We start from the raw sequence: 64,718 nt of genomic DNA on the forward strand, positions 1-64,718 counted from the left end.
CATTGTAGGTATAGTTATGGTTTTAATATGTACATACATGGAGATATTTAAAAATACAAAAATAGATTTAAGTTCATTTATACAAACTCTAAATTGTTAACAATAATACAAAAGAGATTACTCAAGAAAAAATGAAATTGTATCCTTATGAAAACTGAACGGACCTGAACTATTACGATTCACTGTTTTCCCACAAAATAATATACATTTACAGAGTTTGTTTTTTTGTAATCTGTCGATTTTTTTATTCATATCTAAATTCTTGAATAGCATTGTATCGGTCCTTATTAAGGACTTAAAACTGCAGTCCCGTCAAGCTCAGTCGAAGTCCGGTTCAGTCCTGAATATCAGTCTTGAAAGGTCCTTAATGGAGTCACTCAAATATAATTCCTTTTTGAATCAGTTCTATTACTGACAGTCTGTAAGATCGATGGTCTTAAGAACCGGTCCCAAGGATTGATAGGACCGATCCTAAGACTGGACTTGACCGAATAAATAAGGACTGACTTCTTAATGTTCTGAACGTTGATTCGTTCAAGTTTTTATTAAGGTGGGAACAATTATTTACTATATCGGACATATATTATTAGCCTCGTTCTAGACAATTTTCCCGCAAATATTTTTGCTGCTGTTAATATTCCTGAATGACATGCCTTTTCATGTTATAGGTTCGGATTTTACCTTTAGTCTTAACTGTTGAAACATTCCATTCTTTCTATCGATGGAGTTTTTGACATTTCTTCAAGCATCAATTAAGATCATGTCTATGAATAAGGTGCCACTGGTCGATGAGTCCATTCAAATAGACTCATGATCCTGAATATGTGAGTCCTTTGTCCTTATAAACAATATTCCTTCATTATTTCTTACTATTTTCCATTTTTCTTCTTCCACAGATCTATAACTCAACTGATACAAGAATAAAGACCAAATGTAATATAAATTATAAAAAGGCGGCGAATATGTAATGCGGCAAAATCACCAAGACACGGAATTATGAAAGAGGGAAAATATTCACGATATTAGCCCCATTCATTACTTATGTCTTATTTTCTTTTTGTGCCATTTTTATTGCAAACTTTTGGAGAAAAAGTTGGTAATTCAACAATTTTCTACACTTTTAATACAATATGTCCCCCTCCATTCTGAATGCTCGCCTCAATACGACGAGAAACAGAAGCACAGCTGGCTTTGATGAAGCCCGAGGACAAGTTGTTCCACTCCTACGTGATCACGAAGTTCAGGGAGTCGACATTTGGGTGAGAAGTCTTTTTTTTCTTGCCCTCCATGATTCTCCAAACATCGAAGCCCAATAGAATTAAGGTAGGATGAGGACGAAGGCCAAAAGGCAGCTATGTTCTCCATGCAGAAATGATGCACCTTCTTGGACATGTGTGCTGGGGCGCCGTCTAGGGTAAACATATAGTTCTTCAACCATGGTAAGACATGGTTACTGAAGATCTTGTAATTGACATCCGTATTGACTTTACCTTTGGTCTTGAAGAAGTAAGGAGGCATCTTGCTGCCGTTTGACGCCAAAGACCATCACCAGACCTGGATGAAAGTTCCAAACTTGAGGTCTTGATTCAGCCAAGAAGCAATCATTTATCCTGTTCAGAATAGCATCCACATGTGAAATTGAGCGCGGAGGAGACCACACACCCTTTGCCGTTTTGCATACTGCTCGAACATTTTTCATCGCACAAAAACAAAACTAACATCAAATTTTAGCTTTTTGTCAGCTCTTTCAAACTCTTTCACAGAAGATTCCAGAATCTGTTAATTACTCAGAAACTAATAAGTATCACTCCAAAAAAATCAAAAAGTTTATAGGTATGAAATAAATTAATAGTTTCAATAGAATTTAGTGCAAAAACATTATAAACAAAAGATATTATACCACATGGAAGTAAAAAAGAGTTAAGATTACCGTTTCATCCAATGGGAAGTTATTATAGACTAACCAACAAATAATTAAGATACTTTTGTTATTATTATTTTTGAAAGAAAGGTGGCGGAGATATAATTTTCAGATAAAGAATTGACCTAATTAAAATGATATGTAGTAGATACAAGCTCGGTTGTCAAATTATGACAATTTGAAATTACAAATACTTAATGATTATTAATAATAATAATTTATGTATTCATCTTGAATGAAAAAAGTAGTGTCAATTATCCACGCCAGAGTGGATAACATAACAATATGCATTTATTTAATGAGTCTCCATTTTGTACAAAGGTTTTTTTTTGTACCTACAAGTATTACTCACTTCGTTATCGTATCGTTACATATATAAATATGCTGTATTTAGTATTTGGGTATAGGTATGCCTGCCCCTCATATTGAATAACGGATTTTGCAAGGCATTAAAGCATTGTTTGGTTACTTATTTATATATGAAAAACATTTATAAAAGTATTATATGTACAAAGGTGATAACGTTAAATACATACATATTTAGTAAATAGCATTATTTTTAAACTATATATAATTACATCCGCTAATTTAACAAATACTTCATCATTATGGACATTATATTTATCACATAGACAATGACGCCTTTTGTTTGAATCTGTATACTATATTTCAGTTTTTGAGTATCTGATTGAAAAGTCTGAATCCTCATACTTAAAATCCAAATACCAAAGCTGTAGTACTCAATTGTGAACTTGTGCCGGAGCTCGAAATGGATCAAAATGGAGTCGAACATGAATCGGTACATCGTTACCTTTATTGTATCCTTGAATCTTTCGTTTAAAAAAAAGCAGAAAAAGGTCTAAAATCAGTTGTTCTACTTCCAAAATATAGCATTATTCTTTAATCATTGTGGAAAATTGTTCACAACTTATCAATGCATAATTCGAATTCAACCAATCAACGTTAAGAACCCTGATTTGGGAGGGAATGTAGAAAAATGGACTGGTGACAACAACCGAATACAATATGAATGTTTACATACGTGATATAACGCATTATAGAGTTCAACTATCCATATCGTTTAGTGGTTGAGTCTAATATGGCTTTGACTCCGAATCAAATCCAAGTCCATAAAAGATGACTCAAGTCCTCCATTTTATATTATTAGATATGTACTAATCTGTTCTGTATCTCTAAGCCGTTCCTCCAAAATTACTAGTAATTACACATTTCATTCCAACTATGGGACTAATTTAATCCTTTAATAGTAGATAACTGTTCGCAGCATAACAAAGGCTGACTAATTTTAAAGGAAAGAACATTCAAAACGTTAATAACTATAGGTATAAAATGGACAACTCACAACAGATGTTGAGATTGTTTTGGAATTTCCATTGTGATGAGTCATGAAAGACCCCTTTTGCTAATTAAAAAAATATAATTATTTAAAGATAGCTATTTCTTTGGCCTATTACAAGAGTTTGACTATGATATCTTTTTAAAGTACGCTATGAGTAATTTCCATGCGTTCTAAAATGGTATATCATATATACTTGTCAAATACTTTTTTAAAGTATAAAAATGCATTGCTTTGATGTTATCAAGGACTTAAAGGAATTTTTTAAACAGGTTTTTCTCTTTGAAATGGAGGATTTTGTGTTATTATGGACGATGCGATGTTGCAATCTGTCTTGAATGACAAAATACATTGATATAATAAATTGATTAAAATATAAATTACACTTAATTCATATTTTAATGTGGTCGTATCATTTTTTTAACATAGATTTATTTAACAAGGGAATTAATAATATAAAAAGATACTTTTAAAAGGGTATATATAATTAATATAACTGGATCCATGGTACTAAGACCATTCAGGGCAATTAAATGCAATCAATCTATACATTGACGTTCAAGGTTACTCTCATTCAAGGGGACCCTTCCTCATTTGTAGCAACATTTTTCGCAACAAATAGTATATACCTATGTTGGTACGTAACTAATATCAGGTATTTGTATAATGATGCAATTTTGGGTAGGTAATAAAAAAAAAAGTGTTGAGACCCGTTATAAGAATATTTCCTCTTGTAAATATGTTAGCTTGCGTCATTTGTTATACGTAGGGTAAATGACCGCTGTTCATACTTTTCGTTCCTTCTTGAACGCTTGAGTGCCTGAACACTGTTCATTTCTTTGACCCTTTTATAAAGTTGGCCGAAAACATGTTTCATCCTTAGACCAAAGCTAAAAGCAGTTATGGGCAAGATAACTTATCAATTTTAACTAGTTATGTTGAAATGAACTATTTTTTTTTAACTAGTTGAATTAAAATTAATTTTGATTTCTATAAAAGTTGATTTTTAGTTGTTTTTTTTAACTTAAGTTTCAATTAAATAACTTTAGAGTAATTTAAGTTAAATTAATTCACCCAACCTTGGCTAAGTTGACATTAATTTTGATATTAAAAAATAATTATTTATGTCATTCAAGACAGTTTTTTAGTATTTCACTTAGAATAACAAAATATATTTAAATTTAACTAATTAACTTAATCAAGTTAAATTAAACGTTAATTTCGATAAATAAAAAAATAAATAGTTAATTTAAAAGTTAATTAACTTAACTTATTAACTTATCTAAGTTAGGTTGCATTAACTTGCCCAACTCTGGCTAAAAGCAAGTTACTAGAAAGCTACCCCGAGATCCATTTTTCTCCAAATTTATTTGGGTATGCGGAATCATTATTGTCCGACAGGAGGCACTGAGGATATTCTGAATTACTTTATAGACTATAGCTAACTATTTAACTTCCATGAATTCGCAAAGTGAATTCCGTAAAAGGAAGAAGCAAATCCATAGGTCAAACGATTAAGTGACGTCTTATTTGATACTTCAAAATGGACATCTTGACAGAAAAAAGGGTTTTCGTAGCCAACTAAATTTGGACAAAAGTTAATAAGATGTTGTTTTGTTGAAAAATTAAATAAACGGAAATAATTTAAGGAATGAATGCCTCAGCATATTTTTTTCAGAAATGAACGGGAACAGTGGGAAGGGTTCGAGCCTGATTATACATACGTAGAGCAATACTCTATTTGATCGTGATTCGAGAAGTATGCGTGTTTTTATAGTTTGATTTTTGATTTAATTACTTTCTGGATATCTAAATTCAAATACATATATGATATTTTTACTAAGGGGAGATGATTTAGTTGACACAAGGCTCACTTTTGGGTATATTTCTCAGATTGTAGAAATTATATTGAGTTGTGATTTTGTTTTGAAACAAAATGCAACTTTTTGCACCAATGTCATACGATAGAAATATAATAATAGAAAATTTTTCGACATATTTGAAACAAAATACAATATAACCAAAAATATAATATAATATTTGATTCCTGATCCTCTTTTAATTTATAACTATTTTAACGTTCAGATGTTATTCTTTACTCAGAACAAATAACAAAAATAAAATATTTTTGATTCTTACCTCCAACAACGTAGTTGAGTGGATGCTGTGTTTTGTATGCCTGCTGGTCACCAAGATTACAGCAAAAGTTACAAATCCATTTTGATCTTACTTGATACCAAGATTATATATAGTCACAATAAGACACTATTAATTTTTTGAGAGGTCGAGAATACACAAAACGTTAATTAAAAACGTATAATCGACCATAATTTTGAAACATATTAAGGTACAGAGCACAAATTGCTATCCATATGTAGGTTTCATAATGATGTTTCATATAGACAAAAATTTAATGGATAAATTTTGACCATAGGCGGAGATTTGCTCTCTACCGAGTGTCCCATTCAAGTTAATATATATCCCAACTTGCCCCTCAGATACTTTTTGGCTTTAAACACTAATATATACCTGAATACTTAACCAATCAACAATATTTATATTTTAAATTAACGACAAATAATTATATTTTCATAAAATATAAAAAGTTGAAAAATCTTAGTTAATACTTTTATTATTTGGGATCAAAATTAGTGAACATGGAAAAAATAATCCCGAGCTTGTAAATTCAGAAAATGCGTCAAAGCCTAGAATTGGGTGTATTCACCAATACTAATATACAATGCTAATAGGTGGTTATGCCAAAAAAGTGCTGAAACAGAACTCATAGAAGCTTCCTAGAAATTAATATCTGTCAACCAATCTGTGAGTCAATTATCCTCAGTCTGGAACAGTCCAATATGATCACCTTTTTTTCACTTATGTGGGGTTTGAACTGGGGAATAGTATTCAGAATCATACCCTTGGCTTCGTAGTTAATAAGATATCATATATACAAATTCTAGTTTTGTAAAAGTCAAGCATTTCTCTTCTACATGAATACTTTTTGTGCAAACATGTATTAAAAGAGTGAGACTGGATTTTAGCTATAGGGGATGCGATTAAATAGAGATCATATGATAGCCCCCCCAATCTATTTGAAGGGAGGGAGCTTATTTCTAGTATAGCCACCCTATACATTAGGCAGGCAGAGCCGGTTGACTGTGAGTGGAACCTACGGCAAATATGTAGGAGCGGGCTCTTTCTTCTTCTTTTTTTAAAGTTGAATTAAATTTCGAAACCTTGTATTTTAAAAATAAATTGAGGCCGTCATTCTAGAAATTTTTTTCCCCCTAAATAGCCTTTTAAAAAAAACATTTTCTTTAAATTATGACCTTTAAAGACATTCATTAATTTTTTTGTAATGATTTTTTAAGTGATTTATACTTTTGCTGGTGGGAGGCCCCTATTTTTTAACTGTTCCCAATGCCCCCTAAAACGGAGCACTGATTAAAATATCATTTCATCCATCGGTGATTATTGTTCCTCAGGGGCGTCCGCAGGGCTGAGGTGGAGTGATGTAGCCACCTCCCAAAATTAAGGAATTTTTGCTTTTTAATAGAGAATTTAATATTTTAAATTTAATTTTTGTCAGTAGCAATGGATTTTTGAAAAAAAATAAATGAAGTGAAATTTTTTGGAAGAAATGAAGTATTTGAAATTTTTTAATTTTTTTCAAAGAAAATTGAATTTAACATGCCCCCTAAAATATGGTCCTGCGGATGCCCCTGCTCCTTACATGTAATCTCCCTAATCATAAATCATTTTACCAGCCTCTAAGAAACCCAATAAAAATTGCATTCATTCGATTATTTATTTCTTCATCTAGCGATAAATCATATTTAATAATATATATAGTAAGTAACAAGTATAGAATTATACTTGCAAAATCATATACACAAAGGTTGGGGCTTAATAGCTTTGACTAAACGACTTCAAATAAACTACATATATTATCAGAAATAAGATTTTATGTTCATTCCAAGCGGTGACCTCATTAATTAATCATCATTTTATTCATCGATATTAATGTCCATAAATTATTTGGCATTAATGTGTGTGATAGCCTTGTCACAATACCAATATTTTTGTACCTGTTCTGGTAATAATAGTAATGAGTATAGAAGTGTGGACAGGATTATATTTAAATATTAAAAAATCAAATTCAATTTGAAAAAGAAATTTTTTTGAAAAAATCATCAAATACTACAAATTATTTCTTTTTTGTTCAAAAACAATAGCTATTTTCAAAAATTAAATATTTTGGAAATTTTTTTAAAAAATCCTCATTCCACAGCTGTTCACAAAAAATTTAATTTCTTTTTCGAAAAAAATTCAAATAATAAATTTTTCGGTAAAAAAATTCAAAAATCCAATAGCTTTTCCCAAAAAAATTCAAAAATCTACAGGTACTCATGGAAAATAAAATTTTTAAGAAAAAAATTTTAAATAATAATTTTTGAAAAAGAATTCTAATACTAAATTTTTGAAAAAAAATTCAACTACTAAATTTTTGAAAAAAATTTGAAAAATCTAGTTATTCAGAGAAAATTAATTTTTGAGAAAAAAATTTCAAAAATCTACAGTTATTCAGAGAAAATTAACTTTTAAAAAAAAAATTTCAAACGTGAATTTTGGGGAAATAATTAGACTTTTTGCAAAAAAAAATTTAATTAAATTTATTGAGAAAAATTTAAAAAATCCATAACTATTCACATAAAATTAAATTATTAAATTTTCTAGTAAAAACCTAAGCTACTGTTCCTCCATTCCACCCCATGCAGACGCCCCTACAGTATTTAAAGACTTTTTGAATAAAAATATATAACAAAAATGTCCTTAAGAGCAATGGACAGTAATGCATGAAATATGTCCTGCCGGTATGTAAAACTAAAAGAAACAGATAATTCTTAGAATTTGAAGAACTTTTGGAGTAAAACTGTCATGACGTTTCGTTAGATCAATTTATTAGCAAAACAAACAAACTTACTCTCCAGTACCCAGCAATTTGGTCTGATTATAATAATAATGACCCTACGTACGTAACTAATAATTCTGTACAACTTTTATTTATCGTCTAAAGTCTGTATCTCTCTTTGTTTTTGAAATAAATCCGTTTTTATTTATTTTTTTTCTATGCAGGAGGAATATCAGAGACACACATAAATTAATTTAATGCAATGTAGGATTTAAATATAATTATAATATTTTTCTTTTAATAATGCTATTTTAAATATACGGTCTGCTCTTTACAGCCATAATTTATTTTCTCCCCTCCAAAATCATATAATATGCAGCTGATGTCAAATAGTATTAAGTATTACCACAAAGGCATCTTTTACTCTTGGTATTACCATAAGTCTCACTCCCGTTTGCATTCTCCTCATGCATGAAATAAGGACTAACAATTTGGCAAGTACATAGGTAACGACAAGAATAAGAAAATAAAATGTGTGAAAAAATAATCAAATGAAAAAAAGCAATGTTTTTTCCTAGGTATTGCATATTACATTTAGTCATGCAATGCAACTCTAATGGGTTAGTTCTTTTTGAAATTATAAAGAAATATTGGACAATTGTCTATCAGACAACTGTCCTCTGGAAATGTTCTTAGAACCCGGCGTGATATGTGTAAATACTTAGAGTGTAGATATATGTATATTCAAAGTGTGTTAACATCTGTTCATACTCCTAAGGAGATAATTGCCCAATTCCTCTCATTTATATTAAATTACTACATGTGCATCATAAAACGGTTCAATTGTATTGCACTTTTGATGTTCGGTTCGGAAACTCGAGAAAATGTAATACTGAATACATATTGATAAGTAGAATTGGTTACTCGGTAGAGCACAAACCTCCACCTAAAATAATTTTCACGAAAAATTAACATTAATTTCTGTTGTATTTAAAGAAAAATTAATTTTTTGTATTTGAAAAATTTGAAAAAAATTAAGTTTTTTGTCGAAAAAAAAAAAATCTATTGTTAATAAAAACTTAAAATATTTTTATTTGAATAAAAAAACTTGGAAGAGCACAAACCTTAAAAATTTTCGAAAAATAAACATTAACTGTTGTATGTAGTTCACAAATTTGAAATATTTTTATTTGAAAAAAAATTTAAAAATCCACAGTAGTTCACAAAAAATTAATTTGAAAAAAAAATTCAGAAATTATATTTGAAATATTATATTTTGTGGAAAAAAATTTCAAAAATCTATTCCATTCCTATTAATAAAAACTTAAATTTTACAAAAAAAAGTTCAAATATAAAATTTTTTGGGAAAAAAATTCAAACAATCAAAGCTATTCACAAAAAATGAAAATTTACCTAATTTCAAAATTAAGTTAAGTTTCAAATATTAAATTTTACGAAAGAAATTTCAAATATTCAATTTTCTGGTAAAAAAGAAAAATTTCTTTTATTCCTTTTTTTCGGTGGGGGGGTACAACCCCTCCAATCCCCCTGAGGACACCCCTTTGGTATGTTATTGGTCAAAAGTTTGCAGTGTTGAATTACTTTATCATATGAACTGAATTTATCTAATTTAGTCAAAAATTATCTCTATTGCCCATTTTGCGTTTTTACCTTTTGTGTGGCCTTGACCTTTGACATCTCAAATTTGAATGGCTTATTACTGTTAACATATATAATCTTCCTACACGTTTTACCCAAATCAATTAGTAGCTTTTGCTTCAATCCTGCTTACAAACATACAAACGGAGGCAACACTTTCCACGGACTTTTCAAACAACCCTCGTATATCCCTCAACAATTGTTGTATATGTAAAGCAAAATGAAATCGAAAGGTATCAATAATAATCCTTGATCAAATTTCTTCTTTTTCTAAAGGATATCCGGTACAAAAACAATTATATATATATTTTTTTTTTTTGTTCTGATGAGTGAAATTCAATTCCTTAGGATTATAGTAATCTACAATATTCAATAATAATAATGAAATTTCATAAAAAATGATGTATATTCATCGTAGTATTCACATAGATATATAATATACATAAATTTTTTAACAAAGGAACTGTATATATAGTGTGTACAAGTTGCATCTTGTATAAGCATATTGTACAAGTTACCGTTTGTATGTCTCATAGTGTCTTATTTAATTAAAAGTACATATATATTAATTACTAACTTATAATTAATGGTATCATTTCTTTTTTAATGAATCAACTATTGTTCAAAGATTCGGGAAAAGTTAGGTATTGCATGTTCAAGTCCTTATAATAAATATTTTAAAAAGAAAATTTATATTCAGTAAAAAAATCGAAATGAGTTTCGAGACCAAGTTGATTTGTAAATTTTTAAATATAGACTCGAGTGAAATAAATATGAATAATTATCTAATGTGTCGTTGAAGATATAACAGGATCAATTAGTAATTTTCATCCGAAAAGTCCAGGATTGAACCTGAAAATATTGACCATCCAAATTCTAAAGGAATAAGTTTCAATCAGAAGTATTCTTTTATAAATGTTTCACATCATTTGTATAAAATATAACTTATTATGAAATAACGACTGATATAACTGTGGATATGAGTCCATTTTGAGTCCTCAGATTTCGTTTGAGCTTATTTTCAGTTCATAATTATAATATAGGGATAATTAGTTATGAAAATCGGGTGCGCTTTTTAGCTTCCCCTTTTTTTTGTAGTTGGATAACTGAAGAGTGAATTTTCTTTTCCTTAGCACCAATCATTATTATTTAATTCCTGAAGAGTGAACTTCTCTACTATTTACATACAAGATATCATTAATATATTATACGAAACTGGATATACCATTTGTGTGTCCTCATAAAAGAGGGAAAGTAACCCTGAGGATTTGTAGCGGAGTTATAATTGGAAGTCCATATAGAATTGAGGATCGACATTGAAGTAATTTTTGCCTATATCATTTATTTTCCCTCAAATCACAACTGCCCAAGAGTTAAAACTATTGAGTGCAAGTTGATGTGAGATCGAATCGCAAGTTTTTAAAACTTGGACTCGCCCCCAGCTCTGCCAAATAATATTAAATTATCCTGATTACAAATACTCCAAATTATTTTTTTCATTTTTTGGCTGCAATTATTAAAATCTACTGATACATGACAAGGGGTATACAATACCTTCACATAGTAACATAAATAAATTGAATACATTATCACGTTACAATCAAACACAATACATCCATTGTTCCATACTGCCTACAATATTTACATAATTGTAGTATGTTGAATGGTTTCAGAACATTTTTTATATGTACATATCTAGTATTCATTTTCATTTGTAATTTGCCCTTTTTAAAAATATATTAGGACCATTGAATATATCCATAGTATAAAAGGTATATTTAATATATATCAGCAATGGGCAACTGGCGGCTCGGGGTCGCATACAGCCCTCCTCCTCACTCAGTGTAGCCTGCAAATAGATCAATAATAATTTATAATAATAAAAAACAAAGAACACTTGGAATTAACTGTTCAAACAATAGCGGGCCCATTCCATCTTTCGGATTAGAGACGAAAAAAGTCAAGAGCCATGGCACCTAACAGAGACAAAAAGAGAAAACTTGACTCATAAAATCGCACTTTTCAGTCCAAACCAGAGTTATCTCATTAGGTTAAGTTAATGTTGCCATTATTCAATGTAAGCTATTTGCACTTAGTTTTTTTTAAAGCAAACTGTTTTAAATGAAGGAGTTAAAATTCATTTTTCCACTTTGTTTTTAAGCGAATGTTTTGTGCTTTATACTTATTAAGGACATGTAAAAATGCATTTATATGCAGAAAATAATTGTATGTTGGTGCAATAAATATACACATAATATGTATATATTTATTGGGAATCATTTGCAGTGTCTGTCATACCCAGTTACTTGAAATGTGTGGTCATGTGGGCCTCCAATGATAGATCTGAGAAAAATTTGGCCCTCTTTATCATGGAAGCTGCCCATCTCTGATCTATATCATCTTTTTAAGCATACTCTATTATGCAGCTTGGATCTTTTTCATTCCAAACATTATAAGTACCATGTCCTTACCTTTACTCTGTAAAGAAATAGAATGAAAAGGCACACCAAAATCAGTTGGTAACAGTTTGCTTCCAAGCTATGAAATAATTATTCAATAATTTTTTGGGAATTTCTCACAACTTAAAAAGAACTCGTTCTAGTCAAACAATCAACTACAAGAAAACGGGCTGAGAAGAAAAAAAGCAGATAATACTGACAGCTGACAATAAAATACACAGTGGATTTTTGTGTTAGCAGAGTAGCATCGTGACGGATCTGCAGCACCATAATGTTTTTGCGAGTGTGGCCAAATTATGTAATTGTGGCTAATTTTGATTTTTATAATATACGATTAGACTTTGATTCGTTCTCCTAATGTACTGTCTATGTTTTGGCCTATAATATAACTCCTTAGAAATCATATATTTAGATTGTTAATTGATTCGTGTGCATTTTATTTTTGAGTTGGGTAAAAAAGGAGATTAATTTTACATTGAATTGTCTATTTATTATAGACTTGTTCTTATAACTCCTCAACAAATCATCAGTTTAGCTCTCAGTCATTCCTCAGCAGAAACAATGTTGATTACTTTATGCCTAGATGTTCTCTCTTCAAGAATTAAAGAATAATGATAACAGCCTTGAAAAATAAAACAACACTCTTCAAATCGCCAACTAGAAAAAATATCACATGCATTAGGGTCATTTTTTATTCAACTCTACTTATAGATAAATAAATATATCGCTACTGCAGACAAGGAAGAAAGGTTGTAGAGTACCTCTGCCCCTCCCCCAGACCACAAAATCTAGAGACCAATCTCTAAGTATCTTCCCCCAGACATAAACTTTGTTGAAAAAAAATATCAAATATTAATTGATTTAGAAAAAAAGCTCAAGAACCCATAGCTAGTCACAGAAAGTTAATTTTTTTGTAAAAAAAAAACAAAATAAATTGAGACACAGAGCTAAAATAATCTCTTGAACAAGGATATAGTACTTACTCAGCGTGCTGACATCATCACTACAACAAAGAAATATTAATATAATCTCATAGACAAAATTGTTGTTATTATGAGAAAGTTTGGAATGAAATTCATATTCTTGAAAACTAATCATAGATTTCTTTACACTTTGTAGTACACAATATTTATGCATATATGACAAATATTTAAGAATGAATTTAACAGATATTAAATTCAACATCTTCAACATCACCCATTTTTATAAATAGACAAAAAAATTATTTCATTTCAAAGAAAAATGAAAATAGGTGGAGGTTAGCGCTCTACAGAGTGCCCATTCTAGTTTTTAATTGTCTTTTTTTTTTTTTTTTTTGTAAATCCAATTTTACCTTAAACTAGTTAATATAAGCACAAATAGAGATAAAGTGTAACTTTTGAAAAGTTGATTCTTTATCTCAAATAGTTATTTAGTAAAAAATACTCTATTTTGATTTGTATTTACTATAAGTAATAATTATATTTTTTCTAAAAATCCTAAAATTCAAAAGCCTGTGCTACCTCTGAACATTGATCAATAAGATTATTAAAAAACAATTTAATGTATATCGAAAGAGTCAATTATTCGATGGATTTAATAGTTTAATAGTCAAACCCTACTATTATAAATATATATAAAATCATTATCGAATCATACTTGTCAAAAACTTATTTAATCGAATATTGCCCAAAACAAAGTTTGCTACAAACATATAACCAATACAATGAATGAAAAGGAGACTGAAAACCTTTGCAAAAATTTTTTGCTATGGCTAATTTACTATAAGCTGTTTTGACATACACTACATATCTACATAGTCTGCTATTGTTTAAATATATTTAAAGATTTCAACATAGGTTTTACCCAAATTGGATTTGAACACAGCTCCTAAAATGTTGCAAATGTCCACATAAATAGGGACAATTGCCAGGGGCGTCCGCAGAAGGAAGACTGAAGGGGTTTGTCTATTTACTAGAAAGTTTAATATTTAAAATTAAATTTTTAAAATTGTTTTCGAAAAACAAATTTTTTTTTGTCTGCAGTTGCATTTTTGAAATTTGTTTCTAAAAAAATTTAATTTTTGAATTTTTTTTTCAAAAAAATTCTTAAATCCAATCACTTTTTTTTTGTTTTGGGTGGGGGCCCCCACCCAAAAACAAAAAAATAGAATCCTGTGGATGCCCCTGGTTGCAACAGTTAAAATATCGAACTAGATTATAAATGTAGATTGATGATATTTTTTGAGGAATAAATAATTTTAGACTTTGCAATTAATAACTTTCAATGCACGTGCAATGTAAAATAATTTATATTATTTATAGATCGCTGATCCGTATTATAGACAGTGATAGTAATTGGGAGTTTTTGGGAAATTAAAAAAAAAAAAGAAAAAAAAATGGTAACCCTGAGCATTTGATGATTTTTGTAAGGGGAGAAGCATCGCTGTCATGACGTTTCATTAGATCAGCAACAATTATCTGTGACGAGGAAAGTGAAGGAAAAAAACAAGGTCATTCACAAAAATTACTTCGATGTCGTTTATCAATTCTACTCTGAGTCAAACAAGGACTCATAATTATAAATCTGCAACAAAACCTCTCTGTTTTTTATGAGCACACACAATATTTGATCAATCAGGTTTGGAATATAACTGAATGTAGTAAAAAATAAAGTTCACTCCTCAGTTTGTTAAGTAATTATGAAAATTATTTATAGGTTTGAAATATTAACTTTAATTCAAGCCCAAATAACTCTATTCAAAGCTTAATCGTTACAACAAAATCTTTTTTTTACTCAGCGTTACGATAACTCAAACTTCTCTTCAATGAGTAACTTTTGAACTTGGATAAATTATAGCAGCTGATAGCTAAATAATCAATAATTCTATGATATAAGTTAGAGAAAAAATAATAAGGACTCTGACTACACTATAAAAAACAGTGTTTATCTCAAAGAAAAGTTAGCAAAAATTATCTTCCCCCAAATATAATCCTGAGGACACCCCTGCCATTCTTCATCTCCTCCAACCTGAATAATAATATAAAATGCTCAAAACAAAGTATGTAGTAGGCCTAATGTCATGTTTGTACAACGTACTATGTATGTACATCATCTCAATAAGATATGACTTGAACGTATATGAAACAAGAATGTATGTAATTGTAGATATTTGACGACCTATAAGACGTAATTAGCATGTCTTTATAAATCATATGTTACATATATTAGGCTTTGTATTAGTTACTTATTGTCCGATAAGCTAGACGTCTTTGACCATAGTACATAATCAGAATATCATCGTCTTAAAATACATCACCCTAAAAAAACTTTACTGTCTTCGTGTATACGCACTTGATTTATTATGATGTGGGATGAAACATGACAGACTAAGTTCAAATATTAATATCTTTCCTCATTTAAAAAAAAATTAAAGTAATAAATATTACCAAATACAAATTAATCCGTTCGGAAATTTAATGACTCTGATTCAAACGCAAAATAAAAACCTAAATCCCGTGTCTTTCTCAATGAACAAGCATATTATGTGATGAGTAGAGTTGGGATTTGTGTAAGAGCCTAAGGAGAAGGGGGAATCAAGCATATGGTATTACTGAATTAAGATCCTTGTTACTATCAGCTGCCTGATATATGACTTGGGCGGGGCGCTATAAGGAAGAGAGAACCTTATATATTTCGACACTGTATTGTAGACTTGTGATAACTCAATTTGATGATTTTTTTTAATGATTGAATTAGTATTTAATATATGATATCCATAATAAGTGAAAAAATGACGTTAAAATTCGCTATAATAAAAAACTTATAACCAAAAATATTTCGTAGACATGTAATATCTCCATAAATTTGCAATGACAACAAACCGGTTGTATCAATTAATATTTAACAAACATATATAGTAGCAATAGATGTTTCACATAAGTGTCCCAAAATTTGTTAATGATATTGACTATAGTTTAAAAGTTATTAAAAAGTAAATTAAAAGTCCAAATTCTTATTTTCTCTCGACTGTGAAGTGGCAAAAACGAATTATCGCAAGTCTACAAAACAGCGAGGATTTGACGTAGTATGAATGCAAAGAAAATATTTATTTATATCTATTTATTTTATAATGTATTTTTAAAACAATTTACACCAAAGATAGGGGTTAATTAGAAAAAGAAATAGCACACGTATCAAGTGATTTTCCTTTCTAATCGCTTTGAATAGTTTTGTCTTTACACAGATCCCTTCTTTGGAGATGAGTTAAGATAAAAAGATTCTTGAACAAAGATCAAGTTAAACCTCAATATGTTGGGAATCCTAAAATCTATGTTTATGAAAGGGTACTCATCAGATGTAACTGAGAAAGAAGATTGTCTAAAAAAATCGGAGTACAAAATCCAGATGTAACTGGGAAGACTGTACAAAATCCTTGAGATGTCCTCCGAATACGAACGCCGTGCAGCCATTATTGTGTGCATCCATACCAGCTGCACAACCCATTAAGTTTACGAAACATCCCAAATCAACTGTTTATGGTGTTGCCAAGGATTTCAAGGAGTCTAATGGGTCGGGAACGCCTGAAAGGAAGACTCATGATCGTTCTAAGGGCAAAAAATCGCACTCCAGACTTCCTGAAGGCTCTTTGAGCAAAGGCAATGTAGTTTCTTAGCTCGCCAGATCCAATAAATGTGCACATGACACTTTTGACTCCTTGCCAGCTTCACTGTGCCAATTTGGAGGCTATCGTTGAAGCTGAAGGTGGTTGGTTTGAGTCATTGACTTCACTATGGATTTTCCGTATTTAAAATCCCCACCTTATACAGTACAATATTTCATGGACATTTTCAGCCAATTATAGGCTTTGTATTCAAATTTCTGGAACAATTTGAGATGGTCTATGAGCTAAACTTTAGTTTAAAAGCTTCATTTGAAACAGGTGATATGGAATGGCCTCGATATTTAATATAATATATCAACATCTAATTTTTTTATTTGGGCAATCACTTAAGGCTACTTTAAGTGTAATTTGAAGGTCCTCCAAAGGATTAATTAAAATAATTTGTTAATAGAAATTGACAATAATTTATAGTTGAAAAACACAATTGTCGTCCAGACTCAATTTGGAGAAAAATCTGTTGTACTTGCTTTTGTGTTGACGAGATATGTATTAAATATGTGTATAACAAATAATTATTAATTCTGCCCCTATTTGTGAGAAGGGCAAAAAGTCATGTATGTTATTGACAGGAAATTTGAAGCAGTCGTTTTTGCTATGAATTATGTCTAAATATACAGCATTACACATGTTAAACAAAAATAATTGTCTTTAATTTTATCCTAGGATATTATCCTAATGATAGCTACTTATTTATGGAGAAAATTGACATAGTTAGTAATTAAAGCCTTGGTTATTTTGGTTTGATTTGACAAAATTACAATCTATGTTGTAAGATAGAAACAGGCCCTTAATCCATGTTGGAATTAGTGATAGGACGATTTAAAAAAAAAAATCCGATGCCAATTCTGATACAATTCTTGTAAAAATTTTCAATACCGATTCTGATTCTTTAATATTTTAAAAATACAATTTTGCTATCAGGGGCATCCACAGGACTATTTTATAAGGAAGGCTTGGTTTTTGGATTATTATTAAAAAAAAGAAAAAAATCCAAAAATTATCTTATTTTTAATGTGAAAAATTACATTTTTTGGAAAAAAAATTTCAAAAATTAATTTCAAATGTACAAATTAATTTTTTTTTTCTCAAAAATCGACAACTATTCACAAAAAGGTAACTTTTCTGGAAAAATTTTCCAAAATCCACGGCTATTCACAAAAAATTACATTTTTTGGAGAAAAATTTCCAATTACCAAAGCTGTTTACAAAAAAATTCCAAAATCCTTAACTGTTATCAAATTTTTATTTTTTGTAAAAAAATTTCAATACCAAAATTTTCTAATGTAAAATTTTTTGGAAAAAAAAATTTCAAACGTAGATAGTTATCCAGAGAAAATTAAATTTATAGGAAATTTTTTATGGAAAATTAAATTTGTAGGAGTTTTTTAGAAATTTTTTTTATAAAAATAAAATTAAATTTCAAATATTAAACTTTTTGAAAAAAAAAAATCAAATATTTAATTTTATACTAAAAAATAAAGTTCCTAAGTTGCTGTTTTTTTTTTTTTTTTGGGGGGGGTTACATTACTTTGAATTGTAATACAATATTAAATTAGACTTGGAATCGCAAATGAAACATAAGTTCGCCTATGCCAATTCCAGAAAAAATAATCGATTCTCGGATTCCCATTAATTGTCCATCACTAGTTGGAATCCAACCTTAAAAAGGGATAAGTATGGACAGATGCAACTTTAATCACACAACCTCCAAATGATCCACATCTAAGTAGATCTTATTTATTAGTTCAAGTCGTAATAGAACGTTATCATGTGACGTCAGATTTTTTATTTTGCCCATCTTAGAGGAGGTCTAAACAACCAAATATTATCAAAGTGGGATCAACAAATAAAAAGGCTTTGATCTTTGCAGTCTATTAAAAATTCCCATTTACAAGTCATACTTTTATAAATATAAAGCTTTTTCAGCATGGTTGATGTCGGCCATTTTGGGGGCCTAACCAACCAAGTTTTATAACAATGAAAAGTTTTTTTGTTATTATTAATATTAAGGATTGGATGTCAAGATGGGATCAACAAATACCCGACTGTCTATCAAAAATATATCCCTCCATTTCCTCGTTTTATTATATATCTTACTCTAATATGTTATTACATCGTTTTACAATCTTATTTCCATATTATATAAAAAAATTCAGATCAACAATTGAAAGACTAAGATATTTTTTTATCATTAACCTACTTTCCCCCCTTCTAATCGATAAAAAAAAATGATTCAAGTTTAAACATTTCATAGGGATTTTAAGTATAACTTATAATGCTATTTAATGGAGTTTAATCAAGATGGATTGAAGATGTAGTCATTTTATGTACTAAAAATATCGACAATGAGGTGCTCCCAATATGGCGTCATCATTAAATATGATGCAATTTATGATGTCGGTAAAAAAAAAAAAATCTATTTATAGTATTATTTACGGGGCTTTTAAAAATAACCTGGGGAAGAGGAGTCACATGGCCGGAGTTTTTGCTCGCGTCAAGGTTGAAGAATGATGCTACTAACTGCTCTATTTACTATAGAAATATATATTTACAAATTACAAGGCTAAAAGGGAGGATCAAGGCTGTTGATACTAATAAGTAATATTAATAACATTATTTCAGTCAAGGGATGATTATTAAGAATGGTCTTAAATTTAAAAGAAATAAATAGATATGTTGATAAGAGAAAAATATTAATGTTCTTGTTAATTATCAGCAAAGAAGGAGAACTATAGTTTCCAATGATTCATGTCGTCTTTCAAAATTATCATATTTTTCAAGGCATTATCTTGGGATTCAAGAGAGTGACAAAGTATATATTTGGGAGGTTGTTATCGGTGACTTTAGTTGACGTCAGCTTACTGCAGTACTTGTGCTATGATACCTTGCAATTTCTTTTCTCTTTTGCTCGATTTTCAAAAAATGAGATTGAGTCTTTTACTGTCTTTATTTATACCGAATAAAGTTCAGTAATAGAACTGATTAAAAAAAGAAGAAATTAGGGTGAGTGATGTACTCAAGGACAGACTTAATAATATTTGTGACATATATGCAGGACAGAACTGAGCGTCCCATTTTCGATCCAGCACTAAAAGTATATCATAAATCGGGGCAACACGCAATTTGACGTGATTTTACGAGACACCAGTGCTCTCACGCAATCTATAGTTATCCATGGTTTTTACGCTCACCGTAATTTATCCAATATTTACATCCAGAGTGATGAACCTCCAATTGCAAAGAAAATTACAGTATATTGACGCTTCCAAGAGGAGAGGCGTAAGTGGAATGAACAGAAAAAGAGAGCTAAAATAAGCGAAAAAGACAGAGAAAATAAAGGAAAAAAAAAATTATCCTCATTTGACATATATAGCTGCTAGAGAAAGAGGAAATAAAGAGAGAAACAGGGGATTGAAGAAGGAACAAGAAATATTATTTAGATATAAAATTAGGAGTCAAAGTAGCAATAATAATATAAATGAATGTAGGAAGGGATTTTTCATTGTACGAGTAGGGGTTCTGACTTATATATTATATAGAAGAATCTCCCACAAAATCCACCCCTTTTAATGGATTTTCATACCTATCCCCCTGAAAATAAAATTAAAAAATCTGTATGGGAGGCCTTTTTATTCTCGGAATTAATTAGACTTGGAGGTCAACTCCATTTTAGTTTCCTTCTTCTCCAGTTTACTGCTATCTAATGCAATTAGATACATTTTATTATTATATGGATATTAGTGTTGGAGTTCGGTCTGAAAATCCTAGACCGCTAATTATTTTGAGTGTACTAAACTATTTTGCTCCTAACAAAAAAGTCGGTCTCATTTTCAATTTTAGTGTAGACCGATTCTGTAGACGGCTTGAGTCTTTCTAAATTGTGAACATTGGAATACTAACATCATATTATGAAGTTAAATGTGTTACATCAATCCAAAGAAAATATTTAAAGAACTAGAAAAGCATGAATGGACAGCCTTCTTTATTAGTGATTTTACAGCAGAAATCCAGTTCAACAACTGAGTATAAAATATTAATAAATATACATTATAAAATATCTACATAATATTAGATATATAATATCTTGTTCTTTTCTATTGCTCACTCCCTTCATTCCGCAGATGCTTTATGCCTTTAGTTCTTTTCAAAATATTTTCTTTGCAAACATCATATTTGTACATCTTATTAATCAGGCTTTTAGCACGGCGTTACTTGGCGAACACATAAATATAGTTGAGTTTTGTAGTCAGCTGTTGATATTTCTGCCTCTTTTCTAATTATCAGTATTCTGAACGTTGATTGGTTGCTTTGTAATTAGGTACTGTTAGGGTGTTAACACACTCTGTACAGTAATTGAATTCCATAGTAGGGAAGAACCAATACTGATTTTAAGGAAAAATGGCGTGATACAATGGATTCCAGGATTTAAAAAAGAATAAATTTTGATCTACAGTCGCGGTCTGGACCGAAATGTGTCTAGGAAAAATTATTAAAGACAAAAATTGGTATTAAACCGCGTCTAAGCACTATATAAGAGTAAAGCGGGGGGAACAGGGTCTTGAACCGCGTCTCAACACTAAGTTGAAAATAACAAAGTGAGCTATCTCCTCGTAAGGTGAGACCGTACTGTAGGTGTGAAAAAGGAGGAGAGAGAGCTGAAGAAAAGAAGAAGTGACTAAAAAAGAGGAGGGAGCACAAAAAAGGAGAAACTGTGGCAGAAGTGGGCAAGTTTGGCTGTGTGAGTGCGTGTTGTCTTTCTCCGCGGATCTTGAACGTCGGAGTCCTTGAGCCTTGGCTAGTTGTATTTCGCCATTGACTGGGGCAGTTGTGTCTTTATGTTACTCCTGTGCAGGGATTATTGAGATATCTGAATCGAAATCGTGGTGGTTGACTCTACTGAGAAGATCCTTATTCCCGTGCCTTCTCCTCCTCACTCCTTTTACGCTCTCTCTCTCTCTCTCCCTCTCTTTACGTCCCACCTTAATTCTTCCTTGGCTCGCTCCTTGACTCTCTTTCTCTCTCTCTCCCAACTCCTCTCTTTCATCCTCCTCTTTCTCACTTGCTCCTGATTTCCTTGAGGTGAGTTAGACGTTAGTAGTTGTGAAGTAATGACTGACTAGTCCCCTGACCTGTTGGACATCGCCCTTTGTCCTCTTCCTCTTACAAGTAGAATTACATTGAATATCTTCGTCAAAGTTATTTCTTTTAGCTCAAGTCTATTTTTGTGCCGTTGTTATTTCAGGTTGCACCTCTGAACCCTTTGGAAGAGCCACACTTCCGACATAAAAGTCGACGACACATGGAAAGTGCGGGTTCTTCAAGAAGTCCTATCCTTTGGCCTATAAAGGAAAGCAGAGTCGTTGTCTCCCGACTCCTCGCAGATTTGGATGAGCCTGGTTAACGTCTTTTACACTTTTTAGACATCATTTTTATATACCTACCTACTACCTTCACAACACGACACCAGAACAGACCACAACAGACGGCAACGCCGCCATCCTTTGTCCCTACTTCTCCACATCAAGAGCAACAACACGGACTTTTTATTTTTATATTCTCTAAATCGCGGGTTCACGCCTTAGAAAGAACGAACGAACGAACGATCGAACTCCCTCTTCCTTCTCAAGGAAAGTTCCCTTTGCTACAACTGCATTTTCTTTTGATCAAGTCATCATCATGACTGGAAAAGTGATTCGGCCAGCTCCTGCGGAGATTGAATTCAAAACAATGCGTTTCCTCATCACAGAGCAACCTCAGGATGCTACCATCCAAAATTATATCAAAATCCTCAAAGAGCATCGTGTCACACATCTTGTCTGTGCAACAGATCCTACTTATAAAACGGAAGGGTTTGAAAAGGCGGGGATCGCATTCACGGAAATCTCTTTTGCTGATGGATCTCCTCCCACTATAGAAATTATCGACAAATGGTTAAATCTACTCAACAAAGAATTCTCAGAAGGGGGTGAAGCCAAGTGTGTGGGTGTACATTGTGTCACCGGCTTAGGACGAGCCCCTGTACTCGTAGCGATTGCACTCGTCGAATTGGGCATGAAGTATGAAGATGCTGTAGAATTGATTCGAAAAAAACGACGTGGGGCCATTAATTCTAGACAACTCGAGTTTTTAGCAAAGTACAAACGCCGTAAATACTTTCTTAAAGGAAAAAAGAAATGTCAGATTCAATAATTATGTGAACATGCAAACATGAACTTTTTCTCTTAGTACATCACAAAGATATCAATCATTGAAGAACGTTCATTTCAGATATAGATTTTTCTTTATTTCTCTCTCTTTTCTACCATCCAACCAACCAACCTAGCATAAGTGAATCAATCAAATCTTATTGACTCTATTTGCAAACATTAATTTACAGTAGTAAATGTATGGCATAAAGTTTTCCCATGTTCTTTCGGAAGATTCTTTTTATTCTGCTGATAGTTGCTTATCCTTGGAAAATCTCCTTTGTTTTGCGCCAAAATCTCCGACACGCTTAAATTGCAAGTGATATTATAACAGTAGTTTTTAATATTTCAAAATGTCTGAAAACGAGCCTCTATTTAAAAAATAATAAAAGTGAAATAACTATTCCATCCTTATGATTCTCAATTGATAAAATGAGCATTAGCTAATATTATATTTTTTCTCATTTCCATCGAAGGGAGATAATTATATTGCAATTATATCATGGATAACGGAGTAACCTCAATCGATGGAAGTATTTTAGAAGGAGGAGGTCAGATACTTCGCTTATCTGTATCTATAGCCTCTCTTCTTAATATTCCTATTCGGATATTTAATATTCGTGGACGGAGAAGCAATCCTGGTTTAAGGGCACAGCACAAAACTGGATTAGATCTTATTCACAAAATGACTCCTCGTAGTAAGCTACTTGGATCAGAGATATCCTCTACGGAAATATCATTTTTGCCTGATCAAGACCACGATAATTATCATGAGGACCTCACATTCTCTGCAGATACAAAAACTGCCGGAGCTATCACGCTTTTAGCTCAAATAGCTCTTCCCAAGGCTTTATTCATGGGTAGAAGATGTACTTTGATGTTGCGAGGAGGAACAGACGTACCCATGTCTCCTACATTTACCTATTTTCAAAAAGTATTTATGCCTAATTTGGAAAAGTTTGGTGTGTCTCCCATTCCGGAAATATCTGCAAGTTACAAAGGATATTTCCCTCGGGGTGGTGGCAGCGTAGACCTCCAAATCACTCAGCCTTTATTAACCTCCATTAACCCAGTTAGAATGGATGATCGTGGTGATATTATTGAGATTCGTATTATTTCTTCTGTAGCTGGTAATGTTCCTTTATCAGTTGCGAAGAAGATGTGTAACTCTGCTCGACGACTGATCGAACGAGGGTTTCAACCTTCGGTAAGAATAATTGAAGATGTCTATCATGAAAGTCATGCTCAGGGAAATGGATCTACTATAACTATCGTAGCGTCATCTTCCAACCAATGTATTCTTGGAGGCAGTTCCTTGGGTAGCCCAAAAGTCAGACCTGAAATTACGGGCGAAGAAGCTGCAAAAGATCTCTTAGCATCTATTCTTGACTTCCCTAAGGCATGTGTTGATCCTTATATTCAGGACCAGTTAATTTTATTTATGGCTTTATCCAAAGGAAATTCCCGCATTAGAACCTGCTCTCCCCTCACCTTACACACACAGACAGCTATCAAGGTCGTTGAAACCTTGACTAGTGCTTCTTTTACTATCACCACAGAAAATCTGGACGATCGTGATTACTGCGTTATCGAATGTAAAGGTATTGGATACCAATTTAAGTAATTGTAAATACACACGCATTGATTGACAACTATGTTCCATTATAAAAAGTAGTTATATACATATTTTTTTTTTTTCTAAGTCTTCAAAAAAATATAAAATTATCATCGTAATCATTTTTTTAAAATTAGAAACTTCTTCTTGCCCCTTCGAAGGAACGCCTCCCTTACTACATACATTTTCCTCCCTTCTCTCCCACAAATATGCCCTCTGGTTTCATGTTCATATTTAATTACTTATTATATAAACGTTTTCACTATTTGTATGTGTTAAATTAAAAAGTAAGAATTCACTACAACTTGTAAAAGTTCTTTATTTTTCGCGAGTTTAGAATTAACTAATTATTAATATAAATACATATAAATCACAAGGAGAGACAATGAAGAAGATGATAGTTGAAATGGAGTGGAAGATACGCTTAGCTTACTTCGAAAAGTTGACAGAGTATCCCCCAGTATTTGGATCCTGCGTGAATTTAAAATTCTCAGTGGAGAAACCGAAGGGATTTAACACCATGTTTCCCAACTTTTTAAGATTATCTGAAATAATAATAACAAGGATTTCGGTAATAATTCGATGGATAACTAACTAACAAAGAATCAACGTTCTACGTACCAAACATCTCTGCTTTCATCTTTTCATCCTTTTCTTTGATTTTGTCAGGTAATCTCTGAAAATAATAAAGGGATCGAAATATCATATACTAGTCAAATCAAGATACAGAGCTTAAATAATAAGACAATAAAAATATTTTCTTTCCATTAAGAAGAAAAAACCCCAACAAATACGAAATCGCCAATCGTCATACACCAATGCAATGATTGAATCGTAATTATCTTCATTACTCTACCCTATTTTATGTCATTAAAATTAGCAACACCATTTCACTCATAACAAATCCTTACTACTGTATTAAAATATTTATTGTATTCATGTACTCAAAACTTATTTTTCAAATTTATCCTTAACATGTCTACAAATTATTTATTTTTATATTACATGTACATTGTATCTATTTCTACTATTGATAGTGAGCACATTAATTATGTATGTATTCCTAATAAATAGACTTCAAATTAATTACCTGTATTGCGGAGAGACTCTCTTTGTGTCTAGGATCTAACTCTAAAATTTTCTTGGCATCCTCGAAAGCTTCATGCGGTTTATCTAATCCTTCATATAGAGTGGCTCTTCGAGCAAGAGCTTTAACATAAGACGGATTCAATTCGATGGCAGTGCTACAAAGATCTTTAGCCTCTTCCTTCCGATCTTGTTTGAGGCGAGATGCAGCCATATTGGAATAAATGTAGCTACGATCCTCTGTGAAGGTAAGGGGACATGTGTTGATTGCTTGGCTGTAGAGTTGGAAGGCAGCTTCGTTATCACCGCTGAGGTAGGCTTCGTTCCCCTTCTTTTTAAGTTCTAAAGCTTCCTCTTTTAATGTCTGGAGAAAAGAGATTAATTAGTGACGTATCTGGATGTTGTGGTAAATTTGGGGGGGGCAAGTAGACCTACGTTCCGTTCCTCAGGGCTCATTTTATCCTCCTTGGCTCTTCTTTCATTCTCCAAACGTTTCTCTGAAAGGTAGGAGGAACAAAATTAGGATTCTAAACTTAGGAAATTAATAAAAATTCTCCCAAAAAATGGGAAGAAAAATAAAATCAAATGGAACTCAACCCTCATCCACTGCTTCTGCTTCATCTTCTTCTCCCGACCCCTCAACATCCTGGAACTTATCCTCCGAAGGTTTAGGTGCCTGGAACGTGTCAAAAGCATCCTGGAACTCCTCGTGTGGAGAAGAATCTTCTTTTTTCTTATCATAATCTTCCTTATCCATATTCATCGACAGCGACGAGGATTGAATAGAATATCCTTGTTACTTTTACCTTGTAACAACGATAATTAATTGTCATTCGATCGGAACAAGAGGTAGCCCCGGAGTTGTTGCTTATACAATATCAATCATGCATCAATGTAAATAAACAATAAGTCATATGCTGCCCTCTAGCACCTCTTTTCTAAATATCCACTCCTCAGTCAATGAGTTCTCCAACTATCAAGGAATATATATACTTGTTTTAGTGTTATTATAATCATATTTCCTCTTATTTTTATGTTACTAAACTAATACAAGCTTCAATCCCGCAACCTGTAGTTGTGAAGAACATCATTTTGGATGATAAATTCCACTTCGTGAACTCATATGAACTTTGTACAATTATAAGGCTATAATATTTAAAGTAGTTGTAATTTTACATCAAGATCATGTGGTATTTTAAATAGTTCTTTCATTTTGGGATAATATTTAAAATCCTAAAACATTGTTTTTGAGCAAAAAATAGTGGATTGACTTAATGTATACAACTCGAAATCGAAGTAGGTATATGTTACAGGGTTTTCTAAAGTAAAATTTAAAAGCATTATCAAACGAACCATTGACTTTATTACTTTTATGAAGCTACCGACTTTATAAAATAATCATATTAGTATCCAAAGATAAATCAAAGAATAATATTTCCTATTAATCAAAGTTAATAGAAATTCACTTCTATTAATCTTGATATTTTTGAACTATTTAAATCAAACTTTCTATATAATAATCTTGTACAAACACAAACTGAAGTGGATACTTTATACAAATTTATGAGTTTAAATAATTAGTTTTATAATATTTTGAATATCTACGTTAGAAAAAAATTAATATAAATCTAATTTGATTTTGACTTGTATACATTCAGTCAAACTATCATTTTTTGCTCAACAATAATTTGTTGGGTTTTCAAATATTATCCCAAAATGAAGGAGTTGCTTAAAATACTACATAATGTTGTTGTTTTTCTCGGCCTTTATTAGGATCCATTCTTTATGTAATTAAAAATTATTCAAAAATATTAAAAACAAAAATGATGTGATCTGGAATTTCTTTGCAGAAAAAGCATAGATTTCTTTCGTCTTTGAAAAACTTAACACGTTATGTTGATATAAAATTACAACCACCGACATGCATTATAGGCTTATTATTGTAAGTCGAATTTATCATCAAAAATGATGTTTTTCACAACAACAGGTTGCGTGATTGGAGCTAGTGCTTCTCCAGATAGCCTTTTAACTCAGTCCTCATAGTAGTTGTAATTTAATTTATTCTAATTAAGCAAATCGTCAATGAGCGCAACTCAAAATTATTGAGCGAGAGCTCGCTCATTATTTTGAATAAAGGGCGGGAGCAGCCATTTTAGAAGAGTGATAAAATCGTTCCAATTTTCGGCCATCTATATAAATTAGTATTACTTTTTCCGTTTCTAACTCTTAAGATAACATAAAAAAATTTGAGAGTTAAAGAATAATTTTAAAGATTGCAAGAAAAGACGGTTGAAATTATGTATCCAGAGAAGCTATAATCTTTTTTTAATGCTGTATCTGTGGCTCTGCTGTTTTCGGTTGATGAGTATGTCTCTAATGTAGCTAGCCACTCACTCCAAGAAGACTCAGACATCACTACCAGTTCCCTCAGACACACCGTCAACTCCTCCCTTGTGTTGAGATTACGTTGGAAGATAAATCTTCTTTTTTTTTTGCTGTAAACGAATTTTCACAACTGAAATATGATTTTCTTATATTTTTATGGAGTATATTGACATAAATTTCAAAATCTCGCACAAAACATAAGTTCAAAAACTTGAGAACCCTGTGTTCAAGCTCAAACTAATTTTCAGGCTTAACTGTATGATAGTGCACGAAATATATTAATTACCGTAATCTGACTTTTGGCCTATAACATTTTTGCCGAATACCATTTCGCCGAAGTACCATTTACAAAAAATTTCTGACCATGCCCCATGTTTTAAACAAGAAGCTATAAACTGTCACACCAACTTGCGGCTAATATTATATATTTTTAGTTTGATTAAGACTTATTGTGTATTCTATGGAGTATATGGTATATGAATGATGTAAATTTGACTATTTTAACAAAAAATACTAATTTAAAATGTAATGTGCACATTATAAAGTTCAAATGCCCAGAGTTATTTTACTTGTAAATACATACTGCATAAATAATTTTAATTGATCAAAATGAAATGAGAGATAGTAGTAACTAATTAGTAGGAAATTAAAAGGACTAATTTTGTAATTTAATAAAGCGTACAGTGAGACGTAAAAACTGTAACTTCAAATATGATTCATTGAGGCTATAATTCAGATTTGATAGATTCATTTTTTATTACTCATTTATGAGTGAAAGACCTATGGAATAATTAATTGTTATGCTATGTGCCTCATTATATTTATTATCAATTTGTAATTGTCATCAAAATATACTAAATCAGGGATATTCACAAATTATGTATTCAGGGTTCGGAAGCAAAACGTGGACTGTTAATAAATTATAGTTATGTTATTAGAATAGAGAGGTTTTGTGATTTTCCCCAAAACTCCTGTACTTGCTGCATAAATAAACAATAGTAAACATTTCTCAAATCTTTCATCCTAAGTGAGTAAGAAGCAAAAGGCAAAGAATTTCCGACCTTCTGGATGCCAAAATTGAGATGGCAGAGGTTATGGACATTGTGAAGTGCTCCAGGAGCCTCATTTTCAAGGTGGCCAAGATGAAAAAGACCTCTCAAGGAAAGAAGGAAGTGGGGAACACAACTTGAAAGGGATTCTGAATTTCTGGGGGACCCGAAGAAGAAGATCAAGGAGGAACCCACAAAATCCATGAATCGCCTCTCTAACGAGTTTGACAGGGACAATCAGGAGGGCTACAAAGGAGGACTTGAGGTTGCCCTCTTACACAAGGAGCCCACGCCACCTGATGACGGACACTATGAAAGAAAGGGTACTGCAGAGGTGCAAGAAAGTTCGTGCGTGGATCAAGGCAAATAGATGCACCGTAAAAAAATTCTCTGACGAGAAAATTTTCACCATGGACCAGGTCTACAACTGTCAGAACAAGCGTTGGCTTGGGGCATCACCAGAGGTGGTCTAGTGGTTGTTCCGTACAAAACATGCGGCACAAACAATGGTACTGGGGTTCGTGGCGTTAGACAGCAAGAATATGCCTCCCTTCTTTTTTAAGGCTGAGGAGAATATCGGCAAGAGGCCCACTATAAGGTACTGAGGTCCACCATACCTCCATTGGCCGCCTACACAGATGACAACTTTGTGTGGGCCCAAGATTGTGCACCATCACACACATCGGCCAGAAGTTCTGTGCCGACAACATGGCTAATTTTAGGCCCAAGGACATGTGGCCATCATCTTCGCCGGATTTGAGCCGGTTGGACTTGGCTGTGTGGGGCACTTTGGAGAGGGAGACTAACCGGATATCTCACTCCCTGAAGTTAGCCATTGTGAAGGAGTTCAACGACTTGTCCGAGAAGTTCATCATCAACTCCTGCAAGGATTTCCATCACCTTGTGGAGGCTGTTATTGCTTCTGAGGACGGCCATATTGAGTGAACATGTTCACAAAAGGTCGTGGCTCAAAGTTTTGTTAAAAAAAATTTCAAAATTATTCATCAAAAAATAAAATTATTTACATTTATCGAAAATCAGTCATTCAGTCACCGTTTTGTTTCCGAGCCCTCTACCTCTGGAAATTTCAATAATTACATTATAATTATCTAAAGTACTGTTAATCCTTCATTTAAAATACTTTGTCTCTTTTTTAAGGCGTTTAATCTTGTATTAAAATATAAATAATTAATAGAGATTATAAATATATACAGGATAATTTTGTATATTAATTGAAAGTCAGCTGAAGAAAGCTACAAGTGCAGCTGCTTTTTCGTCCATTTTTTTTTTCTGAGAATAAAATTACTCCATACAATATATTATACTGTTCTATAAATATTTACCCATTGTTTTTTATAATATATATTATGAATGTATATTTAAACAGCAATGATATTCAATTCAATGTATTTGATATTGATTATTATATATAAATATAACATTAACCTGATATTGAGTGGAGGTGTATATGGATGTAAATAATGTCTTTGTTTATTTAAGTCTATGTTATACAATTGTAGGGGTTTTCACTCTATAATATCATTATGATGTCTTAACATTAGAAAGCTATTTAAAGAAATCCCATTGGAGGTTCGGATCTTTCTTTTTTATGGTTATGCGGGTTATATAAAATGACGTCAAGAACGGATTGTTTAGTTTAATGCTTCTTGCATTCAGTTTTTGAGACAGAAAAATTAAATTCAGGTAAATTTTCCTATAGTGCCTAATAGTGAAAATAATTTATCAATTAAATGAGAAAACATGGTTGTATGGAGTCTTAGGGCCAAGATTCGCTTCTCAGCCATTTATTCAAGGCATTTTATATTTGCACTACAGGTTTGTATATTACAAAGCAATATGTTCACTATAATTTGAAATTATGAGTTCATGTACAATTATTTCATAGTTTTTCTCAAATCATTTGGTTGATAATTATGAGCCAAAGGATCACAAACCCTTTAAATGGATCCCTGTTCCCGAACTTTCAGAGAAAAAAATCGATTATGGATGAAATTGTGATTTTTTTACTTGACGGATTTAAAAATCAAGAGTCTCAAATGTACTTGCATGTGGCAAATAATGGCTATGTTTATGATAACACGCTCAAAGTATTTCCAGGATATCCATTGCTCCTAAAAGGAGCCTTGTATATAACCGACAACTCTTTCATTCATCAAGCTTACCTTCTACAACTACTTAGCTTTCTCATAAACACAGGATTATTTATTCTGGCTGCGGATATTATATACTCTCTGAGCAGACTCGTTCTCAGGGACGAGTATTTGGCGTACAAAGCCGCACTTTTATTTTGTATAAATCCATCATCTGTGTTTTTTAGTGCTCATTATGCCGAAACATTTTTTTCTCTCTGTTTATTCTTGGGTTTATACTTTCTCGAAAAAAATGGTATGGGGATATTAAGTGCTGTATTCCTTGCCGTAGCCTCTTTCACCAAGGATGTTGGATTCTTAAATTTAATATTCATCGCTTATTTTAGGTACTTCATTATATTTATTTATTGCTAAACATACTTAATTAATTCAATCAATAGTATGAAAAACGTAGCTGTGGAAACTATATTGTTTGTTCGTAAGCGAAAAAATGGAAAATCCCCTGAAAAAAGTATTCCCGACATATTTCAAGACATTTGGGCTTCCACATTTTTTCCGGGAATATGCAACGTGTTGGCTGCAACAGTTCCATTTGTCTTTTTTTCAATGGTTTTCGTATACAGCTTATTGTGTCAGATCAACAAACAACTTTCATGCAGACTTGCTTAAAAATGGAAAGTTTAGAAAAATGCCTCCCATGCCTAACGAAAACATTTCCTCCTGGTGTATGGATGATACTCCAATGTCATACTTTTATATCCACTCAACTTACGGAAATTTCGGCATTGCTCAATTCAGGGACATAGATGAATTACCCCTTTTACTCCTCAGTTTACCTGCGATCGGTAATTTTATGAGAGTTAATTAAAAGCATAATAATATACTTTTATTCATTTCCAAAATTCCTTTTCAGTCCTTATAGGGAGTCAAATCTACAACTTCTTTCTGGTAAATCGACGCTATGCACTTCGTTTTGGACTAATTGACAATGCACTCCTTGGTATTCCAAAGTTAAGAGTCCCACCTCTTGTACCCACTCAGTCCCTTCCTCGTGAGACCTTTATCTACCTCTTTCATTCCATTGTCCTTGTTGTAGCAACTTCCATCATTTATCCTGCTCAAGAAGTAACTCGGCATCTTTGCTCTGGATCCCCGATCCTTTATTGGATTGCAGCACTCGCAACCACACCAGCTCAGACTTCACTCGTTCCCATATTGAATTTAAAGGATGACAATAGAGAGGAAGTCGCGAATAGAGTAGAGAAAAGGCTCAATCTAAGAAATGAACATGCAACCATTCTTCTTCAAGAGAAAGAATGTGGAGATATGGGGAATTTAGTTAAATTCTTTTTCATCACTAGTTTCCTTGTTGGAACAGGACTCTACGCAAATGACTATCCATGGGCATAGAAGAGGATCAGTTACCGTGCAGGACTTATATCTATGAAGTTTTTAATTTGTCAAATTAATGTTAGATAACATGATAGGAGCATTCGATGCCAAGTGTGCTAAGAGTCTACCACTCATGTATCTATTTGATCATTTTTAGAACTTATGTATCTTAGATTTACTTTGAATTGTAATGGTTCCGATCCAGGGGAATTTGTCAAAAATCATCTCATTCCAAAACTAAGAGAGGCTATAATTGTTGAATTTTCAAAATTAACAAACATTGTTAAAAAAACCCTATCATTTGTCCTTAGTAGGTTAATTTTTCAAATTGTAAAACTAAGAATATGATTTAAAACCATTTTTGTTGGTTTTATCTATGATATTGTCCTCTAAATAACATACAATCAACAAGGCTATAAATTATTTAAATATATTTGTATCATAGAAATGGTGATGAGAATAATGCAATTATTGACTATCCTATAGATAGTCAATAATTATTAATTGTCTGATTTTTGACTTTAAATGAAAGAAGTCAATAATTATTATTTGCTATGTATTCTGCATCACATAATTAAGTTCAAATTATCACAGTTAAATACATAATTTTAATATATCAAAATGAAATGATGACATCATTTTATAGTTGAAACAACAATGATCAACAGCTAGAAATATAAAAAAAAAATATGATTGATTTGCTTTTTTAGTATTACGCCACACGATTGATGCTACATGCAAAAAGCTTGCAAGATTTCATTAATCTACATTGCTTTTTTTTAATCAAAAATGTATATAAGGATTACAAGCAGACATACTTTGCTTTATTAATTTATAAGAAGGTAGTTATAATATTAAAGGTATCAAATTCTGAGACATGAGTGGTAGACATACTCGACATAAAATAGTCCCAATAGTACTATTTTGAATATGTAGTAACTCTATAAGAGATTATTAGGAGAAAGTCATTATTCTGCGTTGGCTGAATGTATGAAAAACTGGTGAGACAATGACAAAGTTGATTAAATTATTATAATTAAAATATATAATTATAAATATATTTTTTCTTAAAAAAGTATGTATGTATTATTCGCTTACTAAAAAAGACAAAAAATAAGTAGTTCTATTATATAGTTATAATGATATAATATTAATATTAGAAACAAATCAATAATAATTATGATTAAATAAATTTAAAAAAATAATTATAATACTGTAAAAATCAATCAAACGCGTTCTTATAAATTATATTCTTCTATTTTTAAATATAAGGGAGTTTTTTTTTTTTTTTTTAAAATGTTTTTTTCTTCATAATATTATATAATATATAAAAGTGATAATATTTATAATGATAATTAATAAAAATGATTTGATTATATCAATGAAATATTTATATAATAATGCATAAATTAGACGATTAAAAACAAATTCATAATGAAAGAAAGCAGCAAGTAGTAATTTGCATCCCGTTCCTCAATTATAATTATCTATAAATAATTAATTACACTAGTTGACAAAACTCATGTCTTTGAGTAACCACATTTATTATTGTTATTAAAGCCTTAGAATATGAAGCATATTTAAATTGCATCTAAAATATTAATTACTATTTTCAATTGATTTTATAATCTACTTAATTATATAAGGTTTAGGACCTTTCATCACACACCTTGCGTCGCTTCTTTATCAAATAATAAATGAGAAAATTAAAGAAATCAATCAAAATTGACCTATTTTTTTGAAAGCAATTGTTTTTAAAGTTGCAATATAAGATTTATTCGATTTTTATGGTTAAGACACATTTTAAAAACTTATTAAGATAACGTAATAGATCTTTCAATTGCTGAAATGTTAATTGATATTAATTTTGATTTTGCTATATTATAGGGTTCTTTCACCCAGAAATATGGCCCTGAATCATAATTATACTCTCTATTTTTTAAAGGCTCTGAAGGCTAACTCCATCTTTTTTGATTGCTGTTATGGTCCTTTTAGTGTTCTATGGCTTGAATAACAATAAATTTATATAAATATGGATTTCAGACCCTGTGCAAAAATGCTGTTATATAGTGTTATTAATTAAACTCCACCATCTACAGTTGCTTGTTTTTAAAATCCCAAAAACTTTTTAATGAAAAGAACTTTATCGATGAGAAGAAGACAAGGGGGGAGTGCTAATGTCTCTATCATCATCCTCATTCCCATAAGCGTCCTCATTTCCAGACATTAAATGAAAATTAAGAGTCCTCGAAGTCGTCAAGGATGCTTTGACAATATGGTGGTGGCGATGGTTGATATCCAAGGATGTGATTCCCAAGAGACAAATCATCTTCTCCATGCAGATTTGTTGCATTCACTTGATGATGGTGGTGTTTGAAAGGAGTCGTAGAGTAGGAAGACGAGATTGACCAAGACTCATCACTGTCAGGTTCATTAAATACACCAGAGTCTCGAGGTATGGAAATAGTAGTAGCGGATGTTGGAGGGGGAGGAGGGGAAGAAGACTCCAAAGTTACATCACTATCTCCACCTGAGTTGGCTAAGAATATGATACATGTTATAAAAAAGTGATGATTTCATTTAATGGTATTGCATGTATTTTACCGGAGTGACAAGGGGGGTAATTGAAATAAAAGAAATTAAATTATCTGGAATTTTTTTTTTTTTTAAATCGAATTTAAAAAAAGGAAAGAAAGATTTTATCCTTCCCGCCCCTTGCTCACGCTAAAACCGACCCTGAGTAAATTTGAATCATAAGAGCGAGTAAAATATACACGTAAAAGTCGGAGTACTCTGCTACTGGGTGAGTTAATCATGGGAAACTTACAAGGTGTTTCAGATCGACTTAGGAGTAAATCCACGGCCGACATTATTTTTTGCCGGTGGTTTTCGTTGGTTATTCCCAAGTAATCAAGCTCTGTATCATCCATTTCCATAAAATTGTCTAGGTCTTCATAACCGTTTAGTATAAAAACAGAGATATGCTCCTACATTAAATAGATAATGAAATAATTAATGTACTTCAACATTCCTTATAGTATGATGAATTTCATACCTCCAGACCAATACGTTTGAGAAGGCCCTCAACAGTTTTTGGAATATCTGAATCTGACTGAGAAATGGTTGTATCATTGTGAGATGAACCCATAGCATCATCATCTCCATCGACCGTATCTTCTTCTTCGTCTTCCTCTTCAGAGTCCTGATCCGACTCACGACTATCATGACGTACTTTTTTACCAGACTGATTCAAATTAGAGATTGATTGACTTTTAGGAACAACATAAAAGCTTTTTCTCTCAGGACGAAGGACTTCTACATTGATAAACTTGAAGTTACCAATCCGTCCTTCACATTTACCCTTCCATAATCCATTGGGATTCATAGAAATAATGTCCACTCGATCTCCTCTCTAATAAATATATTTTCAATATACAAAATGGAATAAGGATACTGTAATTTTAAAAACAAACGACAGCAAAACTCACCTTAAATCGAAGGGCATCAATGTCATATGGACTTGGAGTACAATCAACTAGAGCTCGAGCTGTGCCAATGAAGGGACCATTATACGTTATGGGAGGAGGTGGAACAGGAGGTTTAGAACCACTGTGTGAGCCACTCCTAGTTTGCTGAGTGTGTTTATGAGACCGAAAATCGTCGGCAATTGGAAGAGAGGAGGTAGTCATTCTCCGATTTGGGGGACTTCTTGAGGATCTTTTTGACTTATTTGTAATCCGTTCGGCTGATCGAGATCGAAAACGGGACAGTCTTTTTTGGACATCATAGCGGAGACCTCGCATTCTATCTGCTAGACTTGTTGAAGAATTAGAGTTGATGGAAGACCCTTGAAGAGAGCGACCCTTTAAAAGTAAAAATATAATAATAAGCATCAAATAAGAATTTTTATATTTAGAAAATCTTATTTATGGGCGTAAATTCTAGGTAGGATTATGATTGAGCACGTAAATTTAAGTAGGAGCACCTCACCTCGCAGATTATGATTATTGAATGGGAGGGGAGAGGGTTTTACTCTATGAAATAATATCTAGAAATATCCCAATATTACATATTATATTTGTTTTTTATTCATAGACACCAAAACAATCAGATGAATTGAGTAATTTGACATGCGACACCCTTGAGACACTGAACATAGGCTATTTTCGGACGTCGTTGTATAAATTTCCCCCTTTCAACTTTGACAATTTATATAAGCTTATTTGTTACAAACCTATTGCTCTTATAGCATTAGACCCTTGTCCAATATTTGAAGTACTTAACTTGAAAAATAAGTTCATTAAGGCTTAATAAGTAGCACTTTTTTTGGCTTTTTGGGACAAGGAACCAGAGCAAGGTCATAATAAATTAAAACGTATTCAATATATTCTAACACGACATTAAATACCGAACTTTTTCATCCCAAGAGCCAGGGTGTAAATAAGATACCTACACATGTTTGCATAATAAATGTTGTTGTTTTTTTTCTGCAAATCCCAAGAGTATTATATAAAGTTGTACCAATAACAACTGTACTTACATACAACCCAAAGAAATCATAGAATTTGCATCAGAAAAATAGTCATCTATGTTTAGCGAAAAGTAAAAATGATAAAACCAACAAACAAAATAATGAAATTATTTTATTTAACAAATTTAATATATAAAATAGTGTTAGATTCGAGTGTACATCAACTCAAAATTGAAACTCGACTTTACTAAAGCCAAAAAAATTCTTAAAATGACTCAAAATTGCTCAGAATATCTTATTAGAAAATTTAACTTTACTTGAACTCGAGACATTTGAATAATAAATAAATTTCTAGTACCGGATGATCCATTAAAATCTGAACACTTTGAAATTTAAACTTCAACAAGATATAATTTATTAATTAACATTAGAATTTGAACAAAGTTAATACTATAAATAGATGTGTGTCTGAGCTCTCTTAATCATTAATGTAGCCGCTCTTAGCGGCTACGATTGTTTCAAGGGGGCAGCGGAAGGCCTGGCACTCGCTACGGAAGTAGTCCTCTGTCATTGTGTCCCAGTGCTGGCCGACAGTGTCTTTGATGGCCTCGATGTTTGAATGATAGACACTGCAGGTCTTTTGGGTGCATTCTGACATCAGGGTTGTATTATTTAGAACTACGGTCCAGTCGCATTTGTCGGTCCCTATAGAAGGTAAAATTGATCCCCCGTGACGTCAATGAGGGTGTTTTTCCTTTTGTTAATTATTCCGTTATATAAAAGAATAAATTATATAATCAAGTAACAATATAATATGTTCGTATTATATTGTATTATAATGAAAAAAAAATATTTTTTGCAAGATATGAACAATAATATAAATAGATATTTCATACATCTTATTTGTCTTAATGAACCATCGATATTTTTTCGAAAAATTCCAAGGACTGGTCCCATGGTCCGAAGACTGGACTAGACTGAATAATTAAGGAGAGACAACACTAGCTGTAGGTGGGCCAAAAATATCAAAAAGAGTTCAAAAAGATAATTGCTGGGGTCAAAAGTGGCCATATAACCCTCACAAGGCTCTTTCTACCACTTTTTTGATGCTCTCAGGACAGTTTGGTGCGAAACCCCGAGATCTCTACCATGGACCCTCATGGACTTGGCTGTTTTTTCAACTCCTTCAGATCCAGTTTGGACTTTTTGACAGAGCCCCTCTTCCTCTCCAATGTTTCGGACTTGATGACGGCGTAGACCGTGGTTTAGAGACGCCCAATTGCTTAAGGTGCACGAATGGAAATTCGTACATCACGATCAAATGTCATTTTCTCGACTTGTGCGTAAGCTAGAGAGCTCAGATTTTTTTTTTTTTTTTTTTTTGTAACTAATGGTCACTCCTTTAATATATCGAAATGCATTAATTTCAATCCCTCAACCTTAATTAATTTTTCAATGGATCACCCCCCGATATCACTCAAAAGGACAGTAAATAACAAATCTACAAGAGATCGTTTATATTCTTTATCTATTTAAAAGAAGAGTCGATAAGTTAAAAGTTGAGAAACAGCGATATGAGGAATTATTATGTAGACATTTTCAAAAACTAGAACGTGAACAAACTCGAAAATGGTATATCGTCCTTGATTCGACTCGAACCTAACAATAATATATAATAAATTATTTTTTTCTAACATATCAATCTAATAAAATAACATAATAATGACAAGCAGTGCCGTATTACATAATACATTTACAGTCAAATCTGGTCCATCGGCCACCTGTTTTAAGCGTGTGACAAGTTTTCAAATTTAAAATTATTATTAAATAGGAAACCTGGTACAAGAGGTCACCTCCACTAAGGTTTCGCTTTTTTCGTTTCCTCTGCCTGGCCGTTTAATACAGATTTGAGTGCATATGCAAATAAATCTTCGTGATTTTACCCAAAATAGAAAGCAAATACCCGTAAGTAATATGTACCTATCCCTTCTGTGTGTGCTCAAGTTGAACTTTCATTCTCTAATACTTAACACTTTCCAAGGGTCATACATACATCATATGTATGTATATTTAAGTAGGATCTTACTAAAAGGATTTCCTTTTCAGAGGCTCATTAGAGTATAACCCTAAGGACATGAACCATCACAAGAATATATATATACAATGTAATAATAAGTAATACATGATATATTCATTTAAGTTCATATATTTTTATAGTACCTACGTACACATTGAATACTTCTCTACCTACTCCAGGGTTCCTCCTTCGTTGTAACCTCTCACGTACATAGTATGTAGTAGGTACATCATTCATAGCTTACTGAAGAAAGTAAATAGAATAGAAATTTCTTATTTTAAGCTATAATGAGAAGAAAACCTATAATAATACTATAGTATTATTACTACTAAGGCCGGGTTGATTTGCTTTTTCTGCATCAATAAACTCTTTTTTTATTTTATTAAGGGATACCTCAAAGAAATAAATCATGATTTTTAATTAGGAACTTATTATTCATCATTTTCCTCTTCTCTCATTTGAATCCCCTCCTGAACAGAGGAACATCATACTCTTTCTTGCAAAATAATAATTGTTTTATTAGAATTGTTCTATTAATTAATTTTACATAATTTTGTGGACAAAGGACAGAATTTGCCTTTTAATTACATCTCTTCTTCTTCTATCTTAAAGAGGAAGTAGTGTTGCATCAGTCCTTAATTTTTTGGTTTAGTCCAGTTCAGTCTTGGGACCAGTCCGTGGAATCGGTTCTTAAGACCGAGCTGTCAGCACTAGAACTGTTTAAAAAAAAGAAAAAAAAAAGGAGTTAAGTGACAACATCAATGACCAAACTTTATAAGTTTTAGGATTGACTTCAATCGGAACGAAACTGAAGTGGATAGGACTATAGTCTTCAGTCTAAATAAAACCGTCACAACACTAAGAACAAGAAGTCTCTACGTAGGGAGTATGAAAGGGCGCCCCTTGCTCTTAAATTCTTGGAAAATACAAATTTCTTATTTTTGTTGTCAAAAAATGTAACATCTTTTATTAGAGTCAGCTGCCATTTTCCCTACTATACTTGGCTGCTATTTTATTAATTTTCTCAACAACCCTGATTGATTAGTTGAACTCGAATGAGATCTTATTAACCTATGAACAATTCCCTACTATTTATATATATATATATATACATACATAAATGAAGAATAGTACCAATGTTGGAAATAATTGCTTAACTACCAACTGATTTTTGACCTTTTTGGTATTTCTCTTTTTGAAGTAAAAGTGGGGAGTTACAAAAGAAATACCTTTGAGATACGTGAACTTATATTCAAAATTATTTAAATGTAGAACATTCATCCTGAATCACATTAGCTCTTGTTATTAAGCTGTGCACAATTCTATGGAGCTTTTTTAACATAAACGAAGTTAGAGTGTATTTACCTTTCAGGCCTTTTCATTAATAATACAAGAGTCAACTCAGTCTTGTATGATTTAAAACAGCTAATTCTACGTATTATGAACTCAAAAGGGGTATTTATTACTTAAGAGTTTTATATACATCAAGGACTACAATTCAATATACATATATTGTAGATAACATCCATGGATAAAGTAATATTTATCCTTTTATGATAATATCCAAATAATACATAAGTATAATTAACAGTTGGCAATAAGAAAAATACAGAGCGGTCATATGTTTTTTCAAAATTTCCTTTCCCTTTTGTCAGTAGAGGCTGCAAGTTGATAAAAAAGCTAGATTTGGTAATCTATGAAGAATAATTCCACAGTTCAGAAGAATTGTCCTACTTTTATCAACTGATTTTGGGTCATTCTTTTCCTTGAGGCAAGGGTTATATGATATACAATATAGATAGCAACGTGTTAGCAGTACCTTACCTCACTTGCATAAAAATTTACATATGTAGTATTTTGTTGTCAGAAGCCAATTTTTTTTTACAATTCGTTATTAGCTGTAAACAATTCATAAAATAATTATATACTTTGGAAGAATTGCCTCACCAGTAACTGATTTCTGATCTTAAGTTGTTTCTGTTCATAGGAGAAGTTGCGAGATACAATAAAGATAACGACATGTTAAGAGTAGAAAATTGTTTACAGCTTACAAAGAGTTAATTCGAGTTAAACTCAAAGCAATAAACCAAGTAGCTAAACAATGACCACCTGATCAATTACATCTCTATGAAATAACTTTAAATTGAATATTAACTAACCAAGAAAAAAAAATTGAAAAAAATGATACTAGGAAAAATGATAAAGGAAGGAAGGATCTGGGGTATCTTAGCAGAAACATTTTATGCGCAAAAAGTTTGAGGTAGACAAGAAAATCTGGTTAACATAACAAAACTTTCGTTTTCTAGATTTGGTTCAACCAAGTAGTGATCAAAATACGAATAATACGAGGACACAAAAAGAAGAAAATCCACAGCTAATAAAATACAGTCGAAGGTTTTAATTTTATATATCGAGGAATAACCCCGCATTTGTCCACATATCGAGCAAAGCAATATCTACATACCTACCTAATTAGAAGGTATTTTAATGTGTGCATACACTTTATAACTTTTGCAATAAATATATCACTCAGTCTTATCTCTCCTTAAGCCTCCAAGGACTACATATATTACAGAGTGAGTAAGCAAAAATGTCCGGAGCATACAAAGTGACAAAAAATGCTGGATTAGGAACTGAGATAGTCCACAAAAGGAAGCAAAATGCTAAGTAAATCACTTGTACATATGTGTATTAAAAAGAATTCTATTAATTTTCCAATGGATGGCTTTTGTAATGTGTATCTTGGGTTGTATAAGTGCAATAGTTTTAAGCTAGATGGTGTTTAAAAAAAGATTTCGTCACAGTTTTGTGTTTGTTTGAGTGCACTTCAAAGATGAACACCGGCAAAGAGAAAATGCTCCATATTTTACTGTTTTTCTTCGAACAAATCGAAAACGCAAGCCATGCAGCTGAAAATATGATTATGATACTGCAACAGCCAATCACATGCAATTTTGGTTTTGTCGATTCCGTTTCGATAACTTTGATGTGAGAGATGCACTACGCTCTGGAAGGCCAATTGTCAAAAATGTGGATAAAATAATGGAAATCGTCGAGTCCGAACGTCATGTAAGCACTTTTTTAATTGCAAAGAAGATAAATATTAATGATGGAAAAATCCCTTAAGAGGGATTTACTTTTACCACACATATTATAATAGATTTGATTGAGGATCAATTATTAATTTAATACGCACATAATCTAAATAGTTATTAATGCTTTAAAGCTACCAAATAGTACATTTTGAAAACTCAGCCAGTATATTATATATATATATATAATATAGCAATATACAAATCAAATAAAGAAAAAAGCACATCATCGTTTAACAATATATAAATAAATACTCACAACCTTATTATAGCAATAACTAACAAAGTAACACACACATATAAAATACAAAAAAGAGGTACCTTAGAAATGATGACCTTAAAAGAGCCTTTAAAAAAATCCCATTAAATAACAACAATATATAATAATAATATACTATTATATTTTAAGTTATCATGTAGAAATTTTCCACTTTTCAGAGGAAATATATGGGAAAAAAATTCACGTATCTACACATATACACTTATATTATAATAATAATCGTTATTAGTAGTATCATCATCATAAAAAAGGAATTCAATGGACTACGAAGTGTAATTTATAATTTCATTTTCATTGGTAGTATTGATACTTGGTCCGATACGGATTTATTTTTCTTTTAGGGATTCAGTCTTAACTCTATGTATATGAATAAGTAGTTATCCTATTTAATATAAAAGTTTTGGAATCATCGATTTAATATTATGAGGACTTTAGTCGTATTGAGTCTAACCAGTCCATATATAGGGGCGCCCACACGGGGGTGGGTTGGAGGGGCTGCCCTCAAATAAAGGAATGATTGTTTTTCAATAAAAAATTAAATATTTGAAATTTTTTTCCCAAAAAGTTTAATTATTTTGAGAACAGCTGTGGATTTTTGAAATTTTTTTGAGATTAGCCTATGGATTTTTGAATTTTTTCAAAAAAAAAAAAAAAAAAGGATTTTTCAATTTTTTTGTGGACAACTGTGGATTTTTGAAGTTTGTTCCCAAAAATTTAATTTTTGAAATGATTTTCCCCAAGAAAAATCATTTTTTTATCAGTGGCTGTGAATTTTTGAAATTTTTAGAGAATAGCTATGGATTTTTGAATTTTTTTTCCAAAAAATGAGCAATAACAGTCAGTCAGTTAGTTACTTTGAATTTAAAAAAAAGGGATTTAAATAAATGTCTACTAATACGAAAACTAACATAATATTTTCTAAAAAGTCTATTATTTATATGACCTATCCAGCCTGAACTACCATAAAGGACGAAATGTATTTGCTCCGAGAGAAGTTATATGGGTCTCACAAATTAGTATAGGACTCCCAGACTGTAACCCTACAACACTAATTTCCATAGCTGTTCACTATATATATATATATATATTTTTATATTCTCACACAACTTCCCCCTTTTCAATATATATAAACATAATGATTATGATTACTTCACCTCTTATTACGTCATTTGTACTACTGAATAATATAATTATAGTCTCATTATTTAATAATATAAGTATAATATGGATAAGAAAAATAAAAGACAGTTTAAAAGTGCATAATCATGAAGACATAGCTGATAGATAGATAGATAAAGAGACAAGAAAAAAAAACACCTTTGTCCAAAATCATTTTGCGAAAAATTATTTATATTATAGTATTCAAAATTTATAACAATTATCACGTTTTTTTTGTTCCTCTTTACAACTTGTAGCTGAATAATATGTATTTATTAATGCTCTCAGCCTCCGTGCTTCTTGATCAAGGTCTTTTTTTTGTGTATACAAAATACACGCATAAGTAGTAAGCAACCCCATCTCCTATATACATATATATATATCTTCACCCCCATCCTTCTATTAAAAGGAGTCATAATAACAAGTAACTAATGCGTAACTAACTATGTATAGTATTATTTATAAGTCTGTCGAGTTTTATTTATATTAATTCTCCTCTCTAACATAACACAGGGGGGAACAACCCTTTGTTTCTTAAAATGCCTAATAAAACTTACTTATATACACCTAATATATGTAGGGTAGATCAGGGATAGTTGTAACAGGCACTTTTTCTTGAACACATATTTAGCTTTACATATCCGCCGCAAGATGGCACAGATGTACAAAGTATCATAATAAACAAACTAATAACAAACGTAAGATGGCGCCACTATTATCAGGACTGTAAACAAACTACTAATATGGTGTCTAATTTTGCGCCCACATCACACTTTCTCTTTCCATCTCAAAATTGGAGACCGTGGAAGTGGAAATTTAAAATTCAATTATTACAACCTTTTAATAATAAGGAAATAACTGGAGGAGATTGAGCTTGCCTCTTATAGAGAATTGGGAAGGAGGAAGAGAAGGACTCAGAGTCGATCCGTGAACCTAGGAATGAGACCAATATACAAGCCTGCAATTCATTATTTCTCTTTCTATCTCGAAATGGAGATAAATATAGCGGAAAGTCGAAATTCAATCATTGCAACCTTTTATAATACGGAAATAACTTTGCAAAGAGAAGAATATGTTATTAGAATAGGATGAGAGGGATCTCAAATTGTTCGAGATGTTTTGACAATTAACATTTTGGGAGGATCATGAAAGTAAATGGAAGGTCTCATTATGCGGATGAAGTTGTGAGTTTGTTTCTTATAGAGTATTCGGCGGTAGGGTGGGGGGAGATGAGGGCGGTGGAGATAATATCTCATCATTTAAGACACAACCACTTTTTCTTGTATATTGATCTCATCCCTCAGTTCACGGATCGCCCCTGAGTCCTTTTCCAATTCTCCATAAGAGACCATCTCAATCTTTCTGTTGTAGACGTTTCATCATAACATCTTTCAAAGAGACAATATACCTGAAGTTTAAGGTAGGTGTGTAGATAGAACATATTATTATTATACGTTCTAGATATAATTAACTATTTTGTGGGTTTTGATATTTTTCAATTCTAGCTAGGAGTTAAGAAAATAAAAAGATAGCTAGGACCGTAGGACCGTTGAATGGTAAAAAGATTTTTCTGATAAAACGCTGAATCCCCATTATATAATATTATGGAGATTATTGTAGAAAAAAATTGTTATTGAATACAAACTGATATGGAGGGTAAAACTAATTTTTTAGAAGAACAATATTTTTGTAATAATGAAGTCAGCTTCTCAAAATTCAAAACTCTCTTATAAAGGATAAATTAAGAGATATAATAACACTCAGAACAATCATTTGCAGCAAGTTCTGCAATTGTCTTTATTATTTAATATACATATATATTTAAACTTCACAAAATATATTTTTGTTAGTCAGAGCAGAGCAGAGCCCTGAAGTGAAGAGATTTGTGAGAATAAATATGTCCGATCTTTAATACTGATCAATGATGGATTATACAATTTTCATTATATCTTTACTTCGGGCAATATTTGACCTTTAAAAAAAAAAAAAAAAAAAGTATCACGAAGATTATGAATTTTATAAGAAAAAGCATTTTTACATGCTACTCCAAACTATTGAGGCCCTATTATTTCCTTAACCTATGGCTAAAACTACTCAGTTATAATTAGAGTTGCGTGTGTCCTTATTAAAGACCGAGAACTACGGTTCAGTCCAGTCCCACTTGTCGGTTTTTAAAGAAGGTAAAATTGATCCCTCCATGTGACGTCATTGAGAGTGTTTTCCTTCTTTTTTTTAAATTATTCCGTTATATAATAGAATAAATTATTTAACTAAGTACAAATATAATATGGTTGTATTATATAGCATTATAATAAAAACATAAATATTTGTTTCAAGATATGTGCTATGCTCATAATACATATCTCACATGTCTTATTTGGCTCAATAAACCATCGACATTTTAAATGAAAAAAATCCCAAGGACCGGTCCTAAAACTGAACTGAATAAATAAGGACCAATACAACAATATTTATAATCTATTCATTTATTCAAATAATAGCATACATATGTTAATATGTAGTGTTCAATTTTAGCGTGTCTGAGTTGTCGAATCAAGTCTGAGGAAACAAAAAAGAAAAAATTGTTCCGACTTTTGACTGTTTCTCTGTCTCCCCTACTTTTGTTTCGCTTCTTTAAATCAGCAGTATAACTTGAGATGAACTATGAAGTACATTCGTACACTCTGTTTATAAAGGTGTGTCGGAAAAAGTACGTATACGTATGTGATCAGGTGTATATTATTATGACTTTTTCATCCTTACAGCCTACATACAATATATGTAAGTATACTCCAAGATGGATTTCCCTTGATATTATAATTAGAGAAGCCGTACAAGTCAGACATGGTTGTTGTTATTATTTTAGGTTGGAGTTGTATTTATGTACAAATATATATATGATCATCACCTCTCCCTCTCTTTCTCCTATAAGGGATACACTTTATGTCACTGAATATTGTAATAGTTGAGATAAGATTTCTTGGAAATGAAGTATAAAACAATGAAATTTATTACATTATGGCGACGATGATTTGCCCCCAAAGAAGAGTTTATCCAAGAAAGAACGAAACTGCCCAATAAAAGTAAACTTTATATACACGTATGTCACCTCAGCACTAAAGCAAATTAAAATGGGCACTTGGTAGAGTGCCTACGGTCGTTTTTCCATGTACCATGTTTAAACATGTTGAATTTAATATCTACTTCATTCATACTTTCATATGTGTTATACTAATATGTATATGTATTGTGTGCACAAAGTGCAAAGAAATCCATCTTAGTTTTCAAGAATATGAATTTTATTCCAAACTTATTTATAATAATAGCAATCTCCTCTGGAGATGATGCCAATATTCCTTTGTTTGTAGTGATGAAGTCAGCGCCCTATCTTTGTTCAAGAGAGGACTTCAGCTCTGTATCTCAATTTGTTCAAAAGTGATGGTCAATATTGTGTTTTCGACTTTATTTCTTGACCTTGATTTTTATGCAAACAAAAGTATCTTGATTAAACCTACAAAATAACATCAATTTGAGCTCTGATTCTCAATATGTTGTTCTAAAGTTATTGTCAATTATGTATATTTAACGTTTTGTGCTATCTTGACCTCTTAAAAATTTAATAGCTGCTTACTGTGACCATATATAAGCTTCGTACCATGTTGGATCAAAATCGATTTGTAACTTTTGCCGTAATTTTGTTGACCAACAGACTAACAAACAGAAGTGAAGGTCGAAATTGATTAAACTTATATTCTAAAACTAATTATTGTTCATTTTTTAACAACTAATTATACTGACTAATCCTTTGCAGGAGCCACAAAGTGTAGTAAACATGCATTGTTACATTTAAATAATCAAAAATTGATAGGTTTCATTTCAAAGATCCTAATATCGGGTCAAATTAACAATCTCATTAATCAAACAAAGGTTTCAAACTACATTAAACATTCTTAAGTATCTTAACTCATTCCAGAAATTTGAATACAAAGTATATAATTGAAAGAAATATTGGGCTGTCTGTACATATGATGTAAACAAATAAATGTGGTGTTTCTACCTTTTTCAATTTTTGTTCATGATTGTTCTTATGGCGGTGCATCACACATACTAAAAGTAACGGTGTAATTTATAGTCATACCGGTCCTTAATAAGGGACTGAAAATCGATCCCGTTCCTGAATTATTATTGGTATTTCAAAAAAAAAAAACACACACGTTTCAAATTTTAAAGAATTTCCAGTTTGTTTGATATTATACTCGTATACTTAGTTTAAATCATATTTAAAAAGGCCAAGTCGAATCTCCTCAGATGAGAGAGCCATTAAACATTTTGTCACACGTTAATAATTACATTGGAATGGTTATAAACTTAATTTTAATAAACAAGCATCCGTTTCGAATGTCAAGCACTTATCTTATATGAAGGCGCATTACATATAATTCAAAGGTGGGTTAAAAGAATAACATAGTAGAGCGTTCGGAAGTAACGTTATCATTGTTGATGTCGGGCATCTTGGGGGCCTAAAAAACCAAATTTCATAAGAACATAAACCCTTTTTCATTAAGATTAAGGAAAATGGTGAACTATATGGAATTGTTGCGTCAGTCCTTATTTATTCAGTCCAGTCCATTCTTAAGGCCGACCCTTTGTACTGTCAGTTCTAGAACCGATTAAAAAAATAATGTTAAATTATATCATCAAGGAACGAACTTAAGACTGATATGCAGGACTGAACTGGACCGAGACTGAACTAGAATGCAGTTTTCAGTCCTAAATAAGGATCGACACAGTACTATCCGTGTAATGGATGTCAAAATAGGATCGACAAATAAAATGACTGAAACCTTTATCGCCCATCAAAAATCCATCTCTAGCTTTATTAAGAATCAGACCCTCTTATGTATTAAAAATAATTTATTACATCATTACTCATCCTTATTTACATAGTGTAGCCAGCAAATTAACTTTTAAATTTGCAAAGATCCGATATTTTTCTCCAATGATTCTACTTTTTTTGGCCCTGATTGATTCAAAATAAAATAATACCATTTAATAGGGATTTTCCGTAACTATTAATTATACAAAATTCAAATAACACTGTTTTTCTAAGGTATCAAATAGTAATCAATACAGGTACTACGTCTATTTTTAATTTGGAAGTCATTTAACGAAGCTTCACCAATATGTATTGAAAATGGGTTCTTTTATTTAGTTAATAAAAATAATATCAACTATGAGGCTCCAATATGACATCCCATACAATTATGATATAATTTGCAATGTCAGTGAAAAGGCTCTATAATCTAACCGTTTTATTGCGAAGCAACAATCGAGAATAAGTACAAACAATAATTGGAAATTCAGTTACTTGCGTAGTATATAAGTACATATCAAACAACTTCTACCTACTCATACTTCTAGATAAGACTAAAGCAAACAATAAGAATTACTCATTGGCTCCCTTAACGGACTTTTATAAATAATATAATTATTATGTATCTAAGTATTTTATTAACTGAACTGAAGGGATAATAATTAATAAATAGTCCGATTCACATTTCTGGGTGAAAAAACAACCGATTAAATAGATGATGTTTTGTTTTTTTAAATCCAGAAATAATTATGATTATACAAATGTACAAACATAACTATTTTGGACACTCTACATCATTTTCCTTGCGAAATCCTAATTGCAAAGGATCTACATAATTATTTCATGGGAATATACTTTTTCTCCTCCTGATCAATCTTAAATTGTGGATTCATATCTTTTTATATTAAAGATAAGAGTGCCAATGATGTCATCTCTCATGTCTAAGATTATATATATTTTTTTAGTCTTTGAGGATATAACTGATTAAATAAAATTAAAACCTCTTAAATTGCACAAGATCATAAGAGGTTAATGATATTAATTAATAAAGGGTGCAAAAGGATGATAATGTATCCAAAATGGCTTAGTTCTGTCTAAGCAGACCCTAAGGAAAGAGGATACAAGACATTTAAAATAATAATAAAACAAAAAACATACATAACTAAATTATGTTTTCACAGGCGTTTGATCAAAAAATGACAAGGGATGTGACTTTTGTTACCTCCTCTATTGTGCGTGTACACGTATATGTGTATACATATATATAAATGATATCGGAAGAGTTGCTCTCACAAAAATATAATTTATATATATATATACACTTACGTATACGTGTACAAGCACAATAGATGTGGTAACCCGCCTATAGGATCTCTTTAGTTCTGTCAAGTTCTGGGGTTTCAAGAGTTAAGGTGCAATTTAACGACTTTTCAAGTTGTTTGTTTTATACCAAAATGTTAACTTAGTTTTTTATAAAATGCTTTATCTTCCATTGTAGGAATTATTGATAATTAATTACAAAACAATTAGTAGGAGTAATAATAATTAATTACTAGACAATTAGTAAGAGAATTACTTTTTTAAATTGTTAGTAATTTGCAATATTGATCAAATAGTGATGATTCTCAAACTGCCAATTTAAACAACTGATATATCGTTCGCACTCTAGTACTTATATAAGTATGTAAAAACTTTGCTCATCAAAGGAAAAAAATATGATCATATTAAGTGATTTTCTATATACTATGTATATGTTTTTTGTATTTGATATCTATGAAGTAAGAAAAAACAAAAAAACGGAAGACTAACGGAAGCCAGATAAATAAACAATATTTTGCCAATAAATTCATGCTTTTATCAACTCACGGAGGATATTTCCTATTTTTTCCTTTTTTTTATATCAAAAGACGAATGATGTGTAACGTCTTATTATTATTTATTCATAAATGGTACATCAACAAAAAAGTAAGCTAGAATTATTTCCCGAAAAATGGCGTCTGGATCACCTACATTTGTATTCTTCAACTAATTACCTTTTACTTCTGTTAATTTCATATTCTGAATAATCTGTTATTTGGGTCGCATATAGAGGTCACAAAAACTTATTTCCATAATGAAAGAAAAGAAAAACATAAGATTATGTTTGAAAGGCTTTATATGGGGGATAGTGTTGTCACAATACCCATATTTTGTACTGCATCCGGTACCCAAATAGTTTAGGTATTTCGATACTTTATCGGCTTAGAATATAAACAAAAAAAAAAGGACAATTCACAAGCACTCACGGGCCTGCCCTCAGGATTTTTATTTAGAACGTGGGAGGGCCAGCTTTGATGAAATTTGATGACGTCATTTTATAAGACAATTTTCAGTATTATCTTTGTTTAAAAGTACAGATTTGAGTCAGTATCCCGTTACTCCTTTAGTACCAATATACCAAACAACACTAATAGGGGCCAAATAAAGCCTGTAAAATAGAATGTTTTAAATAAATACTACACATTATTGGTTATTAGACTCATCCCAGAAATTTAAATATAGAGCTGAAAATTGACCTAAATATGTTCTGAAATATGATCAAGTAAAAAGAGATAGGTTAACTTTTTTTTTTTTTTTCAAGATTGTTTTTGTGTTAACTCACTATTCATCTATTCAACCTGACTCCAATTATTTTATAATATATGGCATACCCAAATAATAAACCAAAAAATAAAATCATTATCTAAATAAAATTGACTCAAGCGTAAGAATTGACAAAATCTTATCTATAAATAAATAATTAAACCTAATCGACTTAGACTCATTGAGTAATGCTTCAATAAATTAATCAATAAGTCAGTCTTCTTAACCCAATAATATATATACATAATATGAATAGAATAAAAATTAATAGGTTATTATCGCATCTTTACCCTAGAGATATCATCTTCTCCACTACTGCTGTTCTGAGTGGTTAAGGAAGTTCGATCATCTCCAATTACCTGGAAAGAAAAAAAACAAACAAAATTAATAATTTGAAAGGTCACTACTAACCAATAACACCAAAGAGGTGAAAATACATATGAATTATGATGTATTGATTCTTATACACACATATATATATAATTATGAAAATAGAGAAAGAAAGAAATAAACAAAAACAATGACACGTCAACATAAAAGTAAAGTCTAATGAGTCTAGATTATATGTGTATTCTTCCACCAATTACTATCTTTCTTTTCTATTAAATAAATTATTCTAATTCATCCGTAGTCCTTAGAAGGCATCGAAAATTGCACTTCAATGTAGATCGCAAAAGTAATCGGTCACGATAAAGAAACAAAGTAGTATACATATTATACTTAAAAAGTCATATCGGTGCTTAATATAGACTTATAAATCAAATAAATGCTCTAGACTAGTGGTTCTCAAACTGTGGTACGTTGTATATATATAAAAAATATGGCTAAGAACTATAGGTGAACAATTATCTCTTTCATAAAAGATCACAATATTATGGTATAATTTGTCAAAGTTTACAATAATGATGATTTTTTTCCAAGGGGTTAGTAATCTAAAAAGTTTGAAAATCATTGTTTTTACCTGAGTTGGTTAATCTGGAATAATTTTTTCTATTTTGAAGAGATCAATATAAAAGAAATTGTTTACAAAAAAACAACCACATTAAAATAAACCATTACTTATGTTAATTTTCAAATTTTGCTAATTTGTATTATGAAGTACCATTGCCTGATAATTATACGAATGTACATTATTGGAGTTTGTACCTACAATATACGAGTATATTGTTAATAATTTTTTTTACCTACCCCGTGCTTAATTTAAGAGGGGATACATCTATATAATATAGCGATCGAATATATTCCTGTTAAAAGCGTAAGAACCAGTGCAACAGACTATAGTAATACCTTGATATGAGTTTAATTCGCTCCTAGACAGAGTTCGTAAGTCAAAGCAATGCAACTTGAAGCAGCCAAGTCGTAACCAGTTCGTATGACATTAAAAAAACTCGTATGTCAATACAAATTGTTGTTTCGAATCCACACCTCGTATCTCAAGTTGTATTGCTCACCATAAACGTTGCACCATTGGGGGAATAAGTCCCACTAATTATCAATACTCCGAATACAACCACTTATTGTAAATTGGTTTACAATATAACACACATGGATTGAAAGTCCCGGGCTCCACACATAGATAACGCTTCTTTTTTTTGAAATTCATCTCCTTTTCAGTTTATATTAACTTTCATAAGACAGCTGTCAAAACTTTTATGATAATTTGTTCTTCAGTTTGTGAGTTAATTTGCTAAGTGTGACGCTACCTTTTTTATTTACAAAACAATTGATGGGAAAAAAATTATGAGTTTTAATTTTATACAGCTTCTCGATAGGATAAACACTGTTCAAGCCTAGCAATGGCTTTGAAGTGTTATGGAGACTCTGTTCCATAAAGGGAATAATTATAAATAAATAAAAAGCCCAGTTTTGAACGAAGAAGAAACAACATGCTTTTTTGTTAAAATCCGGAATTTTCAGCCCATGTGTTATATACAATATAATAAAAAATTTACCCCAAGAAACCCCCTCCTTAAAAAAGAAAAATTGGTTAGCATCGCCACTGTTGCTCATATTTATAGATATTTCATAAATTTGGATATAAGGCTTCAAATTGACGGAAGTTATATGCTTAAAAAATATTGGGCCGTTTATGTATATTTATTTATTAAGAACCTAAATTAGCAAATTTTCATTTGATTCATTTTTGATCGATATTGCTGTTGTAGTGACGCATCACATCTATTTAATCATTATTATTGCAATCATCAACAACAGTAAGACGAAATGTTATAATAGAATATAATCTTTAACGGCTAAGGATCATCAAAAGAGAGAGAGAGAGAATGAAGAAGAAAAAAAAAACCCAGAAGGAGTAGGAGGTAAATTTTCTTAATCATTGCGGGGGAGAAGAGACTTGGAGTAAAACAAAAACAGATAGTCTCTTTACTGATTTTTGCCTATACTTGTTGAAAAGTAGGTATATCTTATGTATTATAATATAAAGAAGATCACTTCTCTTAGAGCTACATCATCCATTCCTATATACACTGATGGTGGGGTATAAAAACAACAATATAGGAATAAAAGGGGAAATGGGGTGAAAGCCTCCTTCCCCCCTAACGAAAAAGAAAGTCATTTTGGTTGTTGGATTTCTTCCTCTTCGCCCTCCCCCTCATATACATACATAGGTGTTGTACCAATTCTTACAATATATATAATGATACTACTACCAATATATAACTTTTGGTTCTAAGAACTAAACATATATATATATGTTTTTGTCTTAAAAGTCAAGAAAAAGTATTATTTATCATCTGGGATAATAGATGGGGAAAAAATGTATTAAATACATATATATAACTTGGCAAAAGGCATCGTCAATTCTTTTATGGTTCATACTTATTTGTATGTATGAAGGAAAAAAGACAATAATGACAACTATTAGAAAGAAAAAGTAGTAGAGAGTATACACATAGACTAAACGGTCTCTCCCCCTTGAATATTTATATATATGTGGTGCGTCAAAACAGAAGCAATCTTGAACAAAAATCAAGAAAAAATCAACAGTTTATTTATTTACTTTATATAATATACATACAACTTAAGATGTCATTAACATATTTGGATCAATTATGGGCTAGTTATTCAAGTTTTTGGGATGAGTTGAGACTCCCCAGAAATTTAACTATAATTTAAAATAATTATTTTTTATTTATGTGACTTAATTTAGCTCCGATAAGGGCCTTTTGAATAATATCGATCAATTTCTAATTATTTAAATCTAATGATGCATTGTTGCTACATTCAAAAGGGAAGAATCTATTTTGAGAAAAAAACTTTCGAGGCAAAATACTCAATTATCGTTACCCATCAAAAACTATCATAATATCTTCAACTAAAAGTATAGTGCTTATAGAATATTCCATATTTATGTAGTCTAAACAGATCTGTCCCTAAAATAAGAATCCCAGATAATTCCAAAAGACTAGCGTATATGCCTTCCACATAAGTTTCTTTTATTGTAAACATTATTTTTAATTGAGGGTATGATGATATTTTTTTGAAAGGTACAGATAATCGAGTATTTATCCTAGCTTGCTTTAGTGTTGACTACTCACATATATAAATACATATTATAACAAAATAAAGAGGCACACCACAAAGAAAATAATACACTTTCCCTAATTAAAATCCTTGTTTCCCAGGGATTTCATTATTACCTTAAAAAAGAAAGAAAAAAATTAAATGTTAAAAGTGTCAAATCAATGCTAACGTTGATCTATTGAACGTTGAAGTAGCAATTATTATATGATATGACTTATGTATCACCGTGGAAAGTAGACATATATTAGTGAAAACAAAGTAAAACCGCGCGTCAACCTTCACTCTTCATCAACCCTTTATAACGATGATGGTACATCTCTCCAGTACGTCTTACTATTCAAAACAGAATACGGAAATCATTTCTATTTTTAAAATAAAGAAACAACAATAAACACACACAAAAAAAAATATATAAAAGAATAACAAAGCCTTGGATCCTATCTTATACAATCTGTAGGGTGTTTTAAAAAAAAAAATATAAATCTATCTATTTGAAAAAGGGGAAAGAAATCATATTTGCTGACTGGATATGACAGCTAACTACTCACACATAGGTAGATAGGAACGAATACTTAAATGCAATACCATGTCAGTATATTTATAAATCCACTGATTACTTAATCGAATTTCTATAAGTAGATATATATATATATATGTTTTATATGAAATACTCCTTTAAGAGACGATGAAAGAACCCTTCTTAAGAAATAAAGAGTTGTAAGAAATATATGAATGTAATAAAATTATCTGACCATTCAAATTGAAAAAAAAACATCATTTATAAAAGAAATATCTTTTATAAATGATGGTATGTAGGTATATTTACATACATTAGGGCAGTTTGTTATTATTCAACTCTTTTCGTATTTCAGTTATGGGGCGTACAGAAAAACTGCGGTTAAAAATAACATAATTCAAAATTGTATTGTACATCTCTATCAAAGTTTGAAAGAAGGCAAATATTCATTATTTAGACAATCAAGATTACAATAGACTTGATATACTTAACAATAAAAAATATTAATAACTTAGTATTGGTAAACTCACCACTTACATATGTAGCAGAAATAAATAACGTAAGTAAATTTGAGCATGGGTATATTTTGATCTTTATTTTCTGAAAATGTGAAAAAAAAGAAGATCCACGCTATAAACAGATCCTCAAAACGATATTCTATTTTTTCTCTACATAGAATGACTTAAGAAAAAAACTCTTTACTAATATTTTTTATAGGATATAAAAGTGTCTATCAAAATTGAAATATGCAAAATAAAGAAGAATGCTTTATTTTCATCTTTAATGACTAAATAAATAAGTTTTTCTTTTTTCAAACTTTGATCGAGGTGTGCAACCTAGATCATACAGTAGAAAAATGCAATTTTGCATAGATTATTTTTCTTACACTTCTCTGCAATAGGCTTAATCGCAATTTCAAAAAAGTTAAAAAGCAAACCGTCCTAATATAGATATATATAGACTTATAAATAAAAAGACCTTACTCGAATTCTTTCCATGACGTTGTCTAATAATCACATCAATAACAACTAAAAAATCACCACAAAATTCCTTTTTAGAGTGTAATCACATTGAACAGTATATATATTATTATAATATGCGATGATGATTTTTAAATTGGAAGAAATGTACCAACAACAAATGCAGGAGAATATATAAATAAATACACACAAATACGTCTACAAGGATTGACGATGAAAAGAGAACTAACTGATCATCTTTACGCTGATTGATGTAGGGGGTAAATAGATAGCGTCTATTAATATATATATATATATACACGAGTAAATACATATCTATAGAGACAGGGTGGCAAAAATAATGTGTAGTTACTACTTTTCAACAGTGTACACTAATTAATCAATATATGTTATTTTTATAGAAAAGAAAAGGAATATTTAAAAACCCCTTTATGTTTTCAACACTAGGGGAAGATTGGGGATTTATCAATTTGTACACTATAACAGTAGTTCCCAACCACTAGGTAGCGAGCCATTAGGTAGTTAAAAATGCTCGAATTTTCTTGTATCATTATTATTATCAGTCGAAGAATGTTTTTTTAAGGTTACTTCTGTCAGAATAACTAAAAGGCTTAAATGCTTCTTTGCCTATTTCATCAAATAAGATTTGCATTTTGGGGTTTATCGACACAGTGGGGGTAATATAGGTGAAGTCGAGATTAATAGAAATACAAAGTTTAGACCATCATGTAATCGGGCTTGCTAGAATTTTCAATTTGATGTACCGTACCGACTACTAGGCAAGACAGCTAGATTTTGACGTAATAGAGTATGTATAACAGCGGGTACTCTAACAGTAACAGTCAAGGAAGGCAATATATAGATACTTTTGATAATAATTATAATCTATAACGTCATTATCAAAAAGAATGATGGAAGTCAAAAATCTGTCGGGAAAGGAATATGATATAACCCTTTATTATCCCGAGGGAGGGTATTTAACTTTTCTAATTATTGCATATAATATAAAATTCAAAAAATGCCTTATTTCGAAAAAAAACTTGTGGGCGGCCTTAGATTCGAAATATGATGATTACGTCATTCATTATTAAGACAGACAGATAAAATACCAGTCCGTAGTACAAAAAAGGTTAGGGACCCCTACATTTTCTCGTGGATTGGGTTAATTTAAGCAAATGTATGCATGTAAAAAGGATTTCTGAGATGGTAATATTGCCAGAGCAGCGCATTGGATTAAAAAATTGGTTTTGTTATATTTGAAGACGACATAATTTCATAGTCCTTCAATCATTCTTCCTTCAGTCTTTGATAGATTATCAAAATTCAATAAAAACTCTAATTCAAACAGGATAATTATAGAACGGCAAAAATTAATGTGTAGTTCCTATTTTTCAACTGAGTACACTAATTAATCGATAAATATTTTATTATGTATTTTTAAAGAAAGACAATAAAATGAATATTAAAAAACTCTGAGATGTTTTCATCATTAGGAGGCAATTGGGAATTTGTCTTCCTTCCTTTGATTGTTTGTCTGTCAATATGTAGAATTACACCCATCATGGATAAGAAATCGTAGATTTTAACGATTGCTGATACGTACTTACACATTAAGTAAATGAACCATAAAATTTGAAAGAAAAAAAAATCAGCTCGAGCAGATGCCAAAAAAACTACATCATCGCTGGATAGAGTAGTAATGAATATAAATACAATTTTCATACGGGACTATACGGAAAAGATAAAATAAAATCATTCGTAAAATGACACCGTAATTGTCAATTTATTTATTTAATAGATAGGAGATTGAACTTGAGAGTCTATTTATAGTAAACTGAAGGATTTTTAAATCCCTATTGCTCTTTGAGGATTTTTTTCTTTGAAGATTAATTAAAATAGCTCAAAACTACAAGTCAAATAAAGAGGTATCTCTTACCAAACTACTGATATCTGACTCATCAACAATATGCTGTTCAGAATGAAGATTACGTTGATTATGGAGATCTACAACCCGCCTGTGATGTGATGCGGAGCGATTCCCTTTCAATCTCCCAGTGAGATTGGAAGAGAATCGTGTTAACGGGTCAGGAAGTCGAAATGTCTCTTTTTTCTTGGGTCGTTCACAGCTCTTTGAGCGATAGAGGATAGCACTGTGACCTGATGGCTGATGGTGTTGACTACTTAGTTTTTTGGGAGGTAAGCGAGGAGGAACCTCATTGTCGACTCTATCCGCTCTGAGGCGTCTGACACGAGAGGGAGGAGTCGGAGGAGGAGGATCATCTTCAGATTCTGAATCTCTATGTTTTTTAGTAGGGGATCGACGAAGCTCTTGGATGATGAAGGGGTCCTCGTCAGAGCATTCGTCCATTTCATGGTGCTGTTCATAGTCTTTGGCTGTTTTTTGTAGGATGGCCTCATTCCATGTCTTGTTATAGAAGAAATGGTGAGAATGAGAATGGGGGACTCGAGAGTTTGAAAGGAAGGACTCTTTACTCCCCGCAGTCTCAGTAGCACAAGATTTCACAGAGTTATGGTTATTATTGTTCTGCTCAGGGAAGAGATCTCGAGGATCAAATGACTTTGGACGACGGGAAGTGGAAGACGACGTTGGACAAGGAGTGTTCCCATTCTGTTGCATTTTACGAAGTTTCAGCAAAACGCGCTGACTTCCACTCACAGGTGCTGTTACTTTACTCTCATCCATATCTAGATCAGGGCCTTTACTATCATCACCGCCACCGCCTTTGGGGATGCCAGAGGAGTTCTTTCTCTGTAAATTACTCCAGTAGAACTTGTACATCTTGATTCAAAAACAGGAGCAAAGATCTTTTGATTAAGGGATTTGTCACATTTTCCACATTTTAGCGAATAAATATTTAATTTAAAAAAATAACACCATTTAAAAATAAAAATATGGGAAAGAGTTGAATGAACAAAACACGAAGGAGCGGTCTAACCACTCCACACCACTTTCTCACTTCAACTAAATCCACATCCAGAGCTTCCTTTTTTTTTTCTTCTTCTTTTTTTCCTTTTTTTCTTACAGAATATCTTGTTGTGTGAGCTACGCCGGTTTCTTTCTTTCTTTGCTCTACTCCACTCTTAGTTGTAGTTGTTGTAGTACACACTAACATCACATCCATGATACGTACATACTCACTCCTCTCAGCAGATCCAAAGAAAAGGAAAATCTTCTCTTATTCTTATTAATATTCACCATACTTCTCTTTTCTTTTAATACTTTTTTTTTTCGTACGTCTTGAAAAAAAACTATTTATGTTCTTTTTTTGACTACATATAATATGTATGGATGTACCTCAATCCATGAAAACTATGATTAAAACTTCATAATAATAGGCGACCGGGCCTCGTTCCCCCCTCACATTCGATGCTCAGTAATAGTAATGCTAAAAATACTACAACACTACAATTTCACTCTCTCTCTCTTATTCTCCATAGTATGATCCCACGCTTCCCAGCACTAAAGTATAATAAGTTTCCATATGAACGGAATTTAATTAGATTAGAGTACACTTCATTTGGCTATTTAAATATATATTAAAAATAATATGGCAACATTGATTTAACCAATAGATTCAAAATGGTTGTTAATTAAAGAAAACTCAAATGACGTAAGAAATACATATTTTCAACATAATTTTATAGGTTTTCTTTTTATCTTTTCACAGATAATGGTTTAATATAAAATAGTTATGAGAACATAGAAGGGAGCAAGAAGACCGATAAAGAGGAAAGTCAGAAGGAATCAAAGCTTTATGGATATAAAGAGGTGGTGATCCTATTTTGTATTTACTGCGTGTGCCATATTTTTATTGCCGAATCACAATACATAAATATTATCAAGATTTATTTTTGAAATGTGATGAGCAAGAATAATAATTATTTCGCCTATTTGTACCTGTATGATGTTTTTCAATTTCAATGCAGTGGCGCCATAGGGTCCATTACCACCCCCACTTTTTGTAGAATTTTTATAGTTATCACAATTAAAAATCATAATCTCGTATAAAACATTTTAAATATCATAATTTTTTGGGGCTAAAAGAATTAAATTTGCCTAAAAAAAAACGAAAAATATTTGTCAAATTTGGCATTTATAAAAAAACAATAATATCTTGTCGAAATTGTCTGAAAAAAATCCCCTACAGCCCTACTCCTCCCATATCACGCGGGCTCCTCGATGATGTATAATATAATTTGGCCCCACTTGCAAATACTAATACATTCCAGTGCAGAAGCTTCAAATTTCCTTCTTTTGGCCTCAATAATTTCCTCCAACTTGCCCATGAATTCAGAGAATGAATTAAATAATAATAAAATTATCATCCATGACCTCCCACCAGGGACGGTTTCAGGTTGAGCGGGGTCTAGGCCAAATATATACCAACATATATATATATATATGGCGCCAATTTTCTTTCCTTTTTGAAGGTTTGAATTTAACTTCGAATTTTGTTTTTTCTAGAAAATAAATTTCGAATCTTATTCTTTTAGAAAATAAAATTCAGGACAGAAATTTAAATTTTTTCTCTGATAACCTTTTTTTCAATAATGATTAATTTAAAAGAATTTACCCCTATACCCTCCCAAACCGATAGTGCCTCCCATTTTACATCGATTGGAGCTTCAATGATTTATTATAGATGGATACAAAATTCCGATTTCTGACACAGAACATTTTTATTTCATATACTCGTACTTGATATGTACATCTTTAAAAAATGGGTCCCTCTTTTATAAATTTCAAACTCCACCTATGCTTCAATGTTAAAGTGTATTTGCACACAAATACAAGCCCTTGAATAATATTTATTATCGAGTCCTCATATTTCTTTTGAACTCATTTCAAATCCAGGATTAGAATATAGGGTGAATAATGTTTAAGGAGTTATTCATAAAATAGCTTTCGAGTTCAAGTCAAGTCTGAAATCTTTGACTCTGAGATTAAAGCGAGTCGTAAGTCTTCAAAATATGGACTTAAGTCGAGTCTCGAGTACTTCTGATGATATGGAGTATATTTTTTCATATAATGAGAATATTATGACATCTACTAGCTATCCAGTTTAAACTAACGTAAATTCATAATATAATACAAGTGAGTATAACTGTTCTATGGATTCCAGTTCATTATGACTTTTTCAAGGTATCATTAATATTAGAGAAATAAACCATGGCACCATGTACGTTATTGCAGAGTAGACTGCCCCGTCTTCGGGTTAATCTTATCCCCCTCTGTGAAAATACTTTTCTTGCTAGGGACAATCGAAAACTAACTTTGACAAAGTTTGAAGCCTCTTAGACTATTGAAATCCGTCTTTTTGAAGCCTAATATATTTTCAGTTTCCCAGTTTAATGAAAGATAAGAGTTATGTTTCTTCTTTAATACGGGCTGAAGGGATAGTTGTTGAACAAATAGGAAGAACATCTTTGAAAAAACAATAAATAATTGAGCACATCTTGTTAGACCCCTTGAATGATTCAAAACAAGACACACAATATTTTTTACTGTGCATCTAAATACTAGAAAATATAAAATGTACAACTTTTGGCTCATATTTGGGACAAGTGTTCACGAGGCCTAAAATGGGTAATTTCGACACAAAAATCCCAGTTTTTCCAAAGTTAATAGTGATTTGTGCAATGCAAAAAGTGGGCTGCGAGGTATTAAACATTGCCGATGTCAGCTTTTAGATTATCCCCAGCATACAAGACCTATGTATAGAGGGGGCGAATATCAACCAGAAAATGCAATAGTCTATTGTACATGTTAAGTATATTTGCATATCGATCATCATCGTTTAAGGGGGCTAAGATGTACTCAATGATTTTCAATTTCTCTGTTCCTTTTTTTAATAGGAAGAAAGGCAGAACATAACTATATTTGATGCCACAGGGAAATTGCAAATATATGTGTAATAAAAAAGGCCAATTTCTACCCAAAAAAGGACCTGTTACTACAAGGGGTATGTGGGGACGCTTCAATCCCTTGATTAAAATCTGTAAATCATTTTTTTTGTCGAAAAAAAAGGGTTTTTGTCCCAAAATCCCCATTTAAATAATATATTTAAAAAGTGGTGTAGATCGGCAAAAATAGAGCAAAAGGTATGTAACTTTGCCATAGTCAGTTTTTAATACTGTCCCTAGTAGCACAGGGCTTTGTCAAGTGGGGAAACAATATTAACCCAAAAACAAGCAAGTATATTATGAGGTTCCTCTTCTCTGAGTGGTGGAAGATGACTTATAATTTATGTATAATAATATATACATATTCGTTCAAGAGAAAAACAGGCTCATAAACATTTTTCTTCATACAATATTATATATAAATATGTTAGAATGATGAAAAAACAACAGCAAACTATTCGATAACATCTTGTTATGTGTTTCTTTTATGTTATAATACTGTAAAATGTATATATATTTTTCCCAAAAAGCAAGCAAGAAAGCGTCACATTGACTTGATAGCTATTTAACCAAAATAAACTTATAATACATGATGTATACCTATATCAAATAATACATAGATTGATGCTCGTGTTAGGGTAACTCTCCCGATATTTCTCAGAGTTCCCTCCTATGGGAAATCCCCTTTAATAAATAGACTTCATTATTTGCTCCGCAAAAAAGTTAAAGAGAGGTTATGTTTTCGCCTTTGTTTGTCTGTTTATTATTCACCAGGTTTACGGTAAAAGTTACAAATAGATTTAATCGAACTTAGTACGAATATTATATGGTCCCAAAACCCAAAAAATTCATAATCGACTATAGCTTTTGAACAAAATTGAGAGACATAACTCAATTTGATTTTTTGTACGAAGTTTAGCTCTACCGAGTGCCCATTCTCGTAATATATTAATTATGCCGTGCTGAGTTTTAGCAACACACACTCGTGGTAACATTGTTATTTCTTAGATAAAGCTGTCACAACTTCCACAGTTTGTTATTTGTCCCCCATTCATTGAGTCATAGCTAAAGTACTGAATGTTGTGTCTTGACGAGGGAGAAACGCAAGCTTATTTATAATAGGAGAGATCCAGGATGACCAAGAGACATGAGGAGAAGAATTCACGTGGAGGAATAATGTAACACTAGATCATGTGTATTCTAACTATACTCTAATATATTTACAAAAGACGACACTATTTATAATACGTAAAACTCAGTACTTATAATACATAGACGAATATACAAGAAGATAAAAACCAGAAAGGACATATTAAATACATAACACTGAACAGTCAACCTTTCCTACTACATTCAATTAAATTCAAAACTCGATTGAACACTCGTATATGCTTATAAATAGTGTGGTGTAAGTCGTGTATATTTTTTGGAATTTGAAGAATACATTTTCTGCAAATTAGCAGTTGTCATTATTATTTAATTCTTGAGCAGTGAACTTCCTTTCCTAAATAGATTCAATTATATTCAAAACCTGATGGCTCAAGACATCTCGACCATCCTTCAGGTTTTCCTTGTAGAACCTTAAGAAGTTTATTCTTAATCGTTCCATTCTCCCTCTCCACCCAACCGTTAGCTTGTGGGCGGTAAGCACCACTTGTTTGTCTTTGATGGATCCCTGTAAGTCGATGCAACTCTGTGGATACAGAGTTGATAAACTTTCACCCTTGATCATTAATTTCAATTTTCACACATGAGTGACGACAAATTAGTTTAAATAGAAAGCTTGCAACTGAAACCGTTGTCTTATCTTTCGAGGGCTCTCCTTCAGTCCATTCTGAAAAATAATCAATGGCCTGTATAAAGTAATGATATCCGTCACATTCAGGAAGTAATGTGCAGTCTACTTTAATCTGTTCATTACTGCTTTTGGAACAGGAACATTCTGTAATGAAGGTTTCTCTTGCCTCCACTTATTATTAACTTTCTGACACATGCAACAGAACTTACAATATTCTTTAATATCAAAGTCCATTGTGATCCAATAAAATATTCATCATAGCCGTTACTCCACGATGTCCACTCATACTTTGACTTTCAATGCTGTTTTCCAGACCTTATAACGGTATTATGCTGAAAAAAGTTCGTTTAACTTACTTCAACTTTATTTCCTCTTTGTCATAATTCTCTTTCTTGTAGAAAAGTTCTTGGTTGATAAGAAAAAAGGGTCTACATGCCGTTGGGAAGTTGGCTTTTCCCCCTTTGGGTAATGCAGTTGGTGGCCATACTCCCTTCAGGAGATATTGATAAATACATTCAAATGTCACATGCGGCATTATTGCACTTATGGATCGTGACTGAATTTGTGAATGCATTTGTAAAAATA

At 31.5% G+C, this 64,718-nt stretch overlaps 5 protein-coding genes across 7 annotated transcripts; 3 read left to right on the forward strand and 2 right to left on the reverse strand.

The window, feature by feature from the left end:
• The first annotated feature begins 22,650 nt into the window (after positions 1-22,650).
• Positions 22,651-23,163, forward strand: PRL-1 (PRL-1 phosphatase). The gene has a single exon (XM_071894127.1). It carries the CDS (start codon positions 22,651-22,653, stop codon positions 23,161-23,163), a length of 513 nt encoding a protein of 170 aa, XP_071750228.1.
• A 498-nt stretch (positions 23,164-23,661) lies between these two features.
• Positions 23,662-25,078, forward strand: Rtca (RNA 3'-terminal phosphate cyclase). Its single transcript, XM_040707470.2, has one exon. It carries the CDS (start codon positions 23,662-23,664, stop codon positions 24,781-24,783), a length of 1,122 nt encoding a protein of 373 aa, XP_040563404.1. The 3' UTR covers positions 24,784-25,078.
• On the reverse strand, positions 25,069-26,883 carry LOC139904810 (tetratricopeptide repeat protein 1-like). The gene is made up of 5 exons (XM_071886766.1): positions 26,458-26,883; positions 26,296-26,357; positions 25,865-26,224; positions 25,396-25,450; positions 25,069-25,319 (listed from the first exon to the last, which is right to left on the reverse strand). Exons 1-5 carry the CDS (start codon positions 26,621-26,623, stop codon positions 25,204-25,206), a joined length of 759 nt encoding a protein of 252 aa, XP_071742867.1. The 5' UTR covers positions 26,624-26,883; the 3' UTR covers positions 25,069-25,203.
• Positions 26,884-30,918: 4,035 nt separating this feature from the next.
• LOC121113638 (GPI mannosyltransferase 2) lies at positions 30,919-33,211 on the forward strand. The gene is made up of 4 exons (XM_040707471.2): positions 30,919-31,130; positions 31,201-31,791; positions 31,846-32,250; positions 32,319-33,211. Exons 3-4 carry the CDS (start codon positions 31,896-31,898, stop codon positions 32,813-32,815), a joined length of 852 nt encoding a protein of 283 aa, XP_040563405.1. The 5' UTR covers positions 30,919-31,130; positions 31,201-31,791; positions 31,846-31,895; the 3' UTR covers positions 32,816-33,211.
• A 934-nt stretch (positions 33,212-34,145) lies between these two features.
• Positions 34,146-59,430, reverse strand: LOC121132199 (uncharacterized). Of its 3 annotated transcripts, none has more exons than XR_011779027.1 (7): positions 58,347-59,407; positions 51,661-51,729; positions 36,286-36,660; positions 35,853-36,209; positions 35,625-35,784; positions 34,843-35,336; positions 34,146-34,284 (listed from the first exon to the last, which is right to left on the reverse strand). XR_011779027.1 is itself a non-coding variant. In XM_040727593.2 (6 exons), the coding sequence occupies exons 1-6, from the start codon at positions 59,208-59,210 to the stop codon at positions 35,035-35,037; spliced, it is 2,127 nt and encodes a 708-aa protein (XP_040583527.2). In that variant the 5' UTR covers positions 59,211-59,430; the 3' UTR covers positions 34,325-35,034. The 3 variants fall into 3 exon arrangements, 1 of the variants encoding a protein (XP_040583527.2); XR_011779028.1 differs by having other exon boundaries at positions 34,176-34,303; XM_040727593.2 differs by lacking the exon at positions 34,146-34,284 and having other exon boundaries at positions 34,325-35,336; positions 58,347-59,430.
• Positions 59,431-64,718: the final 5,288 nt, after the last annotated feature.

Source organism: Lepeophtheirus salmonis, chromosome 2, assembly GCF_016086655.4.
Source record: "Lepeophtheirus salmonis chromosome 2, UVic_Lsal_1.4, whole genome shotgun sequence".
Taxonomy (NCBI): Eukaryota; Metazoa; Arthropoda; class Copepoda; order Siphonostomatoida; family Caligidae; genus Lepeophtheirus; species Lepeophtheirus salmonis.

Bases quoted from the DNA above. Each gene is read 5' to 3' on its own strand.
- PRL-1 (XM_071894127.1), top strand. From the start codon at position 22,651: ATGACTGGAAAAGTGATTCGGCCAGCTCCTGCGGAGATTGAATTCAAA.
- Rtca (XM_040707470.2), top strand. From the start codon at position 23,662: ATGGATAACGGAGTAACCTCAATCGATGGAAGTATTTTAGAAGGAGGA.
- LOC139904810 (XM_071886766.1), bottom strand. From the start codon at position 26,623: ATGAATATGGATAAGGAAGATTATGATAAGAAAAAAGAAGATTCTTCT. The intron at 26,358-26,457 runs GTTGAGTTCCAT...CCTACCTTTCAG, and splicing joins AGCAGAAGCAGTGGATGAGG to AGAAACGTTTGGAGAATGAA. The intron at 25,320-25,395 runs GTACGTAGAACG...TTATTATTTCAG, and splicing joins GATGAAAGCAGAGATGTTTG to ATAATCTTAAAAAGTTGGGA.
- LOC121113638 (XM_040707471.2), top strand. From the start codon at position 31,896: ATGGAAAATCCCCTGAAAAAAGTATTCCCGACATATTTCAAGACATTT. The intron at 32,251-32,318 runs GTAATTTTATGA...ATTCCTTTTCAG, and splicing joins CCTCAGTTTACCTGCGATCG to TCCTTATAGGGAGTCAAATC.
- LOC121132199 (XM_040727593.2), bottom strand. From the start codon at position 59,210: ATGTACAAGTTCTACTGGAGTAATTTACAGAGAAAGAACTCCTCTGGC. The intron at 36,661-51,660 runs GTAAAGATGCGA...TTACTTTTAAAG, and splicing joins GAGAAGATGATATCTCTAGG to GGTCGCTCTCTTCAAGGGTC. The intron at 35,337-35,624 runs GTAAGTTTCCCA...TCATATTCTTAG, and splicing joins AAGTCGATCTGAAACACCTT to CCAACTCAGGTGGAGATAGT.